This window comes from Chelonoidis abingdonii, chromosome 22, assembly GCF_003597395.2.
Source record: "Chelonoidis abingdonii isolate Lonesome George chromosome 22, CheloAbing_2.0, whole genome shotgun sequence".
Taxonomy (NCBI): Eukaryota; Metazoa; Chordata; order Testudines; family Testudinidae; genus Chelonoidis; species Chelonoidis abingdonii.
The window spans coordinates 32,759,312-32,826,396 of NC_133790.1; the positions used below are offsets into that span (position 1 = coordinate 32,759,312).

The window sequence follows — 67,085 nt, forward strand, 5'->3', positions numbered from 1 at the left end:
CAGGTTGGCAGCCTGTCAGCAGTGCTGTGCCGAGTCTTCAGTTATATCACTTGAGTTTAAGGTTTCGCCATGCGGTCATAGCATTTAATGTTTTTAAGAAGTCTTTTATATAAAGTCTATAATGGTAATAATCTAAATAGCATTGTTGTATGTAAAGTAAACTAAGGTTTTAAAATATTAAGAAGCTTTCAATTCAAAATTAAATTAAAAATGCAAGATCCCTCGACCGGTGGCCTAGGACCCAGGCAGTGGTGACAGTGTTCCACTGAAAATAGCTCGTGTGCCGCCTCATTCACGTGTGCTCTAGAAAGTGAGGGTGCTACCCCTGCTTCTCTACAACATGTTTTAAATCTCCATTATCTTAAGACCTGGGTCCGTACCTTCAAGCATCTTGAAGTTCCCTTAGTGTACCGTTCTGTTCAGTTTCAGTTGAATAGCCGTGTTAGTTCGTATCAGCACAACAAAACGAGGAGTCCATTGTGGCCCTTAGAGAACGAATAATGTATTTTGGAGCAGAAGCTTTTGTTGGGCTAGAACCACTGTCATTCATATGTAATTGAAGTAAAAAATGACAAGGACAGTATATAATATTGATGAAAGGAGGGGTGCTTTACCAAGTTATAGGTCAGTCATAATGAGAATCTATCAATTAACAGCAGAGATACAATGGAGAAACAAATAACTTTGAAGTGGTAAGAGAGTGGCCCAGTTTACAGACAGTGAGAAGAATTGTGTGAAGTAAACAGTAGGAGAAAATTAGTATTGTGGATATAAGTTTAAGGGTTTTTGTAATGACCAACAACAATTCCCAGTCACGTTATTCGAGGCCTAAATCAGACTAGAGTGCTTCAAAATAGTACATGGGAGACAAAATAGAACTATTAATAGTAGCTCTTGTATTATCTGGGAGCAGGAGAAGAGGAACACAAGTAAATGTCACTCCCAACATTAGTCAAAAAATTTAAAGTGGTCAGTCCCACAAAGTCATTCAACTTGGCTTAAAAAAATCAAGGTTAATTTACCCAAAATAATATGCGTGGATTTTATTGGTTGCAAATGAGCTGCTTAAGATTATATCTTGGAAGCTTTTCTCCACTAACCAAGAGGGGCTAGAAAATTACTTTTTGTTTTAATGCAGGGGAATGAGATTTCAGCCTAGCCACTTTTCCCATGAGCTGTAGCCTTGAAGAAAAAGGCCACTATGCACAAACTCACAATTAAACCACTGGAGGAGAAATACCAGAATTGGCTCCTTTGAGTAGCTAAATATATTGCAAGAATCACCCTAAGGTGGGAACTGCCACCAAATCAACACAAAAAAGTCATTTACAGGATCATATTGCAGGGAAATTAGCATTGGTGTCTTACATCCTCCTTTAGCGAGATCAATCACACGTCAGAATTGCACTCAGCTTATGGTTTGATACTGAAAACTCTGTGAAATTAGCATCTGAAACTCTGGCTGATATCTGTCTTCCACTGCCCCCTCACAGGAAGAATGATATTCTAAGCGCGACAATATTAAGCTGGGGCTCACCTCTCTATGCTTTATGATGGCATCTACGAAGGCCTGCGATTGGTTAGCAATCATATTTCTCGATTTCTAATGAATACTAAAGGGTTTTTTTGCTGCACATCTTTTTAATCTCAGAATCAAAACTAAAGCAATCGGGTCCATCGTACAATATGAATTTATGATATCTCTATATCAGAGGGTGAGCTGTATTGTTCTGAATCTGATAAAACAAGCAGAGAATTCCTGTTGGCATCCCCTTATAGGTAGCTAACGAGGATCGTTTGATCATGGAGCTTTCGGTGAATACCACGCATATTCGAATCTTGCTGGACATTTCCTGAGGAGGTGGTAATATACCTTTGCTAAGAATGAAGTAGTAAATTAGTCTAGCAAACGCAACGTACGATAACACATAAAAGTGCAAGAAGTGAAATACGAGCGGTTATAGTTCAAATCAGGAGAGGAATGAGGCCCTAGTTTCATAGCAGTTGTGGGTGTGAGATAACCAAGGGAGGAGAAACTGGTTCGATAGTTGGCAAGCCATTTTCACAGAGTCTATTGTTCAATTCCTGAGCTGATGTGTGTCAATATGTTGCCGTTAGATGAATTGAAAGCTCAGCATTTCTTTTGAAGTCTGGTCCATGAAGTATTTTTTGCTGCGGATGATGCACTCTTAAGGTCGTGTCTATTTAGTGTTGGCCAGGGAGGTTGAAAGTGCTCTCCTACAGGTTTTGTATATTGCCATTCCTAATATCTGAATTTGTGTCCATTTTCCATTCCTTTTCGCGTAAGGGACGGCCAGTTTGGCGATGTTACATTAGCAGAGGTGCAATTGCTGCCAATATGCATGGCGATATATTCAATGGTGGACGTGCAGCAGTAATTGAACCAGGTGATGGTGTGGCTGATCTTGGTTAGGTCCTGTGACTGTGTGTCACCGTGGATATATTGGCAGAGGTTAGGCATACGTGGATTGTTCGCTATTGAGATTGGTTTCTGAGCTAGAGCTAACTATAGTGCGGTCTGCAGTTGCTGGTGAGAATACGTGTCAGGTTGGCAGGTTGTCTGTGGTTGCAAGGATGGCCTGCCATCCCAAAGGCCTGTGAAAGTGGGATCAATTGTCCAGGCTTGCGGTTGTTAGATCCCTGATTGATGCGTTGGGGGGGTTTTTTAGCTGACAGGGGCTATATGTGATGGCCAAGATAGGAGTTTCCTGTTGGTTCTTTCTTGGGTTTGTCTTGCATTTGGAAGTGCTTCTGGTACATTCGTTGGCTCTGTTGATCTGTTTCTATATTTTCTCGTGCGTGTAGATTTGTTGAAGAAATGACTTTGGTGGAAATTTTGTACGTATTGGTCTCTGTATGAGGGTTAGAGCAGATTGCGGGTTGATACCCATGCTTGGCTGGTAGACATGATCGATGTATTGTGCTCGGATGAAGCTTGGAGGCATGATAAGGTAGGTCATAGCAGGTCGAAGTAGGTTTATCGATATAGGTGTGTAGTTAATGTGACCATCACTTATTTTCACGGGGTCTATAGACCAACGTGTAGGAACTTGGATGGTCACAGGCAGGTTAGATTGGTTAGGAATTAGCAAAATATATCAAAAACCTGTAGGAAAGCACTTCTAACCTCCACCTGCCACCACATAGCAAAACCTTAAGCTGGCCATCCTGCACAAAAAACTTCAGGACAGAACTCAAAGAGAAACTGCTGAGCTCAAGTTCATCTGTCAATTTGACACCATTCAGCTCATGTGGATTGAACAAAGACTGTGAAATGGCTTAAGTCCACTTACAGAACCAGTTTTCTCCCATCTGGTTTCAACCTAACTAGTCCTAGAAACAGGGCCTCTTCCTCCTGATTGAAAAACTCGACTTATCTCTCTGTCTGCTCTTTCCTGTTTTCACACTCTCAAGATGATGGGGACAACAATGTTGCACCTCTTGGACGTCTGTACAGCTCTCACAGTTATGTGAAGGACAAACCATTCCTAACACGACCCAATGGATCAGGTCGCAGTATACGCAAGGTAGGGACCGATAGGAGAACCTACTGTTTTCCTCTCAGAGGATCTATCATCTTGAGTGATAATACGTGCAACTTCCGCATTTTTTTCTGATTTGGCTCACTATCCCAATGCCAGATCACTATGCCTTCTACAGGGACTCAGTACTTCGTCTGCCGCCTGCTGACTCAGTACCTACCCACGGATCCTTCGCTGCGACTCACTGGTCCTGGTCCTGTGGCAATTGCCGGTTAACTTGTTCTCTGGTCTCGCTGCTTTCTCTCTTCATGCTGGGTGTAGGTTATGGGCGATTATTGCTTCCTAACATAACCAGTTCTTAATATCACCTATTGTGTCCTTGGAGAGGGGGTGAGAGGGAGGGACCTGGAGCCGCCCTCTATCTCCAAGGTCCACACACCAGGGGCCTGGGGTTGTGGTTGCCAATCACTTGACTAGGCGTTTCTTCCCTGGTTACTTTTCCCTCTCAATACCCGATCAGCTTGTGAAGGGCTATCTGTGCCTCTGCTTCTATAGCAAGCCTGGTGCCCCTTTACCTTAGGGTTTTTGGGCTTCCAAATCCACCACAGCACTCCTCCCTATAACTCATTTTTTCTCCGACAAACATTCTTCTTTACTGCAATCGCATCTGCTCCAATATCACAACCTTTCCTCTTCAACTACCACCCCTGTGACTGAAGCCAGGGGTATATATCATACTGGATCAGATGCCTACTGAAAGTCAGTGTGCTTGCTAGACTAGAAGTCGGTCATCAATGAATCAGGTGCTCATTCGGCCAATTGCAAGTTCTAGATTAATTCTACAAGCAACCTTCCTCCATTGGACAAGGGAATAATAAGGCCCCTTCCTGCTAACACTCTTAAGCTGCTTCCTCCAATTAATGGCTAGTGTATCTACATAATCCCCCCTCCCCCTCCTGTAACACACCTAAGAAGGTTGGCTACTCGGACAAAGAGGCAGTGTTGGAACGTGAGAGGCCATTCAGCGTGCTAGTGTATAGGCTATCCAGCCGCTATGTGGACCTCCGATAAATGGAAAAGGTTCAAAGAGAAGGAACCACCTCGTCATCTCTAGGGCGATTTCTGTCCTTGTTCCATGCATCCACTGGAGCAGGGACGTGATTTCAAGCACAGGGATAATACCGTCGCCCCAGAGATAGTCAGCGGAGAGTCTCCATAAGCCCATTTTCTTCGCCAGACATCCTTTTCAAAAACAAGCGTAATTTTGTTTCCTGGGAGGAAGCTCCGGCTGAGGTACAGATGGATGCTTCCTCCATCCGCTAATCCTATCTGGGAAAGGTACGCACTTGAATCCCACCTCCGAGAGCGCCCGTCCTACAGATGAATTCTATCTCGAAAGTCTGTGCCTCATTAGTACCCGGATGCAGCTAGGGCTGTCCGCAAACTGCAAAATGCTGCTTCCGGCCGCATTACTGTCACTTCACTATACTTGGGGTCCCCGATGCTTTTATATCAGATCCGTCAATGTGGCCCCGCATCTTGTGGCAAAATGGGGATGAATCTCCAGATAGTATTCCCCCTACAACTATACCCAAAATGCTCGACACTGCTTACTTGCAGGATTGGTCGAGGCCAATCTTGTATTGCACTGCCACCTTGTTCCAATGGGGCTTCACCAACCCCTACCTCCCTACGACATGCGCCGAGTATGTATTAGGCTCAGCTATCTATCCTGCATTCAGATAGAATTATCGGTGAAACCTAGCTACTTCTGCCAAAAAGCAATTCCGACATGTCACTGCTTCGCACTTTGTCAGGTGTGTCTCCCAATCGGGCTAGTGATTAACTATGTCGTCTAGATAGGACAGCGGTAGGTTTGGCATGGTCGTAATAAATTATCCATCAGTCTTTGGAATGTGGCAGCGGGCCCCATGAGTCCGAAAAGGAGGACAGTGTACTGGACGGAACCATCGGTGTGAAAAAGCAGTCTTTTCCCTGCATCCTTGGCCAGGGCGTATTTGCAATATCTTTGGTCAGAACTGAGGGGTTAGGTATTTGGCCTTGCCTAACTGATCAACCAGCTCGTCAATGCGTGGTATCGGGTAGGCATCGAAGTGGGATACTTCATTAATTTCCGAATCGTTACAAAACTCAGGTGCATTTCAGGCTTTGGGACTAGTACGATCGGACTGGACCACTGGCTGTGGGATCTTCAGACCCGATATTCCAAGCATCTTTCGCCACTTCCATTCCTAATTTCTTTCCCTTTTAGCTTCCGGTATTCGATATGGTCTTATCGTCACCCTTACTCAGGGCTGGTGACAATATGAGTTGGACTAATTGCGTTCGAACCTGGTGGTACAAAATACGTCGGTTCCGGTGGATCATTTCAATGACTTCATTCGTTGTTCTGGGGTTAAGTCAGGAGATATCTTACCTGCTCCTGCGGGCCGTTGCTGAGGTAGAGCTCTCGAGTGACCAACACGTCTCTCTGTATGCAGGGCTTCAGTAAGTTGATGTGGGTATATTTTGCTCTGGGTTCGCGGTCTGGTTGTCTAACTCCTTATAATTCAACTTCTCCAATGGCTTCCACTATTCATATGGTCCGTGCCAACTGGCTAGGGTTTGCTTTCTGTGGTCGCACTAAACACATCACCCGTTCCCCCGGCTGAAATCTTCGCATTTTCGCCGACGGTTGTAGTATGTCCACTGTGCCTCTTGTGCTTTTTCTAATGCTCCCGTACTATCGGGACTTATCAGTTAGATCGCTCTTGCATCTTGTACACTGCTCAATAAAATATTCTTTCCTGGGTTGGGTTGTTCCTCCCAATCCTCCTTGGCAATATCCAATTACCGCGTGGGTGCGTCCTTATAAGAGTTCAAAGGGAGAAACCCTGTGGACGCCTGGGGAACTTCCGTATAGCGAACATTAGATTACGGCAAAAGAGTGTCCCAGTCCTTTCCATCCTGTGCTACCACCTTTCTGGATCATACTTTTGAGGGTTCGATTGGATCTTTCGACTAGTTCCGTACTGTTTGTGGATGGTAGACGGAGGTCGAAAGGCTTGTATACGGAGCAGGGCACATAAGTCTTTTTCATTAGTTTTGACGTAAACGGGGATTCCCTGGTCTGTCAGGATCATCCGTTAGGGAATGCCCACTCTGCGCGAAACTGAGTAGTTCTTTAGGCTATTGCCTTAGGACGTGGGGTTTCCTTAAAGGAATGGCCTGGAATATCGTGTGCCATAGTCAAGGATGCCTAGTACGTTTCGGTTGGCCCCGTGCCGACTTTTAGTGGCGCCCACTATGTCACAATAGCTAATATACTCTCGAACGGGACAATCAATAATAGCTAAAGGTGACTAGTGGGCCCGCAAGTGAGGTCGCGGGGGCTATGCAGTTAGGCATTCAGGGCAAGGAAGCACAATAACGCATGGACTTCCTGCATCTATTCCCTGGCCAATAAAACCTTACTTAGCTATTCTATATCCAGCATCGTCTTGGTCTACCCCTAGATGTCCCCCCAAATAAAAATGACATGTGCAGCTAACTCTAGTACAGGCCCTTATGTGTTTCCGTGGGACGTAGGAGTTGCTTTACTTTTCCCCTCGTATTTCTGCTAATTCTGATACAACAGATCACGTTTGAGCACGTATTATAGGCTTGAGGACCTTTTGACATTTTCCTTCGTACAGACACTCCATTGATAGCTTCCACTATCCTCACTCACGGTCGCATATAAATGGATCTTCGGCCATGGTCCTGCCAAAAGGTCTCACGTTAGCAGTGCTGAATCTGCCTAATATCAGAGAGGACCTATTTCAACTCTTCCCCTGGGGTGTCCCACTTGGGGCCAGGGAACCTCCTCTCGAGTCCTACGTGACCCGAACCTTCTCCTTGTCTCCTGGGTCGGGTTCAGACACTACCCAAAGGTAAGTACTTTTGATTAAAGCTGCACAGAATCTATGGTCCCTAACTTTTTGCGACCCTATCGATTCTCGCCTAGCCCTGCGAGTATTTACCAAGAGATGAGAACAATTCTGGAGCAAATTCAGCCTCAGCCAATGTTTGTATCTTAGATTGCCTCTGTCTCAACCTGGGGGTGTAACTCTCCTGCCTCATATCAGAGGGTCAGATAAGTTCTCAACAAGGGAAGGTTTCTCTCCCAATCAAACAGATAGGGAGTTGGGGACTACTCCTGCAGAAACTCTGAGTGGTTTATATCCCCTGATTACAATCCGTACTGGATTGTTAGAGGTAAAAATACACGGTGCCCTGTACGTATGTTACCCCTGGGGTGCTTTGGCCCGAGTATCGTTGGTATCTGTTCCAACCAACTTTCCGGACCAAACGTGAACAAGCACTCACCGAATCTATTAAATGCTATGTTTTTTCATATACCATTTTTTTACTGGTCTTGTAAAATCACAGTTGAGGTCAAATGTAAAACCCCTACCAGGATTGGATCAGGCCACATTGCTCCCATAACTCCAGAATCACCGCTGGCACCTCCTTGTTGACATCTCCTTCCTTCCATTTTTCTCAGGCCCCACCAATAGGCCAGGGCCTCTTTGACCCAGTGGCTAATCTGCCACTGTACAGATCCACACATACAAAGATGCTGTGGTCCTCAACGTATCTGTCTTCCACACACTGAAGCCCTGAGTGGAATGAATTGAAGGAGTGCCCACTACAACAGAGCAGCTGCCCTCTACACATTCTGGCTCCCTCCTTTGGGCCAATGTATGGATGGGACAGGTGCCCTGTCCTATCAGAGATTGTCTGCCGCCCGAGGGGAGAGTGAAGAACAGGTTGCTGGCTCAGCATCTTCCCCCCAGAAAGCTGGGATCATCTAGCTCTGTATGTCCAAGGTGCGCAAGAGAGATCACTGAAAAGGATCTGCTCCAATACCACCTTTGCAACTCCAAGGTCCTGAGTATGCCATCAGGGTGCTACCACATCACTGTCTGCTCCCTCCCTCCTGCTGTTGCAAAGGAAGTAGCACCATTTCGTGCCCTGATGAAGTCAGGATAAGATAGCAAAAGGGGTGCCCTGCCAATAAGGCTCCTACGCTGTACCCTGGCACCGAGGGGAGGATGAAGGCGGCTAGGTGCTGCCACATCATGCTCCCCCCATTCCCAATGCTTAGTGGAGTCTAGGGAGGCACTCTGGTGCCGAGAGACTCCTTCCCCATCTCAGGAGCCTTAGGGTGGGGAGAGAGTGGAGAGGCGCTTGCACCTAAGAGAGCCTCTCCCCAGCATCCAGCTGCTGGAGGGTGTGTGAGGTCCTGTGCCAGTGCCAGCTCCTTTTCATGCCCCAAAGTCCTGGTGGGAGGGGGAAGATGTTGGAGTGAGGGAAGAAGCTGTTGCCCAAAATGCTGCAGAAGAGGCTGCTGGGGTTCCTATCTCAAGTTTTGCAGGATTTAATGCTTTTGCCTTCCCTCCCCCCCTTGGCTTTGTACAAGCCCCCATGTCAGGGGACATTAATGTAGTCCTGCAGCAGCTGTGAGCTCACGTTCATTTTGGGAGCACCTTTCTTGCTGAGTCACATCAATGCGCACGATAACAGGGCTTCCAGGTCCAGTGATTGACCTACCTTGTACCAACCTGCACAGAGATAGAGTGATGCTACAAATCCATCAGCTCCAATCCCTTCCATAGGCAGCAATATATATACACCCCTTGACATGAAAGGTCATCACCCTATCACCATTCCTGCCACGTCAGATGCCCTTCCCCACATGCCCAGGCGAGAAGGTCCTTAATATTCTGCTTGGAGGGGGCTGGAGGCCACACTATGTTCATCTCCCTTTGATGGTATTTGATACCAATTCCCTGGGCAAGGCACTCAACAGGATTGTCTCTCAATGGCTGGCTGATGGCCTTCCTTGCTACTTGGCTGAGGCAGCTTGGGGTTGGAGGATCACGTTAAGGAGTTTGCCTCAGGACCGGTGGAAGGCAACAGACTTTTGTTGCTTCATCTATACACTAGGTGGACAGTTACAGCATAGATGGTTTTCATTTTGGGCCATCCCTAGAGCCAAGAAGGAGATTCCTGTGAGGGTGACAGGTAAAACGTTCAGAAGTGACTGAGGACTTAAGGACAATCTCCATCCACATTCAGCAGAACCCAGGCTCCTGTGTCACCTTTGAAAATGGGACTAACTTTAAAGGGAAGATTTCCTAACCTTGCAATTCTGTTTGTTTGAAGACATCATCTCAAAGGATTCTCCCCCAGATCCCCTCAGCACGTGGAGGATGCGGTCAGATGTGAGGTTTTATTCTTTGAGCTGTGAGTTAGGTGATGGGTTTTAGTACATCCTCAGGACTGCATTTAGTGTATATCCTTTAGGGGAGTTATTTCCGCACTAACTAGGCCTGCAATCTGTCACTCCAGAAAGGAACGGAGAGTTGAAAGGGCATCAGGATGTGGAGTGTTCCAGCTGCTGATGTGGGGAGAGTGGGGGCACAGCTCTCCCAAACTTATTCCAGTTCACCAGAAGGGCTTCAGCTCTGATCCTACAGCCTTGAAAGCCCCGTGAGAACCCAGTGAGACAGTCTCTCCAAAGCAGCAGAATGGCAAGGCAAGACATTTTCCCAGTTTATGTGGCTAGGAAGTGAGACTCAAGCTACCAATCAGCCCTGAAGATCAAGTTCTCATAAAAGCCATTAGAGAGAATCCCACAGCTATCATGTGCAGGAAGGGTGGCAGCCATGAAGCCACTCACCTGTACCAGCTGCTGGAGGATGCTGGCTCCCCTACCTCTGGCTTTCTTCTCTGATGGTGAAACAATGAGATAAATTCTGACTATTAGCAGCAGCTAGTGAGATGTTGTTATTCTGTTTGACAGTGACAGCACCCAAGGGGCTCCCCCATGCCAACAGACCCCCTAGCTGGCAGGTAAGTCCTCTGTATAGCCCCTTTGTGGTGCTGGAGCAGTACAAAAGGACCAGGGTAGGAGCCAGGATCAGGATTAATTGTCTTTATTTTGATGAGGCAGCAACACCCACACAGAAACCTCTCTTTCCAATCATACTCCACTTACTGTCTTCCTTCTGCATCTGTACAGTGCCCAGCACCAAGGTCCTGGCCATGGCAGGGGCTCTCAGTGCTGTGATTATGCAATAAAAGAATTACTATATGTTGCCATTCAAAACTAGAATAGGCCCAGTGTCACTGTGCTACATTTGTGAAGACTGAAAATCTGACCACAGAAGCATCACAACTGGATGCCCAGTTCTCGCCATTATATATTGCTCGTATTTGCTCCCCTATGTGGCAATGACATGGCCCTTCACCAGCCAAAAGTTTGACCAACAGTAATGCCAAGAAAAACCAAACCTTTATGGGAGGGTGACTGGAGCTATGACTACATGCAATGTCCCCAGCCAAAGGTTCCATAGGATCACAGAAAACGCTGGGCCAAATTCCCTCTCTTCCCAAAAGCAACACAGAATAAACCCAAACTCACAGAAGCAAGACATAAAGGCAGCTGTGTCCATCCCAAGGCACAGCATAGCGAGTTATACACCCAGCTACACCCATCACACTAGTGTTACCAGATTTGCTTGTTACTTTGGGGTATGTTCATTTATTAGGGTTACTCTTTGGGGGGGGGAGGAGGTTCTGTACTTCTATTAATGTTCTGCTTGTGTTTTCATTCAGAGCTCTACTTCTCCCTCCCAGTGGAGCTATCCTAGGTTCCCCAGGGCTGGGTTCTTCCAGCCCCAGAATCAGACGAAAACACACACACTAACAGTGTGTGTCTGAGAGGATAGGGTTAATCAGCACTCCCAAGCTGACCTCTTAGATGTCCCTGGACTCAGCAGACTGGGTCGAACAGCACTGCTACCCTCATATGTCCCAGGTTCAGCACATCCCTATTCTCACTTTCATGTTACAGTCTCACTTTCATGTTCTGGTAGTAACCCACTTGATGAACAAACGCCATAGGATTTTTTTGGATGCTGCAGGGATCTTTAGCTTAAGTACAAAGAGTGTTGCTGCTGCAGAGTGAATGGGGAAGCCAAAAAACACCCACAAGGGGGAGGGAGGGGGAGAGAGAGAGAGAAGCAACCAGCTTAACCATGAACATTATTTATTGCCAGGTAATAACCCTACAAGGGGAGCCAACCAGCAAAACAATTAGATTTAAAAATTTTATTAAGCTGTTTCAAAATAGTGAACAGTACAGAGCTTAAGCATAGAAGTTTCTGGTTATCAGGGAATAATGTACAGATTATCAAGGGGTGCAAAGTTTGGTTTAAGATCAGATGGCATTTGGAATACATAATCTGCAATATTCCTGATTGGAGGTAAAAGTTTGACAGATCAAAGTACAGCCATTGAGATATGAGGGTATGTTGTTCATATAATGGCTATATTCAGGTGTGGAGTCTGAGTGGATACTATGATGAGGATGGACTGACCCTCATTTGGTGAGATTTAATGTTCAGTGAGTTTATGGTTTCAGTTCATATAATCCAACTAATTTAAAATTTGATGATAAAAGTCAGGTTTAGAAAACTATAACTGATCACACAAGTCAAGGTCAGAAGGCTACAACTAGAGAGAGAAAGAGTGAGAGAGCTGGGTTCTCACCACTCCGTGAAGCTTGAATCGATCGGGGTTCCCAGGTGGTCGTGGTAGCTGAGGGTCTGGAGCGCTGGAGACAGGCAGAGCCCCCAGCATGATCAGTCAGGAGAAGATGAAGTCCCAGTGGAACTGATACAGTTTGGATCTGGGATTTACTTACTTGAGCATGGATAGCAGTTTTTGTAGGGAAAGAACAATGGTTCAAGGGAGAACACTAGAATTTGTTTGGATAAACTGATGGCTCAAGGGAGGATACCAAAGTTGTTTTGTAGACAATAGGAACTGATCATTCCTGGCTATAGGCAGTGTTCCTTCAAGGGAGCTCACAATACAGTTAGGCAGCTTCAGTATTTTGGATATCAGTAAAGGATTTATTAATAGAATTGGTCTGATAACTACTGAGCTGGATGTGTGCAGGCGGGTTCATTAATATGAGGCTCTCTTCCGGCAACTAACAGAAGTTACTAAATCACAGGCCCTGGTTCTCATGGGAGACTTCAATCACCCTGATATCTGCTGGGAGAGCAATACAGCGGTGCACAGACAAACCAGGAAGTTTTTGGAAAGTGTAGGGGACAATTTCCTGGAGCAAGTGCTGGAGGAACCAAGTAGAGGCAGAGCTCTTAATGACCTGCTGCTCACACACCGGGAAGAATTAGTAGGGGAAGCAAAAGTGGATGGGAACCTGGGAGGCAGTGACCATGAGATGGTAGAATTCAGGATCCTGACACAAGGAAGAAAGGAGAGCAGCAGAATACGGACCCTGGACTTCAGAAAAGCAGACTTGGACTCCCTCAGGGAACTGATGGGCAGGATTCTCTGGGAAAATAACATCAGGGGGAAAGGAGTACAGGAGAGCTGGCTGTATTTTAAAGAATCCTTATTGAGGTTTCAGGAAAAAAACATCCGGATGTGTAGAAAGAATAGTAAATACGGCAGGCTTAACAGTGAAATCTTTGCCGATCTTAAACACAAAAAAGAAGCTTACAAGAAGTGGAAGATTGGACAAATGACCAGGGAGGAGTATAAAGCTATTGTTCAGGCATGCAGGAGTGAAATCAGGAAGGCCAAATCACACTTGGAGTTGCAGCTAGCAAGAGATGTTAAGAGTAACAAGAAGGGTTTCTTCAGGTATGTTAGCAACAAGAAGAAAGTCAAGGAAAGGGTGGCCCACTTACTGAATGAGGGAGGCAACCTAGTGACTGAGGAAGTGGAAAAAGCTAATGTACTCAATGATTTTTTTGCCACTGTCTCTGCAAACAAGATCAGCTCCCAGACTGCTGCACTGGGCAGCACAGCATGGGGAGGAGGTGACAGTCCTCTGTGGAGAAAGAAGTGGTTTGGGACTATTTAGAAAAGTAGGATGAGCACAAGTCCATGGGGCCGGATGCGCTGCCTCCGAGGGTGCTAAAGGAGTTGACGGATGTGATTGTAGATCATTGGCCATTAACTGCTTGGGAACTCGATCAGGGGAGGTCCCAGGTGACTGGAAAAAGGCTAATGTAGCGCCCATCTTTAAAAAAGGGAAGGAGAGGATCTGGGGACTACATGCCAGCCAGCCTCACCTCAGTCCCTGGAAAATCATGGAGCAGGTCTCAAGGAATCAATCTGAAGCACTTAGAGGAGAGGAAAGCGATCAGAACAGTCAGCATGGATTCACCAAGGGCAAGTCAAGCCTGACTAACCTAATTGCCTTCTGTGAGGAGATGACTGGCTCTGTGGATGAGGGGAAAGCAGTGGACTTGTTATTCCTCGACTTTCAAAGCTTTGGATACGGTCCCCACAGTATTCTTGCCAGCAACTTGAAGCATGGGCTGGATGATTGGACTATAAGGTGGCTAGAAAGCTGGCTAGATCGTCAGGCTCCATGGATAGTGATCAACGGCTCCTTGTATAGTTTGCAGCCGGTTTCAAGCGGAGTGCCCCAAGGGTCGGTCCGGGCGGCCAGTTTGTTCAATATATTTATTAATGATCTGGAGGAAGGCATGGACTGCACTCTCAGCAAGTTGCAGATGACACTAAACTTGAGAGGAGTGTAGATATGCTGGAGGAAAGGGATAGGATACAGAGGACCCCAGACAATTAGAGGTTGAGCCAAAAGAAACCTGATGAGGTTCAACAGACAAATGCAGAGTCCTGCACTTAGGACAGAAGAATCCCATTCACAGTTACACGACTAGGGACCGAATGGCTAGGAAGTAGTTCTGCGGAAAAGGACCTAGGGTTACAGGTGGATGAGAAGCTGGATATGAGTCAACAGTGTGCCCTTGTTGCCAAGAAGGCTAACGCATTTTGGGCGTATAAGTAGGGGCATTGCCAGCAGATTGAGGGATGTGATCATTCCTCTATTCGACATTGGGGAGGCCTCATCTGGAGTCCAGTTTTGGGGCCCCACACTACAGAGAAGGATGTGGAAAAAATGGAAAGTCCAGCAGAGGGCAACAAAAATGATTAGGGGGCTGGAGCACATGACTTATGAGGAGAGGCTGAGGGAACTGGGAATTGTTGGTCTGCAGAAGAGAAGAATGAGGGGAGATTTGATAAGCGCTTCAACTACCTGAAAGGGGGTCCAAAGAGGATGGATCTAGAGGTTCTCAGTGTACCTGAACAAGGAGTAATGGTCTCAAGTTGCAGTAGGGGAGGTTTAGGTTGGTATTAGGAAAAACTTTTTCACTCAAGAGTGCTGAAGCACTGGAATGGGTACCTAGGAAGGTGGGGAACTCCTTCCTTAGAGGTTTTTAAGGTCAGGTTGAGAAAGTCCTGGCTGGGGATGTTTAGTTGGGGATTGGTCCTGCTTTGAGCAGGGGGTTGGACTAAATACCTCCTGAGGTCCCACCAACCCTGATATTCTATGATTGGATGAATACGTGGAGCAGAGATTCCCATCATGCAGTGCTTCCGTGCTTCTGTCCCAGAGTCCAAGCATTAAGAATAGAATATTCTATCTATGATCAATGGCCAATGGCTTGCAATCACATCCGCCACTCTTTAGCACCTCAGATGCAGCGCATCCGGCCCATGGACTTGTGCTTGTGCTGTTTTCTAAATAGTCCAAACCACTTCTTTCTTCAGAGGGCTGGTTCCTTCTCCCCATACTGTGCTGCCCAGTGCAGCAGTCTGGGGTGCTGACCTTGTTGTGAAGACAGTGCAAAAAAATCATTGAGTACATTAGCTTTTTTCCACATCCTCTGTCACTAGGTTGCCTCCCTCATTCAGTAATGGGCCCATCCTTTCCTTGACTTTCTTCTTGCTGCTAACATACCTGAAGAAACCCTTCTTGTTACTCTTAACATCTCTTGCTAGCTGCAACTCCAAGTGTGATTTGGCCTCCCTGATTCCACTCCTGCATGCCTGAGCAATATTTTTATACTCCTCCCTGGTCATTTGTCCAATCTTCCACTTCTTGTAAGCTTCTTTTTTGCGTTTAATATCAGCAAGGATTTCACTGTGACTCAGGGGACTTCTGATGCCATTAACAACTACCTTGGGCACAGACATAAGCGCCATAAACTCTGTGTCCGTGACAATGGCTCTCCAATTGTGTCCAAGGACCTTCAGGCCTTTTTACTGGAGAATTATGTTCCACAAAGACAATGACACCAGACTGGCCTCATGCCACGAGGTTGAACATCAGAACAGGACACCTCTCAAAACACTTAGCTCTTCTAGAAATAAAGATTGGAAAAAAGAACTTTTACCATTTTACATTATACTACATCTCAGACTAGTACTGGGAAAGGTCCAGCAAGGCTACATGGTGGTAAGAGATCCCAGATCACCAGTTTTGGCAGAACAAAACAGTATCCACTGAGGTGTTCTACTACAGACCAGTAAAACAGCAAAACTCAAGACAATGTTGGTCAAAGGGCAAGCCAGACCCACCATTGCTGAGCCAGGAGAACAAGTTCTGTTGCACTAAAATCACCATGCACAGCTGTCTTCAACCAAAGCTGTATTGTTTGTTGGAAAAGCCTGGGAATAAGACACCATCAGAAATCTCATGAGAAGGGACAGATCTTTTCCTGTGTAAAGGTGCTTGTGGAACCAAATCCAGAAGAGTGGGAGAACAGTGTTGAGGTGATCAAAGATACTCTACCAGAAACAAGTATATCCTGCTCACAGCAGGTCAGGAATTCCCCCCCTCAAATAGCTGCAAGCCTGCGTATGGAAATAAAGGAACACGGAGATACAGGCTGCCCAACGAAGCCAAGTTATCCCTTACCCTGTACTGGATGAAGGTGGAAAGCGTGGTTGAAGTACTTTGTTAAATGTCTGGAGCAGGAGCTGGAGGAAAAGAGAGAGAGACTGTATTCACACTGTACAGAACTAACTTTGAATTGCTCGTCAGCTACTCCCTCGAGGCAGTCGGCCCCGCCTGGAGTATTGCTGAGTGTAGGAACACCACATCCCATAACAGAGCTGGCTATGTAGAAGCACCAGCTTCTTTCCTCCTGACCCAGGAAAGGGATCTCCCCCAACCCCCAGCTCTCTCTTCTGCTGTAGGTTCACCCCACTCTGTGGATCAGTTCTCATTAGTGGGATGCAGCTTGCAAGTTGTTTCCTAGGGCCATGCTGGAAAACACCTATGGTGGCCCTGGGTGAGTCTCTTGAGCCCAGCTCCTTTACCAATACGGTCACAGCCTTGGCCTCACTGTGGTACACTGGCCAGCATCCTGATAGGGCTTTAGCCTAGCATCACGCAGGGTAAAGCTGTTCCCATCCAGGGCGGGAGCTGGTTTACAGAGTACCTGGGCCCTGGCCCATCTTACAGCTTAGCTTCTTCGGTGCCAGATTCCTGCCAATCTCCAGCCCACGCCTGGCAGCCTCTAGTTCAGAAGCACAAGCCAGGTCCAGAAACCACCCTCACAGGAGTCTGGCTGCTGAATTGCTAAGGGGGTGCTGCCTATAGCTCTGCAGCAGGAAAGCACATGCTCCACCCCATTTCCCAAGCAGAAGCCAGGCTGCAGGACCACCCTGCTTTTGCTGACACACCTGGCTGGTGGCTGCTCCTGGGAATCCCTCCTGCCTCTCTGACCCCCAATACCTTTGCCCTGAATTTATCCCCAGCAGAGGAGCTGGGGGCCCAGTGGCCAAGAGCTCCAGGCAGCACTAGATCCTGCTTGCTGAGGCAGTGGAGTGGAGGCCTGTGGTGGCCAAGGTGTACTGCAGCCACTGGAATTTAGGAAGCCTCCAGAAGTGCTTGGGGAACCAGCTGGTTGAAAAGCCCAGAGCAGCTGGGTTTGCAGCACGCACTCCAGAGCCACGCTGCCTGCTCTGCCCAGGGCAGGCTAGTTAGAATTGCCCTGCTGAGGAGGAAGGATAGCCCAGTGGTTAGGGCACTAGCCTAGTCCTTGGGTACCAGTTACTGTTCTGCTGGGGGCCCTGGCTGAATCAGTCTCTGTGTAATGGCCCAGCTGTATCAGCAGGCCAGGAGTGACCAGCCTCACCAGGGAAAGGACAAAGGGAGAGTGATGTCTAGAGTAACAAGGAAAATAATCAGACCCTACCCCCCGCAAGACTTTCAGGCCTCCAGTCAGAGAGCAGCAAGGAAGGGACACAAAGCTCCAATCACCCTGTTCCCAGATCAGCCCCCTCCCCGTTTCTGACAGAGGCAGGAATTGCCCTTGAAGTGATGGCACCCCAATGTGACTCCGACACAACACTACCCTTCTGGCCCTGGGTGCTCTCCCGTAACTTTGCTCCTGCCTTGCACAGCCCCAGAGGCAGCCGCAATCAAGTGGGACATGAGGCTTTAATAAGTGGAAAATCATGGGGACAAGGGACCTCTGGAGCATTTGAAATGCGAGGTCCAAACATGGAGCAGCCACGGAATTGCTGGGGAGTCCTGGCTAGGCCCATGTCCCTGCTGGGCTCTGACACCCCCTGGTGCAACAATTAACTAGTGCATAAATACCCAAGACTTGCAACAAGCTTATCCTGCTGGGGCTTACGGAAGGGCTTTATGCAGAGACGTTGTGGCCAGTTGTTTGAGCTCTTACAAAGCTGAAGTGAAAGCAGTCGCTGTGCCAGGTGAATTAACGCCCCTGGATCCCAAGGTAGGAGATGGACTGCACCCCAGGCTCCGCACTCGAGGGAAGCGAAGAACCCCACTCCCAGCAGTACATGCCTTCTTTACACAATCTGCTTTATTGATTCTCTGTACAAAAACATTGCAACTTAATTCACTGATTTATTTAACACAGTCTCACCCACATGGGCACGTTGTCCAGCATAGTTGGGATGGGCAAGGAGAAGCCCCTCCAGTCAGATCCCTTCCACCCACAGGGGGCAGTCTGCAGAGAGGCTAAGACTGAGTGAAGAAGTGCCCAGAAGAAGAGGGAAGGATTCCTAACAGACCCTTGCCCCAGGGCTCAATGATGCAAGCTGGAAACTAGACCCTCCTTCCCTTTCACCTTTGCCATCAATATCTGGGGTTCCCCAACTTCAGTCCACCTGAGGCTGCCCCAGAATCAGCTAACACTGCCCTCTTCAGCGTGGCAGCACAACCTGCAGTGACTAATGCAACATGCCAGAGACTTCCTGGATCGAGAGAGCACTGCAGTCTGGGATCTGCAGGCTGCACCCCCATTTAGGAGGTGCACATTAATCCACATCTGGATTAAACCCTGAATATACCTGTTCTCCCAGCATTCGGGACTGAGCTGCCAGGCCTAGCGCCAGCTTTAATCAGACAACGCGTGCTCCAGGAGGCCTCATTTACCTTGCCAAACAGCCCCACGAAGGGCTGCCTCTGCAAACCCAAAGCAGCAGGCTCAACTCAGTGCCCTGCAAGCAGCACTTTCCCCCAGATCCTGAGCAGCCAGGGCTAGCCCTGCCTCATGCAGACCTTGTCCCCAGACCTTTGCATCCGGCCCAGAATTTGCAGACGCCCACCAGGCCAGATCTGACCTTTCCCTATATATTGACACAGTTATGCTACACAAAGAAATAAATAGGCTCACTGCAGTACAGAAAGTCCAAAATAAATGCTCAGGTGCAGCTTACTACACCCTCTCTATAGAAATGGAGGAGCAGGGTGAGGTGGGAAAGTCAGGTCATTTCCTCCTTCACCCCCCGCCCGATACAGCGTCACTTTGGAATCTGCCGTGCTCTGGCCAAGACAGCCAGCCCCGCTGGGCAATACAGAGACACTCCTGCAGCACTGGCTGGGGCAGGAGAGAACAGCTCATCTCAACTCAGGCCAAGCATGTGCAGCAGCTGAGCCTAAGATGCTCCTCCATGACTGCTGGGTACACACTGCTCCAACCTACTCAGCAACGGAGGATGGACCCAGCCAAGATAGCAGCTGGGATCCTCAGAGGGAACTTCAACATGGAAAGAAGCCAGCTGGGCTGGGAGATTATCGATTCTGCCCCCTGCTCTGCCTCAGGTCGATTCATAGCTTATTTCAAACATCAGCCAGCCCCTGCTGGAGCAGCCAGCCAGACCTCAGGCCTTTCCTGGGAATGGGGCTTTGAGCCTCCCAATGGAAGGAAGAGACTCATTCAGACCTCAGGCAGACGCATGATCACAGCCCTTTGCCAGCGGGTCTGAATGGTCCCCACAGGCACAGCTCGGCTCCCCTGGTCTCTGCTCTGCAAATCAGCCGCAGCCAAACAATAAATAAAAACTTAACTCCCACAGATAAGGCTCCTTCCCTGGCACTCAGAGTAGCAGGAGAGACAGGCCCAGACACACCCTTCTCCCCACTTTGGCTGCAGCAGGGAATCAATCCTGAGTCTAGGCCCAGCTAGTTGGCCCCTCAGGCACAGGGGTGGCAGCCCTGGGCGCTCTGCCACCGCGGAGCCAGAATGTGCTGCTACTCCATTACAAGTAGGTGTCCTCGCTCTCGTGGGAGCTCAGGCTGTCCTTGGACTGGTGATGTGGGGAGGCCCCAGGCTCAACGAAGGCCTGGGCTCCGTTTTCCTCAGGGATGGGGCCATTGGCCGGCCTGACTTTTCCTTGGTCTCGTTTCTTCTCCTTGTTCTTGCGGCCCTTGGGTGGGAGCACCTGGCCGGGGGGCAGGATGATGGAGGGCGAAGGGTCCAGTGCCTTGCGGGAATGTGGCTCCGAGTCGCTGATGGCTTTGGCACCATGCAGGCGTGGGGGAGACCTGCACTGCAGCTCCCCATGGCTCTCCTTCCACCTCTTCAGCTGGATCAAGTGCTCCCGTTCAATGTGCCGCTCTGTCACCGGCAGCTCTATGATCTGTGGGGACAGCACACGCTCGTCAAGCCCCTGCCCAGCCAACCAGCAGGTCAGGCCAGAACTGGGGGCTGCCAGCACAGCTGTCTCCCGAGGGAGCAATCACAGCCCCACGGGAAACCCAACAGAAACTCAGACCTTCCAGCTGGATTGTCAGTGACCGAGGCTGTGCAGTTCAAGAGACTTGGTTGCTGTGATCGAACAGGCAATGAGTACATTAGCCTAAGAACATGTGACCCCTCTTGGGCCCTCTAGTCTCCTCCCTATTAGTTGTGGGGTTTCCCTTAAGGGACCAGCATAAGGGCACTGGAATGGGGTGGGGGGAAGAGGGAGAGAGCTCAGGGAGCCATGGGCCTCCCACGTTTTACTGGCCATAAAGGCAAGTGACGGGGAGAAGGGCAGGACAAGGGCAGGAGCACAGTTCGGGCACTGGTCGCCCTCCTCCCGCCCCCCCCCTCCCCTTTTAGAGACCTTCCACTGCTCCTGGACCAGCATCCACATAGTTCATGGTTTCCCTGGAAGGCCTGCAGTACCCGATAGAGGACCTGCTTGTTATCCAAGCCTTCATCAGCAGAGGACAGCACTGCACCGAACACAGCTGCTTCACTCAGCGCCCGGGGGGTGGGGGGAAGCCCTTGGATTTGAACTTGTCTAAGTCTGGGGTTCCTGAAAGCCCTTCACAGCACAGCCCAGGGCCCCTCCTGCAACCAGGGCTCTCCCATACTGAGCAAGTACCTGCCTGCAGCCCAGGGACCCTCCAGAAGGGGCTCTGCAGGAAGATGATGATCTCACCCCCAAAGCTACCTTCCTGGGGCTGGGGGATCTGAGCCAAGTGCCCACCCCAGGGAGCATTCAGCTATTTACAGCCCCTCCTGGGAAATGCTGCAGAGCAGCCTGGGGCAGCAGCATAGTCACGGTCCCCAGGAACTGGTAGATCCCCCAGGTCAGGAGCTGCTCATCTGCCAGGGCGGGATGTGGGATGTTTGCCCCCATTAGGGAGCTCCCTTGCCTGCTGGAGCAACAGAAGGAAGGGAGAGCAGCAGCAAGGTGCACTGGGAGTGAGAGACCCCAGACCCCCATCAATCCCTAAAGCCCTCTCCACACCCCAGCCCACTTCCATTAGAGGGAAAGTGAGTGCCGAGCGCCAGGCAGGCGGTGCCGGGCTTTGATCACTGGATGAAAAGCTCAGGCCATGCTGACTGCAGCTGGTTCCCATCCAGTTACCGCTGTGAGGGGGAGAGGGCTGGTGAGCTGCCAACTGTGGACATGCGTGTGCCAGGGCAGCCAGGGATCCCACCTCCGCCCCAACAGCCATCTCCTCACCTCCTGCACCAGGAAGGCCTCTTGCATGATCTTGGGGTTCAGCGCCCTCAGCCTCTCCATGGTCTCGTATTGCCCCTGGCAGGACTTGAGCTTCTCGGAGGAGCCGAGCGTGTGTTTCAGCAGCACCAGGCCGACCCGGAACAGGATCTTCACCCCTGGAAGAGCAGAGCCACCGTCTGGTTAGCACCCGCACAGCCCCAGCGCTCGGCCAGCTGCCCTCAGCCTCCAATAGTCTCCACAGGCTGCAGCATGGCATGCTGGGACAGGACGCTCTGAAGAGGACAGTGAGTGCAACAGTGACAGTTTAGGGCAGTGACCCTCTGAGCTGCCCCCATGCTCTCCAATGGGCAGTCTGGGGTTAATGGCTGGCAGGAGGTTTCTCAGAGCCAGAGACACAAAGGCTTAGATAGGAGGGGAAGATCCAATGATTGCTCCCCTCCTCTCTCCCACCAACTCCCAAACCTAAAATTTACCCGGCCCACTGCCCCATTTTCCATAGGGCCCACACGTCACCCTAGTCCCAAACCAATGTCTTGCTAGTGACCCGACACCAGCCTGGTCCCAGCTGGAGACAAGGAATTACCAGCACCTGCTTCATGGACACAATCCCTCAAGAGCAGGCTGCAAGGCATCACCGTTCTTCCAATGGCTCCCCTGTCCTGTGCTACATTAGCCCAAGTATCAACCAGATCGCTTGGCAACCTGGAGCCCAGTGCCCGATGCATCTTCCGAGGCACTGCTGCCAGGAAAATCATGTCTTCTCAGAACCTTGATCTGCAGAGGTGCAAGAGACAAGCACCCCCAGGGCCCAGCTGAGATTACACTGGAGTTGCCCCCAAACTTAGCTCCAGCCTGAAGTAGCCTAGTGGTGTGCTTTGAAATACTGTTTGTCAGAGAGCTGGCTCCTTGGCTGCCTCCTCTACACCCGCCAGCACTCTCCCCCCGGTAGCTCCTTTGGGCGCAGTCTGAAACCAGCCTGCACAGAGACCTCAGCTGAGATCAAGCCCCATGGCGCTGGGCGTGAGAAACAGCCAGAGACAATCCCTGCCCTGGAGAACTGATGATCTGAATAGGCAAGGCAGGCAGAGGTTCCAGGGGAACTGAAGAGCCTAAGGTCACAGCAAGGCAGGAGCAGAAACTACGTCACTCTTTGCAATCCAGTGCTCTATCCACCGCACCACACTGCCTCCCCAAAACACATCCAACCCCTACTGAAACACATGGCCAGGACACACAGCCTGCCTGGGGAGCAAGGCCAAATTGTGCCCTGGTAACTCTCATGGCAGGTTCAGGGTTGGGTACCCACAGCTCAGACTGACCCCATTTTCTACTTCTCGCACAGCTCAGACACAGCCTCTGTGCTGGGGACTGCCTTTCAGATCCATCCATGCCAAGCTGTACCCAGCCACAGCATGGCCCCCCCACCTCCCTACCAGCCCTAGGCCACAATTCAGTCCTGCTGCACACCCCGTCCAGAAACGAGCAGGGAAGCTGCAGCACCTCTGCCCAGCAATTATCACTTGGAGGCAGAAAGCACCAGCAGGTGCTAAGAGCTGGTTGTTTTCCTGGGCTCTGACAGACTGAGAACCCTCCTGCAGTGCCAATGCCCTCGAACAGGGGCAGCCCTGGCAGGTATTTTAGGTACACAGAGAGGATAATAAACCAGCACGACTCATCCAGGGCTGGGGCAGATCCGCCATCGCAGGCGATGTTTGCCAGCCAGACTGGACGTGGAGCTATGGAATCTGCCCTAGTTCAAACAGGCGTTATGTCGGGGGAGGTCTAGGGCCTGTGTTCCACAGGAGGGCACTGATCATTGACTCAGCTCAGGCGTGAACGCCCCACCCTCCCCACAGGCATCACCCTCCTGTCCTAACAGGGGCCTCTCCACTGATGTCTCCCCGAAGGAGGGTCAGGGCCCCCCAAGCTTAGCCCAGGGGCACAGCTTAGCAGCAGCAGCGTGAAGACAAAGGGGGCATATTCAGAGCCCTCTCTGGAGGGAGGTGCGCAGCTAGAGCCCTCAGCAGAGGGAGGGAGACAGAGACTTGTGGCCGCCTACGTAATTCTCAAGCTTCAGCTCCAAGTGAAGAGGGGGCAGCGTGGAGAGCACAGTGAACCTGGTGCAGGGAGCCAGGCTGGCAGCAGGGGCAGGAGGGAGTGGAGCAAGTTTGGACATGCATCGCGTTGGGCCCCGTCAGACCCTGGCCATGGTGAATGTTCATCTCTGCCACCCTGGGGAGCCCTTTGAGGACGAGGGGCCCTGCATCTCCTACCCAGCGGCCAGACTCGGGGTCACTGCTTCTGGAGAGACGGCTCTCCACAGCTGCCCGTGAGCACCAGAGCTGGGGGATGCGGCCAGAACAAACCGGAGCTCCCATGCAGCCCTGACAGAGAGCAGACACACCGATGAGCCAGCCCCGGCAGGGATGAGTTCACAAGGCAGCTCAGCCAGGCCACAGTACCAGCTCCAGGGACCCCGAGGGACCCCTCTGCTCCCCAGTGCTCAGGGTGACGGGGGAAGGCGAGAGCCCAGCCCTTTGGAACAAAGATCCTCAGTGTCATGGGGACAGGAAGGGCCTGGGATGCTGGTAGATGGAGCAAGCGGGATCCTGCTCCTGCTCCAGCCCTGTCCAGCATGGGCCAATGCCCAGCACTAGTGATCTGTATCCCCACATTAAACAGCCAATCCAGTTTGTTCCTGGACAGAGGCTCCGGTCCTTCCAGGAGTGAGACCAAAGAGCAGCTGTGGCCCAGCTGAACCTGCCAGAAAGCAGCTCCCACTGCATTGTCACCTGCCAGCACAGGCTAGCTGAGCAGGTGTGTTGGTTTCATCATTTCCACTTCTGGAGCCAAAGATCTCCGAGTACTTGGTTGCAGATGCGGAAGCTGAGGCGGAGAGGCAGCCAGTGGCAGAGGCAGGAATAGAACCAGGCCCCATGGGTTAGAATGCTACGTCGGGGCCATGAGAGCATGGCTCTCTTCAGTGCAGACAGCTGAACTGGGGGCCAGGCTGGCAAGTCCCCCAGATGCCCCCAAGCTAGGTTCTAGTCTGGAAGGCTCCGCCCCAGGAGCACAGAGCAACCCGGGGGACCCATGCGCTACCTTCACAGAAGAACATGTCCCAGACACGCAGCACGGAGCTCCATGGGAGGGTCCTGGAGAAGGCGCACATGAACCACTCTGTCATGTACAGGATGGGGTCGATCTTCTGCTTGCTCAGGTGCTTGTAAGCCACGGGTGCGAACTTGTGCAGCAGTGAGAAGAGGATCTCCCCATCCAGCTGGATGGCCTCCTGCAGGGAGAGCGGCAGATTATGGGAGGGGAGAGGTGCTGCTGGGACGGACCAGGGATGGGCCATCCCTTCCAAACAGTGCCCACCCGCCATCCACACACTTATGGTCACCAAGACACAGCCAAACAGCTGCCATCCGCCAGCGACAACCCAACGGGAGAGGCAGAGCCAAGTGCACCAGCTCCCAGCAGGCTACGGTGGTGCTACCATGCTCCAAGTTACTGGGCTTTGCATTTCTCACCCTCTCCAGCTGGGATCCTGACAGGCTGCTGCGGCAGAGGCTGGATATTTGGGGCTGACCCCAGGTGCCAAGAGGAAGATGTGAACAGCTGTGAAGGCAGCATGCCACCAGCAGCAGCACAGAAGTAAGGGTGGCAATGGGGCACTAAGTGTGCTGGGAAAAGTGATACTAAGTTTCTTTGCATCCCTCCAGCATTAACACAGTAACTAGTTAAAAAAATAATTTTCGCTTATAACTATTCAATAAAAATGTATTTTAGTTTTAATTTAAAAGTGAGAAAAGGTAAATTAAGTTTAAACAACAAGTTTATAAGTTTAGCATGTAAAATAGTGTTAAATATAAAAGTGCATTTTTAATTTAGAAGGGGGGCGGACACACTCAGAGGCTTGCTGTGTGAAAGGGGCTACCAAGACAACGTTGGAGAACCACTGGCCCAGGTTCACATGCACCCCGCAGCTGGGTCAGCACCACCCACGTTGTACAGGAGGGAACAGAGGTGGGGGTTGAGCCATTTGCTATGGTCAGCGGGCATCTGGCAGAGCCAGAAATTGGACCCAGAGCTACAGAGTCCCAGTCCATGGCCATCCTTCCTAGTCCACTCTGCATGGCTGCTGGAGCTCGGTCTCCAGGGCTGCCCAGCCAGAGGCGTGTCCTACCAGTGCAGAAACACACTGGGAAACCCTAGTCCCCCTGCAACTCCCCTCCCTCTCCTTGGAGTGACCCACTCCTGATGCATTAGGGGAACACGTGGCCCTTCCAGCAGGAGCAGATACTGCAGAATGGGAAGTGGGAGGAGAGAAGTGGTTTGGACTCCAGCAGACAAGCCAGTCCTTGCTAAGAGGCTCTGGTGCAAGCCCGTGGCCCTGCCCACGGTAGCAATGCAGTCTAAGTGAGGTGCCCAGGGCCACGTGCGGTGGGAGGGGACTGGCAGGACTTCTGTTTGGGGAGGGGGAGAAATGGAAGCCTGTTAACAGAGCCTTCTGCTGAGTCAGACAAAATCTTAGTATGTGAGAATGGGATTCACGCTCTGCTGCAGCTGCACACATAGATCAGCTACTGTAAGCACACGGGACCTGACTCCCCCACCCCCACGAGCCACCTCCCCAATGTGCAATCACTGCCCCAGGCCGGACATTCTAAGCCACAGGCTTCTGACAGGCCATGGAAAATACCCAAAGCAGCTCTCCATGGGTGCTCTAGACACCCCTGTGCTGGCCATGGAGCAGCTGCTCCTGGCCTAGCCACAGAGCTGGTTTTGGAGGCTGAAGCATCCACCTTTCTCTCTGATCCATCCAGGACAGGCCCTTTCTGGACTAACCCAACATGCAGCTCAGCACCACCCGAGGCGCCTGTGCAGAACAGCCTCTGCACCCAGCCTAGCAAGGCAGGGCCAAGGAAGCAGCATCCCCAGGGTACAGGGAGGAACCGAGGCCCAGCAACAGTCCCGCAGAGCTGGGGACTGAACACCCATCTGCCAGCCCAGGGCCTAACCCTGCGGCTACCCTCCCTCTGGATCAGGTGGCCCAACAGGCCCTTTGCTACAGAGCCTCCGCACTCAACCCTCTCCGGGCTCTGCTCTGGTAGACCGTGTCCACCTGCAGCCCCTGGTGACTATCGCAGGCAGAGGAAGCCAACTGTCCTCCTCCTACTGACCCAGGCAGCTACCAGCTGCTTTCTGGGGAGCAGGCTCAGAGGTGTCAGAGGGACCTCTCCCTCCCGCCCACCCTCACTCACCAGCTTCTCGCTGTAGTAGCCGGGGAGGTACTTCTCGCAGATCTGCACCAGGCACCAGAAGGCTTGCTGCAGGAGGGAACGGGCCGTCAGTGCAGCACAGGGCGGCGCACGCTGCAGCCCTGCTGGAGATGCCCTCCATGCGCTCACTGCTGTCAGTGCAGCCCCAGGCCCCCCGCTTGCCAGCGCTGCTCCTCCCAAGCCACGGGGCCCAGCAAGGGGAAACAGCCCTATGGGCACCCTGCTTCTGTGTAGCAGTACTGCTGTGCCTCAAAGCAGGGCCAGCCTGCCCCCTTCCCTGTGGTCAGGCAGCAAGCTTCCCCCTGGGCCCTCACCATCCCTCTCCCAGGCCTGCCCAGAGGCACCTCATTCCCGGTTTGCAGAGGGCTGGGCACCCAGCTCCCACCCATCAGTGGGAGCCCGGGTTGAGCACACCAGGCTGGTCAGTGCTCGTGGCGGGGACCTGCCTGAGATGAGAAGGGCTCAGGGGACAGAGCCCCAGGAAGTTCAAGGCTGTGCCCCATGCTGTACAGCCCAGACACACACATGGCTGCGCTCCAGGAGGAGTTTATTAATCCCAGCTCTCCGCTAGAGGTTGTTACAAGCTGATCCCCAGCACCTCACAGAGGTCAGGCTCACTATCCCCATTCTACTGAGGGGAAACAGGCACAGAGAGGGGAAAGGTCTTGCCCAAGGTCACCCAGCAGCAGAGCTGGGCACAGAACCCAGGTCTGAGTCCCAGGCCAGCACATGAGCCATTATGCCACACTGCCATAACCCAGAGCAGGGGGAAGAATTATGTCGTCTCGGGTGCAGGGAAGCCCCATACCCGGAAGGCAGACAAAGCCATTGTCATTCTTAGGAGTGGGGAGACGTGGCAGAGCATAAGCAAGAACCAATGCCAGTGGGATGCCTGCTTTAGGGTTCCCCTAGGCTGACTCCATACCCTCCAGGGCCCGGAGCACACGGCACTTCTCATACCCCTGGGGGGGGAGGGCTGTCTCTCTGCCTGTTCAACTGAGCACTGGTTAGGCCGCCCGTTTAACAAGCGGGAAGGATTGGGGGGGGGGGGGGGTCCTTTCTGCAGAGAAAGGAACAAGCCCTACACGCCGCCTCCTTAGCTCAGCCTGAGCAGGCACCAGGCAGCTCTGGCACGCATTACTGGAGAGAGGAGGATCTACAGTCAGCACCCAGTGAGATAGCCACCGCTCGCTGGTGCCCCAGGCTGGCTGGCTGCAGGCCAATCCACATGCAAGCAAGGTTGTCTGCAAAGGCCAGACGTGTTTGGGTTTCCGCCCGCTGAGAACAGACAAGGCAGCTACAGCAGCTCCTCCACCACAATCAAAAGTTGGGGAGACCCAACAGCCCATCCCCTACCAGCACAGAGTCCTGCAGTCCCTGGCGAACCCCCTAGGCGGCTACTCCACCCCTTGGGCTGAAAATGAGGGTAACCCCCCATTACGAGAGCTCCTTCCCCCTGCAACTCCTACTTTAGGCACAACCAGCACCCCAGGGAAAGCCCCACTCGCTTGGGTTTGCTGCTACGGCCCCTTGCCCTGCCTCTCCTCCTTGGGGGTGTCAGCTCTGCAGTCTCCAAACACAGCCGAGTCCTCAGACCCTTCCCAGCCCCCTTGCTGGAGGACTGGAGTCTCCCGAGAGGACTAGAGATTGTCTCTCCTTAGTACAGGTCAGATCCCGCTGGAGCATCGTTACCTGCCATTACACCAGACACTTGCCAAACCAGCCCTCGGGACAATCTGTGCAGGGAGCACGCAAGGAGGGCCAGCTCTGCTGTGCTAGAAGATGCTCTCCCTGGGATCAGAGATCACTGCAGGCAGCAGATCATCCCTGTGGCAGAAAGAAAGCAGGGACCCCACCTCACTCCCTCACAGCTGCTCCACCCCCAGCCTCCTTGACCACCTCCAGGGAGCTAACTAGGCTCTTCCTGTGCAAGGTGGAACCGGTACCAACAGGGCAGGGGGATGGGCCGTGCTCTGGGCCCGAGTCCCGGGTGGGCAGGTGGGTGTGTCAGAGCCCTCCCCTGGCCCTCATGGTCCTGTCCAAGGTGGTGTGCAGTCAGTACCTCCGCAGGCATGTGCATGAGCAACACTGCTGCGACGGGAGCCTGGGCCTGGCAGTAGCCCTCCTCCGGCCGGTGCAGCGTGTAGGCCTTCAGTACCCGGAACAAGTCTTGCTGCCTGCAGAGAAACAGCACCCACTGAGCAACGGGGAGCAGGGACATGGACAGGAGGCACAGGGGGTGGTGTCTGATCTCCCACCTGTAGGCACTTGCACCCAGGAAGGGCACCATGCCCCATCGCCTATAGGCGGGTAGTCACACAGTACCACGAACACAGAGATCTACTCAGAACCTCACCACTAGAGCCCCGGGAGCCAGAGGCAAACACTGTTTGGCTGGGGCCCTGCATGGGGACACCTCCCAGTCCACAGCAGCAAATAAAGTAGAGGCCGACCTCAGTATAAAATCACTTTTCATTCAGACAGACACCAGGCACTATTCTATCAGTCCCATGCTTCTGAGAGCCTGAGTTCGCCCAGCCAGATGACTCCAGCTCATCTCAGCATGGTTCCTCAGCATGGAGGGCCTTCCAGGCACAGCAGATCACAGCCCAATGAGGCTTTGCGCTGGGTTCTGCTCCACCACTCTTCTCAGAACCTGCCCAAGCCCTGACACCTGCAATGCCCTGCACCAGCCAGGCAGCTGGAGTGCAAGGACTGCTGCTTATGGCAGTCACCTCACCAGGACCTGGCATTTCCCCACCAAGACTAAACTCTTTGGATAGGGCTCCTATGCACATATGCAATAGGGCCATGCAGGCACTACTGCAATGCAGATAACCAGACTGAGGCTCTGATCTCATCAGCAACACTCCCCAAGGAGCTCTGGTGTCTTGTTCTCACTGGGTGCATACAAGGCTGTTAGCCCCGTCATCCCCTCAGATCTGGAGCCCTTCAACAAGGTTACTCATGTTTCAGCAAGGGGCTTACAACCAACCTGACTCCAGCCCTCGCTTATCTGGCTGGAGATGCTGACTCAGCAGCTGATTCCGGCGCCTCTCCAGATGGGAGAGGGAGAATCTGCCTTGCACTGGTGTGATGGAGACCTGGGAGATGACTCAGCCAGCTACTCAGAGTCACGCTCTATTGGCCAACGTGCCCAGGCCTGCAGCTATCCACACAGAGGGACACAGCTCAGGACATGCCTGGTTACCAGGTAACCCAGAGAGGCCTCTCCCATTGCTACATACACATCTCCCTTTCACTCCATGCTTCATGTGAATAGCCAGCTCCTCCTCCCTCTGCTGTTTGATCATATGTCCACGTCCTCCAACCCCATAGCGTCGCTCCTGCAAGACCTTTCCCCAGGCCTGTCAAGGGGCAATAGTGTGACCTGCACAAAGACTGAGCCAACATGGAGCTAGACAACCAGCAACAGGCGATGAGCAACAGAGGGAGGCCGGCCCACCTAAACTCTCAGCCCATGTCCATTACTGCTGGGTCTGAGCACCAGGGTGGGCTGGCTGCTAGAGGCAGATGCGACATTGGAGAAGGGAGTAAACAAGACTCTACTGAGCTGATCTGCAGGTAGCCTGGCTCAGCTGCGGTCAGCCCAGAGCCTCAACTACCAGGCCCTATGGATGCTGCAAACAACCAAGCCACATGGCAGAGAGTGGAACTCTTACCCATGTCCTCCCCGAGACACAAACATTTCATGGAATGGGAACTGCCTGTGGAGATCCCGCTCAATCACATCCAGCCACTTGGGGTCCCCTGGCGAGAGATCCAGCTCCTAGGAAGGAGGACACATGAGTAACCACAGTATGCTGGGGGAGCTCACCATGCACTGGCCTCAAACATCACGTTCACCTCTCAGTGAGGTCACAGTTCGGCTTGGAAGGATGAAACCACTGAAAAACATTTCCATGGATGATGATGAAATTTACAGCTAGGCGAGTAAGAAAAACACTGTTTGAGACCAGACCCAGTGATTTTGACTTTTGAATGAGGCTTGTTACAAATGAACAGTGGAAACAGGTGTGCACTGATCAAGGGTATTTACTTTGTATATCTTGACATGTGATGTTGACAATGTGTGGGTTTTAACCATTTATAAAATTTAACTTTCTGAATCTCAGTGCCTGTCACTAAATAACTAATGCTCCCATAATTCCCTGCAACTGTGAAATTTAAAAATCAACAAACATTGAAAAAGATGCTCAAAACCAAACAATTTTGCCAGCCCTGATCTTAGTGCAGTTACAACTCGCCAGCGGCAGTATGAGCTGGGGCAGCCTGTGCATGCACCAGGACCTACAGTCAATGGCTCATCTCAGCCCCAGCCAGCAATACCACATTATTTGGTGGCCACCTGTTCTGAAACGTCTTAAGTGAAACTCCAGCACGGAGTGGCTCCTGGCGCCCTGCAGTCGCTGCTCACAGCACAGTCTGAATGAGCTCCAACTTATGGTGAAGCAGTTTCCATCTCCCTAGATCATCCCAAAATAGGGTCAGAGGATAAGAACCCCAATGCCCAAGTGCCTTGCCCTGCACCTGTGTGGAGAGCCAGGAGAGAAGACATTCCAGCTGCACAATCCAAGGGACTCCCCCTAGCCCTTATCAGCTGGGATGGGACGACCTTGCAGATCCACATTCACTCCCCCACACCTCAAACACCCGGGCCCCTCCCCTGCAGTCCCTACGGGTGGGTGACAGAGGCTGAGTCAGAGGCAGCTACGGAAACCTGACTCCATGAGGTGAGGTTTGGCATTTCTCACTCCCAGCTGTGGTGTCAGCTCTTTCTCCAGGCCATGTCGCACACGCAGGCCCTGGCAAGTCAAGGGCTGTGGGAACAGCTCCAAGCAAGTGAGCCATAAACAAGAACTGCCCTGCGTGGCCAGTCTGTGACAGCCAGCTCAGGTTGCATCCGCTCCACTTGGGAGCTCCTCTGCACTCGTCAGCCCCCAGGCCCCCACTACCAGCATCCCCACTGCTGCCACACTTCTCCCTTGTCATTAGATCAGCTGCCACTCTCTAGTGACGGGTGAGGGCTTCCCCAACAGAGCCACCAATCTGGTGAACTGGAGGAGACCAGCAGCAGGAAACTTGAGAGAAGGCCTCTTCACAAGGCTGACTGGAGCTCACCTGTCCTGTCAAAGCTGGTGGCCACAGGAGCCACTACACCCAGTCCCAGCACTTGCTCCTCTGAGCTGGTGAAGGGAGGGGAGGATGAAGTCCTAGCTAGCCTCAGCCGAAGTACAGCACACAGCAAGTGCCCCCTCCTGCCCCCCAGCCTCAAATGTGAGTCTCAGCCCTGACCTAGAGGGATCAGTCATCTTCTACGGTAGCACCCACCTGTCCACACTACAAGAGTCACCCAGCATAGACTGGCAGCTGAATGCGCTCAGTTGCTCCCCAACAGGTAATCTCTGCAGCAGACACAGCTGCAGTGTGGATTTCATTTAGAGAAGCTCTGACCCCTGTTTCACTCCATTCAAGTTTCTTGTGCTAAACCCCTTGGAATGTGTTTATCACCAGCTGAGCAGGGTTAAGATCCATACCCAGGGATTAGCACAGCCCAGCCGGAGGGCAGCTGGCATTATGGGGAAGTTGGGGGGAAGAAGAGCCCTGGCTTTCAGGTTTGCTTCAGTAGTTCCCAGCAAGTGGTAGAGGGGAGACCAAAAATCCGCCTCCCCAATCTCTTTTCCGAAGGGGAGGGGCTTGGGGCTAACTGGCAAACATCTCCCGAGCAACATTCACTGCATAGAGGGAGTGGCGGGGAGCACTTGTGGGTGGCTAGTCACACTGAGTTCTTTGGGGCAGGGCCCCTCGGGGCTGTGTCTCTACAGCACCTGGCACAGTCCTGGGCCACAACTGGGGGAACTATGGGAGACGGTACTAAAAATAGATCTAGTTAGCCCAGTTCGGGTGGCCTCCCTAGATGCCAACAGCATCCTACATGGGCACATCCTTTGGGCTCATTTTCCAGTCAGCACCAGCAGCGCTAACCTCTGGGGAGCTGCAGATCATACAGGAAGAGGAGAAAATGAGAGCTGCTGGATAGCACATGCTAAGCAACCCCTAACTTTACTGATGCTGGGGCAACAGTTGCTGGAGGTGCCAGTAGGGCATTATGTCTGGAGAAGGCTGGGGCAATGGGGTGGGATGGGGCGATGGCCACAAGACACTAACACTACGAAGCTCTGATTTGGGGATTGTCCCTTTCTGTTTCGGGCCATGGGAGGAGAAGTGCAGAAAGCTCTGGGACAGGAGGGGCAGACGGCCACCTGATCAGAAACAGACACTATCCTACAGCATCTACCCCATTGCTACTGCTATATTGGCACTAGCCTCGGTATCTGCCTCAGCTGTAGCCACGTGTCTATACCCAACATTTAACACTGAACTATGGAGCTGCCACAAAGCCATTCACCTTGGTGAGATCAGGCATGTACATTCTGCATTCTTACCCGAGAGTGTTAGCAGCGAAGGGGAAACCGACTGCTGCACCCATACAAGATGGGACACTCACATTGCAGCTGGTGGGGTTAGTGTCTGCTGGATACAGGATCACGGCCACAAGGGGTTTAAACAGGAGACTGATGCAGCTTTTCAGCCCTGCACAGCAGCAGCTGGGCAAGCAGAGATGGATGATACCAAAAGGGCAGGATTGGAGCCGGGGAGATCAAGCCAGTCAAAATATCACCACTCAGATTAGCCCCCAAGCCCCTCACTTCAGCCCCAGGGACAGCACCAACACTAGACAGGCTGGGACTGTTCTGGTCTTGTAACAAAAGCTCAGATAGGTGCAAAGGCCCAGAGCAGGTAGTTTGTACCTTGAATTGCTAACAGTCTGGGGAGCACACATGGGTGTGGGCCCTTTGCATGCTGGAGGTAGATCCAGTCCCAGTGGTGCAAAGGGCAATGTGGAAGCAAGAGTTGCCATGATCTGCTGCTGCAGGCGATGAGCAGGTCATCCCAGTTTGGGTGGCCTCCCTAGATGCCAGCAGCGTCCCACGTGGGCACTTCCTTTGGGCTCATTTTGCAGTCAGCACCAGCAACACTAACCTCTGGGGAGCTGCAGATCATACAGGAAGAGGAGAAAACGAGAGCTGCTTACATCAAACCTGCCAGCGTTCTGTTCCAGCTTGACCTTGCCCCCCGAGAGGTACTGCCAGGCCCGGCCCCGCAGGGAGGGTGGGATCCCCTTCTGGCAGCGCAGCCGGATCTGAAAGGCAAAGGGGGACAGGCACTGAAACCCAGCGGGGCAGATATGAATGCGGAGGCCAGCCACAGACAGGAGAGCGGCAATCTAACATGCATCCAGCAACTGGCACCCCAGAGCAATTCGCTAGCTAGACGCTCACGTCACCCAAAGGGCAGCCACTTCTGGGCCAGAGGCAGCAGCTGACTGAACAGAGCACAGCTGGACAACGAGTGAGGCAAACTGCAGGGGGACTGGAGGGCAGTGGAAGGCAATTTGGCGCAGAGGCCGAGGCTGGCTCCCCAGCTCTGTGGGAGGCACCATAGGCCCCGTCTGAGCATTGGGATGAGGGACCTGGATTTACATCCGGCTCCAAGTTCTGGCCAAGCTAGACTAGCCACTGCCAGAGGCAATGGGACGGGCATGCAGACACAATGATGGCCAACACTGGCACCGTACAGCTCAGAGCACGCTATGGGATGACCCTCAGGCAGACAGAGAACCAGACCACTCCCGCCCCCCTGCACTGATACTCAGACTGGGGATCAAACTCACAGCTTGGCGCAGCCGCAGTCAAGGCTTCGACTTGGGAAGCTCAGGGGAAAATTCCTGCAGCACCAGGAACCAGTTCACATTACGAACCCTCACATTGTGCGAACTATCAGCCCAGCTCCATGCAGCCCCAGGGTGCCAGCAGAGATGCAAGACCTCAACCCCTGCAGGCAGCCTGGCAACTGCTTTGGTGGCTCTTCTGTCCCCCCAGCCCTGCTCCCGAATGTGGCCTCAGCTTTGGGAGATGGACCTGGCTGCTGCAAGCCCAGGCAATCCGAGGGAGCTGCCATTTCACGCCAGGAGCCAGAGGAACAAGATTGTGTTGCAGTTTTGTTTTTGCAGCCAGCTGAGCAGTGGCTAAAGGGCTGCTCCAGCCCTCTTAGTCCAGGAGGTGGGGATCTGGAATCTGCATTCTGGGAGCATCCATGCGGGGAAATGTCAGGGTGGATAACAAGCTGCTTCCCTGCTCCAGGAGCAAAGCTAACAGGAAATCCCTGGAATTCATTTCAGGCCATTCACCGGCAGAATGGAGCCACCAGGGCTTCCTTTATGATTTCAAGGGAATCATGCAAATATGCAAACCCCTCAGCCTCAACGGCTCCCTGCGGCTCCAGGAAGGGGCGGCTGCCTGTGGGCAGTACAGGGGAAAGTTTAAAGGTTCAGAGACAGCAGCTGGAGCTGGGGATGGCTGCAGTTTCACAGTCCATGTCAGCAGCAAGACAAAGCAGCGTCTAGATCAGGATCAGCGCTCCCCAGGACTCAGCCGGGGATTCGTATTATGAAACAAAACAGAGCCCTTCCCTCACTCCTTGCTTGCACTGATCCTCACAGCCTTCATGCAAGCTCTGCAATGCCAGAGAACAGCTGAGTGCCTGCACACAGAGGACGAGTGGAAGGCAGCCAGGCATATGGAAGCTGCTGCTTCCCACTGCCTTCTCCTTGCATCCCTGGTGCTGAGCCAGGGCTAGGCTGCTGGGCACGAGGTGGCACGCTCCAGGGAGGAGAGGCAGCAGTGTTGCAGGAAGCATCTCCCCACTGGGGGAGGGGAAGCTTGACTCTACTATAGCTTTGGTGCACCCAAACCAACAGTGTTTGGGTGAGCTCAAATGATCAGCCCCTCTCCCCCCCATTACAGCCCCACTCCCCCCACGTCCACAATGCCCACCTTTGCAGCCAGGAGGTGGAGGGCCCCAGTGACCCTTTCTTAGGAGCCTAGGAATTGCCACAGCACATCAGACCTGAGACCCATCTAGGCCAGTACCTTGTCTGACAGCAGAAAGGCTCCAGCTACTTAAGGTGCAGGTGCAAAAACCCACCAGCTGGCAGTTCAGGAATACCTGTCTCCCCAGGAAGTTTGTTCCCAACCTCCATCAGTTAGTAGTTGGAATGAGGGTTTCTCTCTCTTATCCGGTGTACTGCAATAGTAGATAAGGATCGGACACTTGCCCCAATGAGTGTCTGAATCTACCAAGCTCTTGGCCACATCTTGTGGCAGTGAATTCCACAGGTTAACTGGGCACGGTGTACCAAAACGGACTCTGCTGAGCTAGACCGTCTTGTAGGAGCCAGATAACTCCCAGTAGCTCTGTGCAAGAGGAACAAGGGAGCTTTTCCATCAGAACATCCTTTGGCTAGGTCAAGGCTGCAGCATAATGGCAGTGGCTGGAGCCAGGCAAGAGCAGTGACAGACCCCTTCCCACGCCAGCACTGCCAGTGCATTCCCATCTAACCAGCTGCAACACCCCCTGCTACCCACAGGCCAGGCCAGCCTGAGGGGTAGCAGCAGCCGCCGCAGCCGCCAACTGTGTCAAACATCCACAACCTGCAGTAGTTTTTGGATGCACGTGTTCAGTTCAGGGCTGGCGCTTCCATTGAGGCGAACTAGGCAATTGCCTAAGGCGCCAGGATTTTCGGGGGGCGGCATTTTGCCGGGGGGCGGGGAGGGGTGTGTGTGGCAGGCGGCTCCGGTGGACCTGCTGCAGTCGTGCCTGCGGAGGGTCCGTTGGTCTGCGACTCCGGTGGAGCTGCCACAGGCATGCCTGCGGACGGTCCGCTGGTCCCGCGTGACTCCAGTGGACCTCCCGCAGGCATGGCTGTGGCAGCTCCACCAGAGCCGCGGACCAACGAACCCTCCGCAGAAATGGCTCTGTTTAGCTTAGAGAAAGGTAAGGGGGGGCGTGATCAGTTTAAGCACCTACACGGGGAACAGATATTGGACAGTGGGCTCTGCAGGCCAGCAGAGGAAGAGATAACACGATCCAATGGCTGGACGCTGAAGCTAGACAAATTCCGACAGGAAAATAAGGGACAAATTTTTAACAGCGAGAGTAACTAACCACTGGAACGATCCACCAATGGGTGTGGTGGATGCTGCACTGTGGGCAGTTTTTAACCGACGTTGGAAGCCTCTCCAACAGCCACTCCAGTTCAGACAGGCATTCGTTCAGGGCAGGTCTCAGCATGTGTTAGGTCAGACTGGAGGGTCCCAGGGGTCCCTTCAGATCAAGGAAGAGGCCATCAGTGGATTGCAGTGGGGCTGCTCCAGTCGCCCTGCCCAAGCCCTGCCACATGGAGGCAGCTCTGGCAACGCAGGAAGATGCCCTGAGGTTTCCTTACTCAGCCTTCCTACAGTACATGGGCTGGCCGGGAACCTGCCACGCATCTGCCACTATGGCTACCAAAGCCGAGCTGTCAGCCTCCCAGTGCCCTAGAAGCACCCAAAGCTCCCAGCCAGGACTTACTCACCCAAGCCCTGAGCTGCCACTCAGATCTTGACACTTAATGATGCCAGAAACAGCTTCTCTGTACACAAAAGTGAGATTAGGAAGAGACGGGGGGTGGCGGTAGATGGAACACAGCCCTTGGCTATGGCCCAGCCAGGGTGCACCTCTCAGCATGGTCCAGTCACTTTGTAGCAGCTGCTTCCGTCAGGAGTCCAGCTGTTTGAGGAGGAGCCCAGCAGACACCTCCTCTACCAAAGACCCCAATGCGCCACTGGCCAGGCGGGGGACATCTCCAATAGGGGGAAGCAGGGCCGGCTTTAGGAAGTGTGGGGCCCAATTCGAACACTTTCGGTGGGGCCTTGGCAGGGATGACTTAAAAAGAAAAAAGTGTAAAAAAAAGCCTTCCATTTCTTCCATGTATTATTTACTTTCCATAACTATATAAATAATAAAATTGTATATTATATACATTGCATCATATATGCTGTTGATTGGTTATTAATGACTGCCGTTTCACATGTGTCGGTCCCCGCCACTCCCTGGGGGTGTGCACATGTGTGGGTCCCCGCTGCTTCCTGCCCCCCTCATTGAAGCAGGTGTGCAGGTTACTGGCCTGGGAACTGCAGGGCAGCAGTGGACATGGGGCTGGTTCGAGGCAGGGTAGGGGCTGACTGGAGGTAGGGTCTGGCTGCAGGCAGGGCAAGGGGCTGGCTGCTGGTTGGAGGTGGGGTGTGGGGGGGGCTGGCTTCAGGCAGGGCCACAGGGGGGTGCAGCAGGGGTTGGCAGGGCTGGAGACAGGAGTATGGGACTGGCTGGCTTCAGGCAGGGGGGTGCAGCAAGGGTTGGCTGGAGACAGGGCAGGGTGGGCAGTGCAGGACTGGTGCGGGCAGGGGTTGGCTGGAGACAAGGAAGGGGCTTTGGCAGGGGCTGGCTGTGGGCAGGGGGTGCAGAGCTGGCTGCCGGCAGCGGGGGGCAAGGCTGGTGCGGGCAGGGCACGGGGTGCAGCAGAGGCAGCTGGAGCCCCGGCCCTTTACATAGCCCCCAAGCCCCCCTCTATCCCAGGGCTCTGGGGGCTATTTAAAGGGCCCGGGGCTCCCCTGCTTCTACCCCGCCCCGGACCTTTTAAATAGCCGCGGGAGCCCTGGCGAACGCATGGGGGCAGCAGGGCTCCGGTGGCTATTTAAAGGACCGGGGTGGCAGAGGCAGCTGGAGCCCTGGCCCTTTAAATAGCCCCCAGAGCCCCCCGCTACCCCAGGGCTCTGGGGGCTATTTAAAGGGCCCGGAGCTCCAGCCGGGGCCGCGGGGCTTGCGGTGCTCCGGCCAGAGCTCCAGCTGAGAGAGCGGGGCTGTGGGGCAGCCGCGCTCCCGCCAGCGCTTTGGTCAGGGGAGCAGGGCCATGGAAGACCCTGGAGCAGACTGCAGCCGGGGTAAGTAAAAAAAATTTAAAAGGCACCTCTAGCGCAGGGCCCTCTTAGGTGCGGGGCCTGATTCTCAGGAATCAGGCGAATCGGCCTAAAGCCAGCCCTGGGGGGAAGGCAGATAAAGATGGAATCGCAGCACCACCCACAGTCCCACTGATACTGGGGGGACTGGAAGTGTGCAGTCAGCTATGTGAGAGGAAGAATCCGAACCCAGTGAACCCTCTGTATAATCAGAAACCTCTCATCCCATACAGGGTTCTAGACCCTGCTTTGCCATTGACTTGTGACACCTTGGGCAAGTCAGTACAAGTAGGGAAACTGAGGCACAGAAGTTGACCACTGACCCCTCGGAGAGTTCTGAGAGATGCGCTATGGGACATTATCCAGCAGACTGCCCAGATCCCAGACAGGAGGAAAGCACAGCCCTGCAACCCTCAGCTGGTTGTGCTCTAGTTGCATCTCTATCAGCTCTGCTTCTACTCCCCAATGGGCCAAGTTCTGAGCAACTGTCAAAGAATCAGACTATCAGGGCTGGAAGGGACCTCAGGAGGTCATTTAGTCCAACCCCCTGCTCAAAGCAGGACCAATCCCCAGACAGATTTTTACTCCAGTTCCCTAAATGGTCCCTTCAAGGACTGAACTCTCAATCCTGGGTTTAGCAGGCCAATGCTCAAACCACTGAGCTATCCCTCCCCCCATAAAAAAAAATGTAATTTTGGGACCTATCAGGAAGGCTCAGGAGGCAGACTGTCACCAGAACGAGCTGGAACTGGGTCTGTTTGCTCTCGCTCTAAGAACTGCAGTGATCTGTCCACCTGGCACCCAGGGAAGCACCAGAGACAGACAGGCGGGTGCTTTTCAGAGCCCAGTAAGGAGGACACTGGTGTCAAAGGGAAACCAGGAAATCCCAAGACACAGGGATCTGAGGAGAGGGCAGGTGCAACTCCAGAAGCCCTCTCCATGAGCTGCTTCACCGCTATGGCACATCGTACTCCTCAGTTATGGGGCAGAGACGATTTCTCTTGCATGTATCCAGTGCCACCAGTCAAAGCTTGAGGTCCTGCAGCTTTCAGCCCCTCTTCCGCCGCACAGCAGCCGCTGTTCTGTTTTGCTGCTGAGCTACTGGCCAGTCAAATCTGGCCTAGCAGAAGCTGCTTTGGCTTAAGGCAGCATGGCTGAGACTCTTCAACAATGGGCAGTAACTGCACATGCTAACCCCCACCCCAGGTGAGAACCGCCTTCCTGGAAACACAACACTTCCTGGTCTATGCGCCAGGGCAGCTTCCAACACAATCAGCCTGAACAAACAACTCCCGAGCAGAGCAAGGCCCTGGGCAGCACAGAGCCTTCACACGGACAGGAAGCACTGTGCACAGCGCCCAGAGCAGCAGGAATCTCTGAAACGCTGACGGCTTCTTTTAAAGCCACAGTCCCCTTCCCACTGGTTTCATGGGCAAGGAGGAAGCAGAGCTGGGAGCAAGAACACCTTCGAGTCAGGTATCCAACTGGATAAGTGGCACCTGGGCCAGGTCCTGCTCAGACAGCTAGAGGCTGACAGATTACCCGTGCACTGGCTTCTACTCAGCCTGGCAGCGCCAAGCTCTGCTCCCCTCACCCTGGCACAAGGCTGCACACGGGGACAGTGGGAACAAGGCCCAGGTGCAAGCCCTGCAGCGCAGGGAACGAAAATTTAAATATGAGAGCCAAACCCAGCCATGAGGGGATGGCAGCCCAGCCAAGATGCCTGAGATTTTTAGGCCATGAAGGCTCACCTCAATGCTCATTCCCTGCAGCCCTTTGTGCCAGGGACAGGAAGAGCTGAGGCCAGAGCTGCAGCATCCCAGGCTTCACAGATACTGTGCCTCGGGCTCAAGGGCTGAATTGATTTTGGCAGGCAGGATTTTAAGCACAAGCAACATCCAGAGTCCTGCTGTTTCCATACCACACTGGGTCCTACACTGGTAGGCAGCCACTAACTCTGCACTGTCTTTCCACATCTCCCAGCACCAGTGCCGCCTGCTCACACCATCCCTCAATAGTGTTACCAGCTCAAAGCTAGACCTTCACCTCCTCTAACCTCAGCCCACTGTCCCATGCAGTGAGGATCTCCGAGTCCCAGCTCTCCACTCCAACCTGTGCATAGCTCCACCAGCCATCCTCTTCCACACAGAGCGTGGGCCTGTCTGCTTTCCCACTTGCGGCCCCACGGCTTCCCCATTCAGACCAGGAGCCAGTTCAGAATCACCCCCTGCTGGGACTGCTCAGCAGAACTCAGTGCCCCTCTCCTTCCTGACCGCTCAACCAATCAGGCACCAGCAACCCCTGTCCCTGCCACTGGAGAGCGCCTTCTCCTTTGCAGCACCTGCCCTCGGGAACAGCCCAACCTCCCTTTTCAGGATCGCTGCTGAAGAAGTCTTGCCAGTTTCACTTGTTACTTTAACTCTAGTGTTCAAGCAGTATCTGCAGAACGAGAACCTCTCCCTGGGTCACCCGTCCTGATCCTTTCTGGGGGCAGTGAGAGACAGGAGGGGGCTCTGAATCAAATACCTGGTGGGCAAAATCTGACAAGGTGGGAAGCGAAACACAGCAGGGAGAAGGTGAAGCCGGAGAATGTGCCAAAGCTCCGTGTCTGGAGGGCCCACCGGGACGGAAGAGCAGGGAGAAGCAGAAGTGAGGGGTGCAGGTGCCTGGGGTGTGCTGCTGAGCAGATTCTCCAGAGCACCTGAGAAGGGCTGGGCAGGAACAGGCCCAGGAGGGAGTCTTGGCATGCCCAGAGACAGAGAATCCTGGTTAACGCCAGCAGGGAAGTCTTGGTGACAGTGACTCGCACTCCCCACCCTACCCCCCAACTCTACACACACCTGACAGAAGGCTGCAAGCCCAGAAGCAGAGCAGTGAGGAGCCCCAGTACTGGGATTTTACAGGAAGCCTCCACCCCAGGAACAGACTCGCTCCCCCCCAGCCTTAGTCCTGCCACCGATGTTCAGCGAGAGGCGCTGGCAGCCCTCTGTTATTCACAGAACACAAGTCAGAGCCTCTTGGTCGGCTTGAGGGGAAGTGTCACATATTCTGGGGCAGTGCAGATGGGAACTGGCTTCTGCATAAGCCCAGTGAGGCCTCCCCAGCGGAGACCCTGGGCTTATCAATCATCTGCCAGCCCTTTGAAATGGGATCTGGACAAGTGTTTGCTCCATGGAGACACGTGACTCTGCTGGGCTGTGGCAGAGCCAGAAATGCTGACCCTGGCTGTTGGCTTCATGCTCTGGCTCCATTCAATCATCTCACGGCACTTGCATTAGAAGTTCCCCTTCACTGGATTGCTCTGTACAGAGGAACAGTGGAATGGACAGGTCAGGCAGAAGCAAGGAATGGGAGCTCAGTTCAGACCTTTCTGTGTGACTGCCCTTGCCCAACCTCAAAATTGAAGAGAGGATTTGGAGAGTTCGGTGCTTGCGAATGGTGTAGAGACTGAGCAGCCTGTTTTCTCCAAATGCAGCAGAAAGATCTGGGATGAGAAGGGAGGACAGGCTTTGGACTAAAGCAATGGGACTCACTCTCCAGTAGGACTTGTCCATTTCAGGCTGTCCCACCCTGGAAGAGTGCACAGGAAGGCAGTGCTCATGTACAATGCCTGGGCTGATCAGTTAGTCTGGAGAGGTTTGAGGGAACCCTTACACATGTAATGCACATGGTCAGTGTGTGATCACGTTTCCCTCTAACCAGTCCCACGAGGTGAGAATGAGGTGACACTGAAAGGGAATGCTGAAGCCCAAGGCGCACACAGCATAACGTGCGCACAGCTGGATTTCAACAGGCCAGGATAAGGGACCATTGACATCAGCAGCTAAAGATAATAAGAGCTGTTCAGTCCTGATGCTTCAGGGTAGGGAGGTCTGCATGAAGGGAGTTACCCCAGAACAGCCTTGCACAGACTGGACAGCTGTGGTGCCGCCAAAGAACCACTCTCAGCCTGGAAGCAAGCTAGGACTCTCTTGCTCCTGACAGCTAGCCCCGGACACTCGACTTCCTCCTTGCAGCTAGGACTGATCCCTGCGTGGATCTCTGCAGTACTGTGCCCAGGGTTTGACTGAAAGCGCCAAGCAGTCTCTCAGGCTTGCGAGCATGCAGGTGGGGCACCACTGAAGGGCTGGACCCTGCGTTACTAGCAAGAGGCCTTAGCAAAAGCAGTTTGATTGCCCAGAAGCTCGCCTGGCCTGCTCACCTGCCTTCTCCTGGGAGCTCTGTGGACTTGACTCAAGCAGTAGAATGAGTGATTGCTCTGCTCAGAGGAACAGCACGAGAGTTAGGAAAGATGCTGCCAGAAGCATCCTCAGCTGCATCTGGTTTTATTAGGGACGGTAACAGAGAAACAAGTAGGAGCCAGGTGGGCTCTGCACTCCAGACAGAACTGTGCTGCCAAGGGGCAAAAGGAGACTAAGACAATCTGGTTTGCCCTTGTACAGCCCACAAGTAACAGGACCCACCTCTTAGATCCCAGTGACAGGGATGAATATAGATTAGCAATCTATGGGAAACCTCACTGACCTAAATAGAGATAACGTAGGAATCTAACTTCAGGGCAGAGAGCCAATCTGCGTTTGAGCTGGGCGCTGCTCAGCAGGGCTCCAATGGCCACTGAGCCTTTGGGCACTGCAGCAGTACGGACACAGACCTAGCCAAGACACTGCACTGAACTCTGTAGTTCTGTTTTTCATTTTTAAAAAGTTTGATTCCCCGCCCCCCAGTAATGAGAAAACAGATCCTGGCACAAGAGGAAATGGCTCCTCCGAGAGGAGTTCAGCCAGTGAGTGGCTATACTGCCGCCAAGTCCAAAAGGGAAAAGTTACACACAAAGCTCAGAGTTTGAGATTCCCATGATGCCACTGAAGTTCAAGGTGTCAGTGGAAACGTAGTTTGCGTTCCCGTTGCTCTGTACTTACAATGCAAACATTTCAGCACGGGCATAGGGAACAAAGCTAGAAGTGAAACTGACTAGCATACTTCCATTGTCCTAGAAGACCACACAGTGGAGCAAGCAGCATCAGTGAGGAAACGTGGATTTCAAACATTCAGGATTAAGTCAGGTGTTAGACTGGGAAGGAATTTTGCTTTTAACCTTTAAGCACGCTCCCCTTCTCCCCCTGCCCCAACCCCATGCTAAGATTGGGCCGTGGCTCGGCTCCCCAGAGCTGATGTCTGAATGTGGGACTCTGCCTTTGAAGACCCAGGGGAGATGGGAACAAAGTGGGCCAAGCCCCTCTCCCCTTCACATTAGGACACCCCCCAGTGGGGGAAAAGGAGGCTCTGCTAAGGCCAAGCTGCCCCACCACTAGCTGCTCCATTACAGTGACACTACAGCAGCTAAAGCCAAACAGCTCCCAGAAAGGCAGAGAGGGCACCACCCAGCCCCCCTGTTCTCTCCCTGAATGAGAGAGGCCTGTGAGAAAACTCTCTACCCAGCTCCCAGGATGAGTCAGCTCATGATCTGTCTTCTGCCCACACCTCTGAGCGCTCTGCTTGGATGAGCACAGCTGAGGTGTCTGGAGAGGGTTAGGTAGAGGTAACTCACACCAAGGAAGGAAACCCCCAGCCCCGGGGGCATTTACACAGACCCTCTGGGTCCCATCACCCCAAAGTGAGAGCTGCCAGAGCCAGGGTTACAGGACAGCTGGGAGAAAGTGCACCTGAGAGCTCCAGTGCTTTACCTTCTTGTGCTTCTTGGCCATCCATTTGTCCCAGTTATTGAGCATATCCAGCCATTTGGACTCCCTCTGCCTCAGCACCTCCAGTGGCACCTCCTCCAGCCTAGGGGACGCGGGAGAGAAGAGAACATGTCACACGGGGCAAAGCTACCAAATCGGGATTTAGCATCGCTCCAGTTACAGCAAGTGGAACTGGGAGCCTGCAGCCCCTTTCAGAGGATTTCACCTCCAAGAGCACGTGCTCCATGCGCCTCATCCCCCTGTGCTGCTCCCTGCCGCCTGGAGCACCTGGGGAATGGCTCTAACTCGCCCAAGCTCCCTAGGACAAGTGCTTGCTGAGAAACCCCCTCGCATACAACCCTCCTGCTCTGCATGCTCACAACACAGACCTCTAACCCGGGCTCAGCTTCGACTCCCTCGGCCCTCTCCTTGCGGCCCGGCAGCATCACACCTTGCTGCATTCCTACAATCCAGACTGTTCTGTCCTGACCCCTGGTGCTCCACCTCGTCCTTCCAGTCTACATGCAGGTTCCTCTTCCCGGCCTGCTGCTCTGCCACCTGCACCATCTCCCATCATTTCACCACTGCAGATGCCAGCGCCTTGACCCCACCTTCAAGAACCCTCTCAGGTGCTGCCCCTTCCCTATCTAGTCTTGCATCTTGCCAACCCCCCACCTCCACCGCACCAGCCTGGCTTGCCCATTCCTCTCCTTACACCCTTCCTGACTCATCCCCAGCCAGCTCCCCTTGTCTGCCAGTCAGACACTGGCCAGCGATGGCTTGAGGGAGAGGGGACAGCTGCCACTAATCAGACTGTAAGCTAAGCAGGGCAGGCACTGCGTCTGGACAGATGTATATAGCAACTAACACAACGGGGGCCCAGGCCTGATTAGGCCCCAAGTACTAAACCTTTAACAGCAGCAATGTAAGTCAGTGTCTGGTTCCTGAGCCAGAAGCAGGAGAAAGAACAAGATACAGGCGCCATTAAGCTACTCCAGAACCCTGGAGCATGTGGGCCACTCCGCATACGGACACAGGCAGCAGCCCTTGCCCTGTTCTACCAGGCAGGAACGTTAACTTCAGAGCTCTGAAGAACAAACCACGGCAGGGTGCTGCACTAGCAGACTCTGGACTGGCAGCCAGTGACAACCGGCAGCACCAGCTTCTTAGGGTGCATCTACATTGCAGCAGGGAGATGCAATTCCCAGCTCAGGCAGAGGAACACGTGCTAGCTTTGATTGTGCCTGTGTTCTACAACCAGTGACGTGGCCACGGTGGCCCAGGCTAACCATTCAATAGGGACTGGACTTGGGTGGTTAGCCCGAGCCATCACCCATACCACTGCGGTCACACTGCTGGTTTTAGTGCACTAGCTGGATCCAAGTTAGCGCATGCATGTCTACCCGAGCTGGGTGTTACTCACGGGGAGCCACCGGCCAGATCCTGATCTCGGCAGCTCAGGAGGCCTTCCAGGTCCTCTACAATTCCTACCAGTCATCTTCTGCACTGCCTCTGATCCCTGCATTTGGGGGATGGATTTCAAGAGCCTGGGTTGGAGTCAAAGCCAGCTCCAGACATCGCCCCAACCCCCTTTTAACAGCTTCAAGGAATGCCAAGGGGATGCTTCAAAGCCAGGATCCAGGTCTGCCAGAGATCTACCTCCCACCAGCCCCCGACTGTCCTACAGAGCAATAGCAACATCTGGGCTCAGGCCTGGGGATCCGATGGCAGATCAGCCCTAGTTCAGAGGGATGCGCTTGGGAGAGGATGGACTTCATACAATATCAGGGTTGGAAGGGACCTCAGGAGGTCATCTAGTCCAACCCCCTGCTCAAACTAGGACTAATCCCCAGACAGATTTTTACCCCAGTTCCCTAAACAGCCCCCTCAACGCTTGAACTCACAATGCTCGGTTTAGCAGGAGCTCATGAACTTGGTAGCGGTTTTACTCTCTCCACTGGTATTAAGACTTTTACTGGGTGTAAAGCTAAGCCACAGCCCTCTTCCTCCCAGACCAGCCCCCGTCCAATGAGACCAGGCAGCACTTCAGATATCATCCCTCAGTGCAGCACAAGCCCTGAGCCCGGGAAGCTAAAGAACTGGCATCAACCCACAGCGCAGAGAGGCAAGAAATTGAGTTAGATCCTGCATCCAGGAACGGCCTGTGCTGCGCCCACAGGAGCAATCCACATGCAACTTGGATGGCACCTGCAATGGAGGGGAGACAGGCCTTTCACATGGGCTCCTTGCCACTGGCGTGCACCATCCTTTAACAGCTGTGTGCACCTCCACCAACTCAGGAAAGAGGAGCCCAGCAGGTGCTGGGCTGGGAACAAGCAGTATGTCATGAGAAATTCAATTCAGATACCCTGGGGGAGACTTTTAATCACATCAGGAAAGTGACAGCCCACCACAGCCTGTAATGCAGCTTTCCCCCATCAGCGAGTATTACTATTCATGGCTTCCTACAAGCGATACAGTGCAGCACTGACACTCGAAATGCTAGTGTCTGTGTCACCTAATAGCACTGAGCTACAAAGCGGATACTGGAAACCTCAAACCAGCACAATCTGAGTTTAGCCCAGATCTGATTTAGCCCTCATACTACACAAACTCAGGCAGAAGGGAGGCAATTCGGTCACCACGCAGAGCCAGCAGCTACAGTCCCAGTCTGTGTGGAATGAGCATGTCCCCCTTTAGCCTTCTGCAAGAACCATGCTCACCACAGCCACGGTCACACCCTCACTACTGCTTTCAGTGCTGTGCCTCTGCCTCGCGCCGTATGGACCCTGGCTCAGCTTGTCGGCGGCATTTTGGTGGATGCTTGTCCGCCACCATGGTCCTCTGTGCCTCATCACCTGGAGCCTGCCAGATGAAAAAGGTTGGGGACCACTGGCGTACAGCTTCATCCCGTGGGCTCTCACTTCCGCCAGCCATCCAGGGGGCAGTGCTGTGACCACAACCCAGCCCAGGGCCCTGCTGACAGGCCCCTGAAACAGCAAAAGATGGCACTGCTGATCCAAGTGGGGCCTCTATGGAAGATGAAGGGTCAACCCCGGAGATGGTGGGTGACCCCTGCTCCCAGCTGCCATCTGAGTCCACCTGGACCAGCTTGGGGATTCAACCCAGTTATCCAGGCCAGCTGGCCCGCAGCACCCAATGAAGTCCAGGGGTGAGGAGTGTGCTCAGGAAGTTGGGCTCTGTCTATCGAGCTGGAACAAGCTCACATAAGGGGGTGCAGGGTCCAGATCCATCTCACACAACAAGGAACCCACCACACAAGGTCAGGAGTGTGGGCAGGGGAGGGGAGGACTTGGCAGCTGCTGCTGAACGCTCTGTAGGCTGGGCCCCTTGGAAGGCTCGGGTGTCCCCCAAAGGCAGCTGGCACAGCTGTGCGCACTCAGTGATTCCTGCCCTTTGCATCTGCTTCTCCATGGCTGCCTGACCCCGACACCAGCATGTCAGTACATGGCACTTGAACCATGTGGAGCCACACCAATGGGACGGGGCCACAGGTTTAAAGTTCTACACGCATGTCAATATTTTGCTGGACCAGGATGATATAGCACATGGTGCCCAAGCTACCAGCCCAGGGAATCCCAAAGCTCCCCCCCTAGCCCATTCTGATACCAGCTGACATTCAGGGACTGTCGAGAACCATCACCCCCCAGTGAAGTTGCCTCCCTGCTGCTCTAGAAGCTGCCCTGCACATGGATGCAGCATGGGGAAGCCTAGATTACAGGGCAGCAGCTCTGGAACCCTCCCTACAGAAGAGCCCCTCCAGCTGAACGACAAGCCTCTGACCCGGGCTAACGTGTCTGCAAGTGCTCCTTGCCATGTATAATGCCAGCTCCCCACTGCCGGGCGTCCTGCACATGGCAGCAGCCTCCTGCTGGGTGCACAGGAGGAAGTGAGCCACCTCCATTAGAGTTCTCTTAAAAAGCATTAATTTGTGAGGGAGGGAAGCTTTGTTCCTGGAAAGAACTAAGGGTCCTTGCACAGCCCTGACTCCATGGGGATGGGCATATGAGAAAGGGCAGGTCAGTGTGACTGGCAGGTGGTTGGGTTGGATGGTTTAAGAATCAGCCTTTGACCTGACTCTGTGCCAGCACCCATTCCATACTGAAGAGCTCTTCCATTCCTAGCCTGGAGGCTTGAACACTGCCCCACACAAGGGTTCCCCTCACCTCCAAGAGGGATTACACAACTCAGAGCCAAACTTCCCTTTACAGGCCAGGGCAATCCCCTCTCACCGACATGCACTGGAATGGCAGAGGAGCCTGTCCATGAAATGCTGCCATAAGCAAGCCCAGGGTTCTGTTTTGCTGCTCCCACAGCATGTTGCAGAGGCAGCAGCTCCTTCCCTGACAAGTGAGCCCCTCACCACCATCCCCAAACGACACTGACTGAAGGAGCAGCACTGAGGACAGGCGGGCAGCATCTCCAGCGGTCCTAAAGGCTGCAGATGGGGATCTGAAGGGGAGGAAGCAATGAATCCCACGTACCCCCAGCCCAAAAAGTAAAGACCCCATGAGTTGTTCCCAACTCATTCGATTACTGTATCCTAGTCCAGAAACTAACATGTAAACAGCTTTGGACTGACATCAGTCCTTTGTAACCCACAATCCCAGCAAGTCAGGACCACAAAGCGAAGGCTGCACCAAATGGAGGGCCAAGGACCAGGAGAACAGAGCATTAGCTGAAGCAGATTAACAGAAAACAGTTACTGGAATTCAACCATGTGCCACAAGCAGAGAAAGTTCCCTGTATGGAAACAGGAACTGCATGCGAGAATGCCATCTGCCATGGGCAGAGTCACAACAGCCCAACTGACTGTTCTCAGCATGAGTGTTGCTGATCAGGTCACCTGGAGAAGGAATTGTAAAGCCCAGAGCCAGCAGTGACAAATCTCCTGCCCCTGCCTCAGGCATGCCAGTTCCTATGCGTCCTGGTGAGGGTAAGGGAACTCGAAATCCTGGACGTAGTACCTCCCAGAGGAGGTGATGCCTCACACTGCCTGATCCAGCACAAGGCACTTCTAATTCCCTTGGCTCCAGCTAGCAGAGCTATTGGAGCCGCCCATGCACCTTACAGGTATGTCACAGTCACCTGAAGAAGCACTCCTTGATGGCTAGCTGATTCTGATGGGGATTCATACAACTCAGCAGCCTCGATCACTGTCTCAGACCAAAAGCTCTTTGGTGCAGCTGGTACAGCGCTGAGCACACTGATGGCCAGAGGTCAGGCTCAAGGATGATTTTAAACAATGAGTTAACATTGGAGAGGGCTAGCTCAGTGGTTTGCGCATTGGCCTGCTAAATCCAGGGTTGTGAGCTCAATCCTTGAGGGGGCTACTTAGGGAACTGGGGTAAAAATTTGTCTGGGGATTGGCTCTGCTTTGAGAAGGGGGTTGTTAGTCCAACAGCCTCCCGAGGTCCCTTCCAACCCTGATATTCTATGAACACCCTCCTCCAGGCACACTGAATTCACAGCACCATTGCGCCAGGATTCCCTTAACAAGAGAGAAAGGATCTAATGGGCTGCTGTTTAAAAAAAAAAAAAAAAAAAAAAAGGCCCATGAGACCTTCCCCCCCATTACCACCTCGAGGCAGATGTGTGGGTATTAGACATGCCCTTACTGCTCAAGAGGACACGTACACCTTCATTTTACAGATGCGAAAAGCACTGCTCTGCCTGTTTCCCCAAGCCACAGTGAATCTGTGGCAGAACATGGACAGGAACCTGAGGGTCCCAGCTCCCAGCTGTACCCACTATACTGCACTGCTTGGCATTTTAGAGAACTTTAGACTCACGTTCAGAGCACTAAGGATACACTCGCACCAAGGGGTTAAACAACCTTACCAGACGCCCTAGCTGCTGACTCTGTGCCAGGCTAGAGCGGTCCTTTTGCTGACCCAATAGCCACCCCATCAGCAGCAATGGCGCAGCGGCACAAAACAAATGGGCTGCTAGCAGCTTATCTCATGCCCACAAATTACAGAGATGCCGATCACAGGTAGCTACTAGCCAGCTAGAGGAACATGCTGTAGTTTCCACTCCCGCCCCAAATGAGGTCACAACTAACAGATCCTGCCCCGCTCACTTTCTCTGGGTGTTGCCACAGAAATAAGTCTGGAAACAATCACGCTGCAAAACCGGATTCCAATTAAAGTGAGGCAAGCAGAGCACATTCCTTAGCCTTCTACAGCAGTCAGAGCCATTCCATCTCTAGGAGAGGTGCAGCCCGCAGCCTGCAACACTCCACCATTAGCAGAGGTCACATTGCGTGCTGGGATATGGAGTGCATCTCTGCTAAACAGGAGAGAATCCAGCCTGTTCTATACAAACTAAATGCAGCCTTTGGGCTCCCTGCAAGCTGTCAATGCTGCCCCTCAGCTGGGCAAAGTTTGAGCGGCTCCTGAAGAAAACTGAGTGAGTTAAGTAGCCAGACTTCCTAGTGGTAGATCAGCTGCATGAGTTCGGGGTGGGGTGGGGTTCAGACAGGGAGCCAGCTCGTGGAATCTTTCTTCTGCAAGTGGGAGCTCTGACTGTCTGCTTCCCCATTACCGTAGCCCCTCTGGATTGCTTGTAAGAGCCAGAGGTTATTTTAACAGCTACAGATGTTCCGTTCCCCTCACAGGAAGCCAGAACCCACGGAAACCAGATGACAGGACAGTTTCCCTGATTACACTATGGCCAAAAATATACAGCCATCTAGTGCTCAGAATTCAAAATAGGCCTCAAGGTAGCCAGAGGTTGCCATCGTGGACAGAAGGGGAACACACAGGCCTTGAAATTATTTACAAATTTAACAGAAGCATCCTCTATTCCCGGCTTATTCCAGCAGGGCCAATACTTTACTGTTAAGACTCTCCCTGAGTTCACGCCATCCTCTCATGCAGGGCTCACCTCCTCTGTTCCTGCAGAGTCCCACCCCCGAGGGCGAGAGCGCCTTCTCCTTCACAGCCTTTGCTGATCTCCCAACTTCTCCTATTCCATCTTTTCAAGGCTTGGCCCTTCTTTGCATTGCAGTGTGTGTGCCCTTGGGAGCACTGTCCGCACAACAATACCAGCCACAACAGAGCTATCGCTGGAGCTTCACTAAGTCTCACATTTCTCTTAAAGCACTTGCAAGGAAGGATGGACGATCTAATGGTTAAAGCACAGGTATGGGGTCACATGCCTGGGGTCTATGCCTGCTTCTGTGATCTTGGGCATGTTAAACCATCTGTTTGCAGAGTTGTCAGACAGCAATACAACTTCACAGGGGCAATGTGTGGCTTAGTCCATCTGTGTTTATAAAAAGGCTTGGAATTCCTCAGACTGAAGGAACTGGGCAAAGCATTATTACGTGCAAAGACAAGAACAGCATTGCTAGATCTAAAAATTCAGTTGATGTGTGGTTACCACGGCCTTAAAGCTCACTCCATCAAACCACGGGGGCCACTGTGTTACACTGTTATGCCAGCTAGCAACAGCAGCCAGCCTTAGGGAAAGGCAGAGCCTCCTGGATGCTTTAAATGTTGACCGTAAACGTTAAACATCAGTCCATCGGATGGCACTGGTGGTGAGCGAGCTAACAGGTGGCTGAGCCATGGATTCCTAGAAGTACTCTCCCAGCTAAGCCAACTACATCCACACATACCTACACAATGCCAGATGTAAGATCTTTAAGTCTTTGTTAAAGGAGGTTAGTGACATGACCCCTCTACACCAGCGAAAGCGTTCAGGGACCTGGATTCTAATTCCAGACTCCTACTGACTCACTTGTAGGACTTCAGGCAAGACACTTAATGTCTACGCCCTAGTTCTCCAGACCTCTCATGCAGCACTACCAGCCTTAAGCACTCAAAAGTCAGGAGATTTTAAAAATAGCACATTTGTGGGGGGTTTGTGTCTTCTGCTTTTGAAGTTTCTCCGCAACCTAGAGACTTATTTAAAAAAGCAAAAGCTGAGATTCTCAGGTGATCACATGACTCCAGAAGCAGGGGATTTAAGAAAAGCACAAAGTGTCACAAAAGCTGGCAAAACACTGCCCGAGTGATGCATGTGACTCTACCGGCCCTACAGGAGTGTCAAGGTGCCAGTTGTGTTTGCAAAGTAGGTGAAAGGTGCTACAAAAGGGCAAAGTATTATTAGTTATTTATTTCTGATATGTCAGAAATGAGAGATTGTCCCTCCCGGAAAACAGCAGAGTATCACACAGGCTCCTTCAGCAAGATGGAGCGATCCACTCAGTCCTTTTAAGGCCAAGTAAAGCAGCTAGTTACCCAGAGGCAAGTAGTAAGGAACAGCCCATAGACAAGGAAACGCTAACATCAATGGAGTTAGAAGTATGAGGGAGACACATCCTCAGGAAAACACTGCCAAGATGGGGGTGGGGGGGATAGGAACTGACCCTCACAGTGCAACTATCCACGCAGGGGTGCCAGCTCCAAGACAAAGGAAGTGACTGGCATCCATTCTGAGCAGGATCCTTTGTCTGAAGGAGCTGCCCCAAAAGGCCAAGTATGAGCCAACTCCAGACCCCCTAAAGGTAGTGCCCCTAACATACAACTTCTAAGGACACAGCATGGAGGTCACAGCAGGCTGGTTTCACGGCACCTGGGTTAGACATGCTATCTCCCAAGGCAGGTCCTGGGAGGCTCCCATAGACTGGGAATTGCACTGAATTTCCCCTGAATGAGGGACTGCACCGATACAAGGTGCAGCTAATGGAAACTGCTTGCCTTAGAGCAGGGGTGGGCAAACTTTCTGGCCCGAGGGCCACACTGGGGTTGCAAAACTGTATGGCAGTCCGGGGAGGGAAGGCTCCCCAAACAGCCTGGCTCCCACCCCCTCCCCACCCAGCCTGGATGTGGCCCGCGAGCAGTACTCTGCCCACCTCTGTCTTAGTGCATGATTGTCAGGCTTGATTCAAGCTCTCTATTAGAGGGCTAAAAGGGGCTGCATAGTAGAACCGCAGGGGCCATGCTCTGACCACTCAAACTCTCCAGTACAGAGCTCAGATATCCGCAATCAGCTTCCTCCAATCCCTGCACTCAGACTGGAGATGGAAAGCACCTATTACACCACTGCAAGACCAGTGCCGGATTCATCCCTACAGCAGGTTTCCCCATAAGTTAGTGCTTTGTCCAGTCTAGTTTTAAAGCATCCCAAGAGCTGGGGCTTCCGTCGCTTCCACTGGGCAATCAGCCAAGCTCATTCAGCCCCCTGAACTTTTATTTGGTGCTGCCCTAACTCCTTTCAGTTCATCGGTCTCTTTTCTGGGAACAATGTGCTTAGAAGCAAATTATAGTTCAAAAGCAGCTAGGCCCAAAACTGTGCAGAAGGGCTGTTCCCTTCCTGCTTGGGGACAGTCTCTAGAAAAGCCCTGCAGACGCACACTGCAGAGTTAACAGGATCCATGCTTCCTCCAATGCACTCTTCACTGATGTTTTCTTCCTCATTTTATAAACCAGGGCTGCCAAAGACAGCATGCTGCCTGTGGACCTGCAATCATGTTACAGATGTTACCGTCTGCTCCTCACTCCTTTTGTTTCCCACTCTCCCTCTTGACCAGGATATGAATCAAGGCAGGAAAGTTAGCAGGTTGGTTAGTTAGTTAGTCCTGGGATTGTGCTCTGATCTGAGACAAGCTCCCAAGAGCCCCCTGCTCAAATAAAGCCAGGACAATCTTTGAGAAACAAGACAGTCAAGATCAGGGGTCGGCAACCTTTCAGAAGCGGTGTGCCGAGTCTTCATTTATTCACTCTAATTTAAAGTTTCGCGTGCCGGTAATACATTTAAATGTTTTTTAGAAGGTCTCTCTCTATAAGTCTATATATTATATAACTAAACTAGTGTTGTATTGTAAAATAAAACAGGGTTTTCAAAACGTTTAAGAAGCTTCATTTAAAATGAAATTAAAATGTTGATCTTACCCTGCCGGCCCGCTCAGCCCACTGCTGGTCTGGGGTTCTGTTCACCTAGGCTGGCAGCGGGCTGAGTGGGACCTGCGGCCGAGATCCCGGCTGGCAAGGGTCCGTCAGCCAGAACCCCAGACCAGCAGTGGGCTGTGCGGGGCTGGCGGTCAGGACCCAGAGGGCTGGAGGCAGAGGGCTGGAGGCTGGGTATGTGAGGGGGTGTAGGTGTCAGGGCAGAGGGGGCACTGGGTATGGGTGGGGGTGCCAGAGTCAGGGCTAGGGTTGCGGGTCGTGGTGGGGGATGAAGGAGTACAGTAGGGGCTGGGTATGTGAAGGAGGTACAGGGCTCAGGGAAGGGGGCCTGGAGGGTGCGGGCTCAGGCAGAGGGCGTGATGTGTGTGTGTGGCGGGGGGGGGGTCAGGAATCAGGGCTCAGGGAGAGTCGTGGGTGACTGCCCCCCTAAAAACGCTCAACCCCGCTGCTCCTTGTCCCCTGACTACCCCCTCCTGAGCCCCTGCCCCCAATGCCCCCAGGACCCCACCCCCTATCTAGCCTCCCTGTTCCTTGTCCCCAGACTGACTACCTCCTACCTGTTCCCTGACTGCCCGACCCTCATCCACATCTCCATCCCCAGCCAGACCCCCAGGACTCCCATGCCTATCCAACCACTCCTGCCCCATGACAGGACTCCCAGAATCTTGACCCATCCAACCCCCGCCCCGCCACTCCCTGCCTGCCCCAACCCTCTTCCCACCCTGCCCCCTGACAGGACCCCAGGAACTCCCAAGCTCATACAACCCCCCCAGCTCCTTGTCCCCTGACCACCCCCTCCAGGAACGCCCCACTCCTAACTCCCCCCAGGACCTCCTTGCTCCCGGGTCCCCAGACTGCCCGACCTCTATTTCACTCCCTGCCCCCTCACAACCCCGGGATCCCATGCCCCATCCACCCCCCCGCCCCTAACGCCCCCCGGTCCCACCCCCCCAACCCACCCTGCTCCCTGCCCCCACCCCCTATCCAACCTCCCCAGCCCTGGGCCCCTTACCATGAGGCTCCACACAGAGCTAGATACGCTCCTCCGCAGGAGCACACAGCCCCGCCCCTCTGGTTGAGCAGGGAGCGTGTCTGCCTTCCCACGGAGCCAAACGCTGCCCTCGGGAGCACGCAGCCCCGACCCCCAGAGCGCTGCGCACAGCAGCAGGGCTCCAGGGGAGGGGAGAAGGCGGGGGAGGAGCCGGCAGCTTGCTGCGCTCGGCCCCGCAGCACGGACCCCACGGCTTGCCATGCCGGCAGAGTGGGGCCATTTGCCCACCCTGTGCGCACGGCTATGCTTCTGCTCCCTGCCCCTGTGGCGGAAGCGGAGGGCAGAGGAGAGTGCGCCTGACTGGGCAGAATTTTTAGTGGCATGCTGGAGTCCCAGCAGGCTCCAGCGTGCCATTAAAAATTGGCTCGTGTACAGTCTTTGGCACACGTGCCATAGGTTGCCGACCCCTGGCCAAGATCCTTTCCACTACCCAGAGCACAGGAGCGCCCAACTCCACTGGCAAGAAAGCTGAGGGGTTGGGTTCACGCTCCTCCATCCCTCCCCAAATACCAGAAGTGGTTGTTTATTTCCCTGGCTCTCACTTATCTCCTGTTACATGCTCCAGACTTCTTCTTTGCAGGCATTTGTATGCGCTTTCACCACCGAGAAAGCCTTGGTGCCAAGCCCCTTCTGCCCCTTCTCCTGGAGCCTGTCTCAACCTCGCACCCAGGCCCTTCCAACATCAGATCTTGCCAGACATAGGCCACCATCCCACTCTTCAGTTACATCCCCCACCCCTTCCTGGTCACTTATCCCCCTTGCACCCTCGAGGGTTACATGGCCTCCAGTCAGATATGAGCTCCCCACCCCCAGATGGGTAAGCCCCTTGCTAAGTTACACCCCCACAATAACATCAGCCTCTGCCAACAGGGGACAACATCCCCTCCCTTGCCCATCATGATCAGGAATAGAGGAAATCCGTTTCTCAAACCCAGGTCAGACCCAGACCCCTGTCCCCCATACACACACGAGGGAGCTTCTCCCTCCTGACCAAAGGGGAACAGGTCTCAGGAGGAGCCCTGGCCACAGGGCCATGCAGGCAGTAGAGAGAGCAGAGAGTGACTCTGTGTGCAGGAGTGTCGTGGGGTTATGGGCAGGCTTGGGGTGTCCAAGAACAGAGGAGGTCCCTCATGTGCAAGCGGCGAGGCCCACCCAGAACCACCCCAGGACAATGCTGAGGGCAACATGGGGGTCCTATTGGGGTCCAGGAAAGTGCTCCCCGCAGGAGTCTCCCTCGGGGCAGAGGCTGAGCAGGGTGTAGGGGTCCACCAGGTGAGGCAGAAAGGGTTTTCTGCCAGGACCAGCACTCTCTGCTCCTCAGCATTTGGCAGGGTGGAGACGGGGGGTTCAGGGGGATGGCACCAGAACGGGGGTGGGGGGAGAAGAGCTCTTCCACCACAACAAAGTACTACTCCTCACCTGCCAGAGGCTTCCAGTTTGGGAGGCCAGCGCTGCCCCTTCCCCAAACCACACTCATGTTAGAAAGTGGGGGCATGGCTCCCTGGCTCCAGCAACGGTGCCCACCACTTCTACAAAGGTTTCAGTGCCCTTCCCCCCGCCCCAGTAGGAAGTCCCAGCACTCGCAGCCCCTTTGCACGCTGGGGAGGGGGATCCCCGGGGTCCCGCCCCGCCCTGGGGGAGAGAGAGGGGCTCCCAGCCGGATGGGGAGGGGGGACCCCACCCCTGGTGTGTGTGTGTCCCGGCCCGGGAGGGTCCTGGCAGGATGAGGGGGTGTCCCGACCCGGGGGGGGGGGCGAGAGGTGGTCCCGGTCGGATGGGGGGCGCCCGGCCCCACGTGTGTATGTGTTCTGGCCTAGAAGGATCCTAGAAGTATGAAGGGAGGTTTCTCCGAATGCGGGTGGGGGGGGAGAGAATGGCGGGCGTCACTGTCCGGTAGATGCGAGACGAATGAGGCGGAGAAGGTTCCCGCCGGTGTGTTAATGTTTCCGGCCGGGGTGGTCCCTGCTGCAGGGCCAAGGAGGGGTGTTGCCGGCCGTGTGAGGGTGGTAGGGATGTCCCGCCCGGGTGCTGTATGTGTCTCCGGCCCCTCGGGGAACGGTCCTTTGGCAGTGAAACCGAAGGGGTGTCCTCCGGCCGGTGGCGGGGGGTGAGAGGGTCGTCGCCCAGGTGTGTATGTGTCCTCGGGCCCGGGTGGTCGGCAGGGACGAGGGGCGGTTCCCGGCCGTGGCGGGTGGAACGCGGGGGGGTCGCCCCAGGTGTCGTATGTGCCCGGCCCGGGGCGTTCCTGACGGATCCTGGGGGGTTGACCCGGCCGTGGCGAGGGGGACATGAGGGGGTTCCGCCCCGTGGTGTGTATGTGTCCCGGCCCGGGGGTCCCGAGCGGAGGCGGGTGTCCCGCCGTGGCGGGGGGGACGAAGGAGGGGGTCCCGCCCGGGGTGTGTGTGTGTCCACGGCCCGGGCCAGAAGGGTCCCTGGCAGGACGAGCGGGTGTCCCGGCGTGGGTAGGGGTCGTCCGGCCCAGGTTTAGTGTCCCCGGGGTCGGCAGGCGGGGTGTCGGCGCGGGGGGACGAGAGGGGGGGTCTCCGCCGGTGTGTGGTGTGGTTCCGGCCGGGAAGGTCCCGGCAGGACGAGGGGGTGTCCCGGCCGTGGCGGTGCGGGGGGACAGAGGGCGAGGTCCCGCCCCCGGTGTGTATGATCTGTGCTACGGCCGGGGGGTCCCGGCAGGACGAGGGTTAGCTCTGTCACCGCGCGTGGCGGGGGGAACCGAGAGGTGGAGGTTTCCGCCCGCGGGTTGTGTGTGTGTCTCCGGCCCGGGGGGTCCCGCAGGACGAGGGGGTGTCCCGGCCGTTGGCGGGTGGAAGGGGGGTCCCGCCCGCTGGTGGTCTGCGCGTCCTGGTCGCAGGGTCTGCTGTGGTCGGGGGACAGGGGGGTCCGCCCGGGGTGGTTGTGTCCCGGCCCGGGGGTCCCGGCAGGACGAGGGGTGTCCCGGCCGTGGCGGGTGGAAGGGGGGTCCGCCCCGGGTGGTATGTGTTCCCGGCCCGGGGGGTCCGGCAGGACGAGGGGGTGTCCCGCCGTGGCGGGGGAGAGGGGGGTCCCGCCGGTGTGTGTGTGTCCCGGCCCGGGGGGTCCCGGCAGGACGAGGGGGTGTCCCGGCCGTGGCGGGTGGAGAGAGGGGTCCCGCCCGGTGTGTGTGTTGTGTCCGGCCCGGGGGGTCCGGCAGGACGAGGGGGTGTCCCGGCCGTGGCGGGGGGACGAGAGGGGGGTCCCGCCCCGGGTGTGTGATGTCCGGGCCCGGGGGGTCCGGAGGACGAGGGGTGTCCCGCCGTGCGGGTGGAAGGGGGGGGTCCCGCCCGAGTGTGTGTGTGTCCCGGCGGGGGTCCGCAGGGACGAGGGGTGTCCGGCCGTGGCGGGGGGACGAAGGGGGGGTCCCGCCCCGGTGTGTGTTTCCGGCCCGGGGGGTCCGGCGACGAGGGGGTGTCCCGGCCGTGGCGGGTGGAGGGGGGGCCGCCCCGGGATTTGTGTGTGTCCCGGCCGGGGGTCCGCCAGGACGAGGGGGGTGTCCCGGCCGTGGCGGGGGACGAGAGGGGGGTCCCGGCCCCGTGTGTGTGTGTGTCCCGGCCCGGGGTCCCGGCAGGACGAGGGGTGTGTCCCGGCCGTGGCGGGTGGAGAGGGGGGGGTCCCCGCCCGGATGTGTGTGTGTCCCGGCCCGGGGGGTCCCGAGGGACGAGGGGTTGTGTCCCGGCCGTGGCGGGGGACGAGAGGGAGGTCCGCCGCCGGGTGTGTGTGTTCCCCGGGGGGGGGCCCAGGAGGGGGTCCGTCGCGGCAGGGGGTCGGCGTGGCGGGCGCAACGTCCCGCCCCGGGTGTGTGTGTGTCGGCCGGGGGGTCTCCGGCACACACGGCGCTCTCGGGCGCTTTGGGCTGCCCACGATGAAGCCGAATTGTCCACGCCCGCCAGTCTCCCGCCGCCGCCGCCATTGATCTCGAGTCGGAGGCCAGGCGCGCTTCTCAGCTTTCGTCCCCGGGGCCGCCTCCCCTGGCCCGGCCAGGCTCCGCGGCTCCCGGGCGCGCCAGGCCCATTTCGCCCACGGCTTCATTCGGCCTCCACGCCTGCCGGCCCGGCTCACTCGGCTCCGCTCCGGCTCCGGCCTGGCCCTCGCTGCCGGAGAGAAGGCGCCCTCACGGCCGGCCGCCGCCGCAGGCGCCCGCCCCGTCCCCGGCCCATGGGCGTGCGCCGAGACGCATGCCGCGCCGCCCACCCGCATTGTGGCCCATTGGGTGGTGGCGACTAGGGGGGCGGGTTCGCCCTCACCCCTCTCTGCACACACCTCTCTACAACCACTACCAGCCAGTGGTAGCAGCAGGAGCTTGCCTCCTCTATGACCCTGGCGCCTTTTATTGCGGGATTTGATTGGCCCTTCAGAGGGACCCGCACCATATTCACTAATGGCGTTGTCAATCAAAAACTTCATCCCCTCTCACACACCAGCCATGGCCGGCGGCGCGAGACGCCTGGAGAGGCAGCTAGAGGTGGCAACGTGGGTCCGAGGACTGAGCTCGTCGCATGGCCGGTGCGCAGGGGCCCCTGCAGACACGCTGCTCTCATCCCCCGCTGAAATGCAGCCGCCTCTGGGGTGGGACCTGGCAGCTGTTTAACAGCAGCCGCTGGAACTGGAGGCCCCGTGGGGAGAGGTAATTCCTTGGCTCAGGTGGTTTTGGGTTGGACCCAGTGGCGTCACCCCTGACACTTCAGAAGCAGCATTTACAAAGCAATACATTCTGAAAAGGAAACCTCTGGAAATCAGCTGCACCCACTCTTAGTAGCGGAGCCCTGAATTCTAGGGTCTGTCCGGCACTCTGCCGTGAAAGGTGATGGGGAACGGACGAGGAGTCAGGATAGCTGGATGCTGCCGCTCACCACTAACTGTGCTACGCGTTCCTACAGTTGAACTAGTTCTAAGACCTGGCCTCCTGGCCCGGCTGTTGTGAGGCTAAATGAGTATTTGGGTTTGGCAGGTGCTGTGAAATACTCTGAGGGAAGGCCCTGCATCAGTAACCTGATGTTGTTATCGCTTTGGCAGCGCTCCAGTTGGAACATAAAACATCAGTCTGGGGAGGGGAACTTGAGATTTCACTGTCTGCAATTTTAGCCTTTGAGGGGGTGAGAGACAATACCTCATCTTGTGGCAACCCATTTAGTCAGTTCAGAAATGCCATTCACAGCCTAGCTCCCCTAAACTGGCAGGATTTACTGCTGTCTGAGCACTGGGGAGTGGAGGAAATCAGGGGGTGGGGCCAGAGGATTTCCCACTTCTCCCCAAGAAAAGCAGAAGTTCCAACAACTGCATAGTTAAAGTAGGGCAGGGAAGGAAAGGGATGGAAGCAGGGATGTGTTAAGGGGAAGCAATGCCCAGATCCACCAAAATCTTATGACACTCTGGAGAGACTCTTCCTTTCACCTTATCCCTAGTGGACTCATGTTTTGCTCCTGAGTTCTCGATCTTCCTCCCAGTCCCAAGTAAGGAAAGCTCAACTTGCCCCCTCCCCCCAGAAGCCTCTGGAATCCTGCTCCTCCCCAACTAATTCCTTGCTGCCTGGAGGCCAAGCCTCTTGTGGGAATTGCCGGACAGAGATCCGCTCTGGGCTAGGATCAAAGTCCAGCAGGTCCTTTAAAGTTTTACAGTTGAGAATAAAGTCCTTGTTTGTGTTCAGAGTACCCTGCTCTAGAGCAGTTCTTCTAGGGCTGATTAAAAAGATACACACAAATGAGCACTGAGTGACTTGTACCATGTGCTCTCTTTGGATGCCAGCCCAAGTGCCTCCAGGGAAAAGGCTGCAAACTAATAGCTTAGATGAATTCAAGTCAGTCTATGAAGTTGAGTTTTTTGGTGCCAGCCCTGGAGTCTTCAGAGTCATGCAGTAGAGCAAGTCCCTCCTCTACCCTGCCACACCCCGGTCTCTACGGACTAACCCTGCGTATGAGAAGTCTGTTCAATTTCCATGACATTTTGATCCCCTGAGACTACCACCCAATTGCTAATTAGCACCCACTGGGGGTGTCCATCTGTCTTCCCTCGTTTCCATTTGCATAGGCCCAGGCCTATTACACAGCTCCCCTCTTTCTCACAGCTCCCAAGTCAGGCATGGTGGGAGTACAGCGCTGGGTGCTCCCATTCCCTCACACCCAGGCCAGGGGAGGTAGATTGCCTGATATCGGAGCTCCCATGTACACCCTTCTTGCTCTGGGGCTGGTGCAGGTGGAGCCCTGTAAGCACAGACCAGAGCTGCAGCCAGCCACTAGTGCCCTCTCCTCCCCTCATAAATCAAGTACCTGGCAGAGGATGGGATGGCTGGGGCAGAAGTCCCTTTTACTGTTCCCAGACTTTGAGTCAGGCCGTTCCCCTCTCAGTGGGGCCAGTGACAGTGGCTGGCTGGGAGACAGCCAGAGACGGTAGCTCTGTGGGGCTGCAGAGGCTCCCCAATGCCCCTGGTGTAGGCATTACGTGGCCAGCTCAGGGGGCACCGCTGGGGCTGGCTGTGAAACACTGCCGTGAATGATTCCACAAGGTGCAAGACTGGAAAATCAGGGCCTAGGGCCAGATCTGGACAAGGAACTTGCAAATTCAAGGAACTTTCCATTTCCGAGACTAAGTGCAGGAAGCAGAGTGAAAGTCTCCGGCTAGTGCGATACGAGAGGTCAGAAATGATCACAACAGACTCTTCTGGCCTTGGAATCTATATAAGTAAAACACCACCATGGATCCCTTACCATCCCTCCCCCCGACCTTGGGCAATGAGAGTCTGTCATCACTGGCTGTAATTAATACACACAACAGTCCTTTAATCAAAAATGCAACTTCAGTGAATAGGAGCTTGTGCATTTCTATAGCCCAAGGTTAGCTTAGCCTTTATGTGATTCTTTCCCCTAACCCACTGTGGTAGGTCAAGTTCAAAGCATCTGTGTGAAACAATCTTTCTCACCATCCTAAACCTTTTAGGGTTGATATTAACAAGTGTGTTTCTGAAATCTGGCCCCAAATTTTACTTGAAAATAAGCTTTTACAAAACTGAAGCCAATTGGAAATGTTTCCGTCTGTTTTCTCCCCTTCACATTCCAATGGAAATTGGCTTTTTTGTCTATTAACCAGCAAAGATTCCCCCACAGAGTGTAGGCATGCCAAACATTGCGGCTCGTGTTAATGTACCAGAACCTGACAGCAAAATTGACTGTAAACCATAAGGAAACCAGTGTTGCCAACTCATGTTTGTGGGAGAAGGGATAGCTCAGTGGTTTGAGTATTGGCCTGCTAAACCCAGAGTCTCAAGGTAGGGAGCAAGATTAGGGGGTCTGGGTCCAGCTCCATATTCCCAATGGCAGGACAAAATGGCCAGCAGGTGGTAAGAGAGAAGCAGGGGCAGGTTGGAGCAGCTAAGCCCTTGCTGAGCCTTTCCACCTTTAAGACATGGAAATAGTTGTGTCCCGTTTACCAAAGTACTTCCCTGTTCCTCAGGACTCGGTATCCGAACCCTGCACAGTCGTGAATGGATCTGTCCTCACGCCAATGCTGAGAGGCAGGGCAGGGATCCCCGATTTACCAGTGGGGAGCAGGGTTCTTAACTCCCATGGAAATCAATGGAAGTGAGGCACCTAAATAGCAAAGGGACTTGCCCAGCAGGCCAGGGGCTCAGCCGTGAATTGAACCCAGGTTTCCTGAGCACAATTCCAGACCAATGAACCATCCTTCCTCCCTCTACCCATTAGGTTTTGAAAAAGCCTCTCTCCCCTGCCCCCGTACATGGGGCCTAGCCTGAAACCAGCAGGGAAAGAACCCTGCACAATAAGATCAACAGGGGTGGAACCAGACTGAAGATGGGGTGGAATCCAAATCTCTGGAGTCCGTCAGCTGTGATAAGGAGTCATAGGAAGGATACGTGAGAGCTCAGTAGAAACTAGGGAGGAGGCTGGGCTAGTTCAGTGGCTTGTAAGCCTTTTGGGCCCTGCTGTCTCCCCTTTTCTCATAGGCCTGGGTTTCTAAACTTTTTATAATACTTTAGCTGTCCACTGGACTCTAACCAATTTGTCCACATCTTTCTTAGAATATCAGGGTTGGAAGGGACCGTAGGAGATCATCTAGTCCAGCTCCCTGCTCAAAGCAGGGCCAATCCCCAACTAAATCAGCCCAGCCAGGGCTTTGTCAAGCCTGACCTTAAAAACCTCTAAGGAAGGAGATTCCACCACCTCCCTAGGTAACCCATTCCAGTGCTTCACCGCCCTCCTCGTGAAATAGTGTTTCCTAATATCCAACCTAAACCTCCCCCACTGCAACTGGAGACCATTGCTCCTTGTTCTGTCATCTGCCACCACTGAGAACAGCCGAGATCTGTCCTCTTTGGAACCCCCTTTTCAGGTAGTTGAAGGCTGCTATCAACTCCCCCCTCACTCTTCTCTTCTGCAGACTAAACAAGCCCGGTTCCCTCAGCTTCTCCTCATAAGTCATGTGCCCCAGCCCCCTAATCATTTCCGTTGCCCTCCACTGGACTCTCTCCAATTTGTCCACCTCCCTTCTGTAGCGGGGGGACCAAAACTGGATGCAATACTCCAGATATGGCCTTCTACCAGTGTCAAACAGTGGGAAATAATTATTCCCCTTGATCTGCTGGCAATGCTTCTACTAATACAGCCCAATATGCCATTGACCTTCTTGGCAAGGAGGGCGCACTGCTGACTCATATCCAGCTTCTCGTCCACTGTAATCCCCAGGTCCTTTTCTGCACAGCAGAGCAGAGTAGTTAGATAAAACGATACTCTTCTTGCTGGAAGGTTGCAATGTAACATGACTTTGTTTCATCAAATTCCAAACAATAACACATAAGAACCCAAAAACAGAGAGAGAGAGACAAAGCAGGCTGCTCCCTAAAACAGAGAAGCACAATCACCACACTTTACTCTAGGCTGGCTGGCTGGCTGCTGACTGACTCTGATCGCAGGCTACACATCCCCAGCCTGCAAGCAGGACTGAGAAACCCCCTGATAATCTGAAGAAGGAGATGATAATTTAACCACAGTTTTCAACACACCACAAGTTTGTTCTTGAGAGTCAAAGGGCAGATCTACACTACAGCCAGGATCGACCCTGTGGTAACTTGACCTAAGGTACGTTGATCCCGACGTTATTCACATAGCTGGAGATGTTTAGCGTAGGTCGACTTAACCGCGGTACTGTAGACATAGTTTAACATCTGGAACATCCTTAAGTGCATTGTGGGGTGGAAACCAATACATTTGGATGGGGTGAGGCAGTATCACATTGGGGCCCATCCCCACAGGTTACTATTGAATTAGAGTGGAGGAGACTAGAACAGCAGCCACAAAAGGCTGACGTGCCAGTACCGGGCTGAGAACCTGCGGCTAGGAACCAGTGGAGTTAAATGATTTCTGTGACCTTTCTCCAACCTAACAATATAGAGTCATTGAACTCACAGCTAGAAGAGACTTATGGGGTTTGCCTGGGCTGATCCAAAGGGCTCTCAAACCACAGACCCCACATCTAAGGTTTATCTACCCCGAAAAGTTATATCGACCTAGCTACGGTGGTCAGTAGTGTGAAAGAACCGCACTCCTGACTGACATAGCTATCCTAACACAACCCCAGTGTAGACACCATTGTGTTGACCAAAGAAGGCTTTTGTTGGCACAGCTACCATAATTCAGGATGTGGCATTCCTACGCTGACAGAAAATCTCCTGTTGGTATAGGCTGTATCTACACTGGAGGGCCCTGCCTGGGTAGGCTGTGTAACACAGATATAGCCTTACCAGAGACGGTGCCTGTGGAAAACGCTGTCTTGTTGACCCCATCTCCCTTCCCAATTCCCATTCACTATCATTATCCCCACCAAGCAGACCAACCTTCTTCTCCCCAGATGTCCTGCCCTGCATTTGTGCAGGGGCGGCTCCAGGCACCAGCGCACCAAGCATGTACCTGGGGCGGTCTGCCAGTCGCTGTGAGGGTGGCAGTTAGGCTGTCTTTGGTGGCGTTTCTGCAGGAAGTCTGCCAGTCCCGCGACTTCAGTGGCAATTCGGTGGCAGGTACACCGAAGGCGTGGGACCGGCAGACCTCTTACAGGCGTGCTGCTGAATCCGCATTATCAGTGGACCTCCAGCAGGCATGCTGCCAAAAGCTGCCTGATTGCTGTGTTTGGGGCAGCAAAATACACTCCCTGCCCATTTGTTGTCACCTGGACCCATCTCCCATCCCATTTGCAGCTGCCAGGGCCAACTTTCCCACCTATTTGTGATTGCACAGACTCCCCTTCTCCCCCACCCCTCTCCCATTCATGACCCACCTCCCCTCTCATTCCTGATGTGAAACTGATAGACTGGTCACTTGTGTGTGACCCATAACAGTAACAGGAGGTCCTGAAATGATAAACAAGGCCGTTCCTTGTAGATAGCTATCAAAGCCCTGTTAAGTAGACTAGAATCTTTAATATGTTTGTTTGTATTGTTAGAGGACCAAAGATGCTACTGCATTTGTTTGTTTTTGCCTATATCTTGATAGAAGTTAACAGTGTGATGTAATTAGATTGCAGATGCTAAAATTCTGTTCTTGTCTCTCAGTGCTTCATTACTGTGTTCTAGTGCTTCAGAAATCAAAAGGGGATATTATCATTTAGATGGGACTTGTGCTGTAATCATATTATTGTCCTAATCTTTCCTCCAAACTTGTAATTCTACATAGCAAACTACCTGTGAGCTGTTTTTGTAATTTTAATGGCTTCCTGTATTGTCTGAGGAAGGACTCACTGAATAGAACAAACTGTCCATTCACTTCCATCAAAGCCAGGTGGGGTGAGATTACCTGTGAGCAACCCACTGTCTTCAACTATAAAAGAACCTTCAGGCCTGATTCTTTTTATCTCAGATCTGCTGAGACTTTGACAGGGAAAGTATAAGCCACAAGACTGAGGTGTCCAGGTTTACTCTGGATTCACCCTGGAATTCTCATGGAAGAATTAAAAAAACTCTGCACCTGGACTGCTTATTGGACTATAACCTTTTAAATTGATTTCAGAGAGGCTTTTACAAATCAGCAGCGTCACCATCTCTACTATGAACTAAGCTAAAAACTTTACTCAGATCTTATGTATATTGATCTTTTAACCACAGCAACTCTCTTCTTTTTATTAATAAATCTTAGATTTAGTTAAGAATTGGCTATAAGCATATGTTTGGGTAAAATCTGAAATATTCATTGACCTGGTGGGCAATGTGTCCAATCTTTTGGGACTGGTAGAATTTTAAATACGGTGAATAAGGTTTTCAGTAATCTCTCACTATATTAGACTTGACTGTCTGGATGGTAGCCAAAGGCTGGATTGCTTAAAGGGGACTGTTCTTGCCAGCAAGTTAAAGAAGTATGGGCTGTATGAATGGACTATAAGGTGGATAGAAAGCTGGCTAGATCATTGGGCTCAGCAAGTAGTAATCAACAGCTCCATGTCTAGTTGACCACCAGTATCAAGTGGAGTGTCCCAAGGGTCGGTCCTGGGGCTGGTTTTGTTCAATATATTCATTAATGATCTGGAGGATGGCGTGGATTGCACCCTCAGAATGTTTGCAGATGA

At 53.6% G+C, this 67,085-nt stretch overlaps 1 protein-coding gene across 1 annotated transcript; it reads right to left on the bottom strand.

The window, feature by feature from the left end:
• Window positions 1-18,224: 18,224 nt before the first annotated feature.
• On the bottom strand, window positions 18,225-44,772 carry TBC1D10A (TBC1 domain family member 10A). The gene is given in 9 exon segments (XM_032786432.2): window positions 18,225-20,306; window positions 21,627-21,781; window positions 24,729-24,918; window positions 26,894-26,959; window positions 28,974-29,088; window positions 30,595-30,701; window positions 34,029-34,136; window positions 44,514-44,628; window positions 44,630-44,772. Coding segments are annotated over 9 exon segments (1,374 nt in total). The 5' UTR covers window positions 44,767-44,772; the 3' UTR covers window positions 18,225-19,925.
• Window positions 44,773-67,085: the final 22,313 nt, after the last annotated feature.